The sequence below is a fragment of the Pinus tabuliformis genome, chromosome J (genome assembly GCF_031772625.1).
Source record: "Pinus tabuliformis cultivar Carrire ecotype Pingquan chromosome J, CPIR1, whole genome shotgun sequence".
NCBI lineage: Eukaryota > Viridiplantae > Streptophyta > Pinopsida > Pinales > Pinaceae > Pinus > Pinus tabuliformis.
This window is the reverse complement of record NC_142295.1, coordinates 145,377,053-145,449,141: the sequence shown is the minus strand read 5'-3', so window position 1 is coordinate 145,449,141 and position 72,089 is coordinate 145,377,053.

Genomic DNA, 72,089 nt, shown 5'->3' with positions numbered 1-72,089 from the left:
GAGTAAGAGGTACTTGATCTCCATGTGGAAGCAAGGATCTCCAAGTGGACTCAAGAACTGAAGTTTAACTAAAGAGGGAGAGGACACAAGGCAGCTTTAGGTCAGTCTCAAGCTGACTCATCCTTTCTCCAAATCTCCTATATATAGAGCTCTTCTATGAGGTCTAGAGAGGCTGGAATTTTGTGCAAAGCAAGGAAGTGCTGTTGGTTTACAGTTAGAGCTATTGGGTGATTGCTTTTATAGAGGAGAAGAGGAGATTTCTTGCTGCTGGGGAGGTGCTGCTGGATTGGAGCCATTTATGGTTGTAACCTTCTCAGAACCTTTTTCTTCTATCAATAAAGCTTTGATGTTCTCCTATATACTTGTATTGCAATGATGTATTGTTTTTATCTGTATATTTGATTCATTCTAATCCATGCATCAGTTATGAGTACATGTTTCTTGTAGTTTCCCTCTCTTGTTTTTGCAGGATCTTTGTGTAGCTGGGCCGGCAAAGGGAGCAAGGAGCTGGGAACAAGAGGCAAAGAGAGAAGACAGGATCGACAAAAACGAAAGACATCGGTTGGTCAATCTTTTCTTCCTTCTCTGTACTTTCATAAAGGAAAAATATCAAAGCTTTACTTTCAGTTGTTGCTAAGGAACTATCACCCTTAGAGTAGGGATAGGGTCATTCCGAGTCGGATACTTTTCCCCACAAAAAACTGGCGACTCCGCAAGAGCTGATCCACAAGGACTCTTGTGCTCTTTGTGATAGCTTTTCATCCTCTTGATCATCCCTTAGCTTGTACTTGACCTATAGCTTTTTATTTCAGCAAAAACAGTGAATTTTTGAGCTTTTTATGACCCAGAAACCCTTGTAAACGCAACTCTCGTGTCTCAGTGCAGGCTGCCCAAAGGCAGTCTGCATTTCAGCGCAGGTACTCCCTTCGAGAACTGCGCTGAAAGTCAGTTTGACAGACCAGAGCCTGCGCTGGACCAGTTAGCCAGTGTCTTGCTGAGGTTTCCTACTGAGTCTTGGCCCTGTTTTCACTGTTGTTTTGCTGCTGATTGCTTGTCATTTGTACTTGCTGTAAACCAACTTTCCTTGACATTATTCCGCCTCAGTTGTGTGATGAAACTGTGATTGTTCTTTCAGTATTTCTTGTTTCAGTTACAATTTGCCATTGTGAAAAGCAAACCAGTATAGCTGTGGCCTCTTAGATCTTGAACTGTAAAAGTGTCGTCGTGATCTTAAGAGCTAGTTTTATTACTGTTCATGGCTGTTTGAGTTTGTTTGTTTTTCATTTTATGGTTTGAATTCATACATTTTTAGTGTCGAAACAAGTACCTGTAAGGCGTCTTTTGATTTTAGACAAAACTTGTTTGTTTACGCTTCAAATTGAATTCGAAAATTATACGACAGTTTCCTTTTGTCTACATCAACATTAAGGGAAAAGAAAAGAAATACATGCATCTTGCATTTGCATTTTTTGATAAGTTTGCGTGATTGATCTAGGGGAAAGTGCATTAGTTTGTGCTTTGTGCTCTGTGTGGAAAGATAATGTTTTTCTCTCCCCTCAGTAGTTAGGATTTTCAAAGCTAAAAAGATTGTAAAGCTTGCTTATCATTTTAGCTGCATTTAGGAATTTGTACCAATACATCTCGTGGTGATCCTGAAAGACAAACTGCTAAACAAGATCAACTTAAAATATATTGAATGAATCTAAAAACGCTTTGTAACATAACGCTCACAATAGAGGTCTAGGTAGAGACGTGTTCCGGCGTCGTTAAACGTAGTGACTGTCGATCTCTACGAAGGTGGGTGATTCCTCCTGAGGGACGATAACACTAATACGGACTTGTGCTCCCGCGTACCGTCGCGTATATTGGGAGACCCCTATAGGCATTTATCCTTTATCCTTAGGAAGCCGTGTCGGCCGCCCTACTGATCGCGATGCAGTGAACACAGCATTCACGAAGATCGACCACCCGTACCATAAAACGTATTCTGTGGTTTCGCGAAAGGTTTGGCACACCCTCTGCCTAGATCTCCAGAGCAGTTTCTTTTGGCCTTTTTCAAACTCTATAACTGAAAAAGTCCAACCGAGCATTTGTCACTTCGGGCTCGTTAATACATCGAAGGCGACTAGAGTCATCTTTAGCTTTTTCTCGACTCTTAAAACATGAAAAAGCAAAGTTGTGTCTAAAAGCGTCTAATAAAATTCATTCAATACGGAAACATAATTCCCCTTTTTGTATTTTAGTTGATCAAGTAATCCGCAACCGTGGAGGAAAGTCAATTAAAACTTCGTCGTTCGAGGAGACTCGCGAGTCAACCGTCTTTGTCTCCGGAATCGAGAGTAGTACGGACGAAGCGAACTCGCTTGACCGGGTCAAAATCTCCCATTAAAGTTAGAACAACAGTTCCGACAACATCTGAGATTCTGGTCACTCCTAATATTTCTGGAATCCCTGCCTCTATTGAAGAAGTTCAACAGCAACAGAGGGACAGTTGTACTGATCCTAGTCTGAGGACAAGTACTTGCATAACTGAACCAGTTCCATCTGAAACCGGTCCACAGAGTCTTGTTGCTCAAACAACTGTCGCTGTCGAAGCAACCCCTTCTTCGGCACCAGAAATCTTTTACGGACCTGACGGTCTTCCTCTTCCTCCTGGTCTGATTGCAATAGAGGAAATCGTAGAGGACCAGCAAGCAAATACTCCAACTCATTTTGGAGTAGGCGCCACTCTTTTTCCTTCTGCATCAGAAGTTTGTCCATCGCCACTGGAAGTTCCTGTAGAATCGTTAGGCAGTTTATTGGATAGACTTAAAATGTCTGAGCAACCGTCGACATCTAGGACTGTGCCAAATGACACAGCGACAGCAGAAACTCCTGCTGTCACTCCAACGATGTTTGCCGGCATACCAGCTGTCCCGACTAGCTCTCATCAGCTAGAAGGAGTCCACCCAGGGACTATTACAACAACTTGGTCTGTTCCAGTTTGTTCTTCCGGTATAATACCCGGTAATTCTTATGTTGAAACTAGACAAATTGATCCCTTTGGAAATCAGTTTGGGCCATCCAGTCCTCAAAGGCAATCTATACCCTTGAGTTCCGGATTGTTACCATATGGGGGGCAATATGCCCTTTCACTTCCCCTTCCGGGGGGATACCCATACGGCAGTTTTCAACAACATTCAGGTTTGACTGAAGTAACGACGAGTGGTTGGGTACCTATGTTACCCCAACAACCAAGAGTTGTATATTCCATGCAACAGTGTGTACCTATGTCTAGTATCCCGACGACGCCAGCAATTGTAACCGTGTCGCAAGTTCAATCGATGCCTGTTGTATGTCAACCCCAAGTTGTAATGCAACAGCCCATTGAACCTGCAACACAACCACAATCGCCAACTGCCGGGACGACACAGACACAAACGGGAACCATAACCCCGCATCTTGGTCCGTCGGTTAGTATCGCACAGCAAAACATGGCTTCGCAACCATGGATGGTGCAATACCAACAACCTCAGTTTCAACAGGTGTACCAGGGATCTGAACAACAGATCTTTGCGAATAGTGGGCAACCCTATATTCAGAACGGGTTAAATCAACCACTTTACAGTGGCCAAGCCCACCAGCCATATCAGTCATATCAACATCAGTTGCATTATGCTGGTATGCAAAGGCCTACTGCTCAGGCGATTCCATCGTATCCTGGGTACGCCTCGCCAAACCTGAATCAGCAGTTGCCATTCGTGGCAACTCTAGAATTACCAGATTTACATCGATTGACGAACGATCCAATCGCCTATGCCCATTGGTGGCCAGCGATTCCTCACAAACTTCCTTCGGACATTCCTAAATTCAATGGAAATCCTGGCGAAGACCCGTCGAATCATGTGATGACATTCCATCTGTGGTGTTCATCGAATACCTTGAATGATGATTCGATAAGGCTTCGCCTTTTCCAGAGGACATTGACTGGTCCGGCGGCTAAATGGTATATTGAATTACCTAGAGCCTCTTTCGACAATTTTAGTTCCCTAGCCACGACTTTCTTAACACACTTTCAGTTACCTATAAGGTACGAAACTGGAACAGAGATCTTGACCAATTTCAAGCAGACAACGGCCACACATATATCAGATCATATACATGAGTGGCGTCGTCGTCGCAGAATGGTAAAGACCTATGTTCCAGATCAGCTATTAGCTGAGTGGTTTATAAAGTCGCTTCTTCCTGCTATAACAGAAGATGTGGCCAAGGGAGGCGTCGTAACAGAGGAGCAGGTTATTGCTCGTGCTCAATATTTGGACTTAGTATATACTCAGTCGGGCACGCTCTATGATAAGATACCTGACGCCCCCAGACCGGAATTTTCAATCCCTCCTCCTCCCGGATCAAATAGTGACTCTCATGCCGGTGATGGCGTGATTGGAACTGAAAACGCTAAGTCGACAAAGGATTCAAATAAGAAAGCCCGTAAGACTTCGAATCAAAAAGCAAATCAAGAGATTCTTGCTTCGGAGGTAAATGCTGTATCTACGGATAAAGGCAAAAACTCCAATCAACCAGGAAGCAAGAAGAAACAAAACAAAGGGAAGAAGAAGAAACAGGGTGAGTCATCCCCTCAAAAAACTCCTTCAAACCCTCCTGGGAAAGGGAAACAAATTTATCCATGTCAGATATGCGATGAAAAGGATCATTCGACAAAGAACTGTCCGTTCAAAGCTGAGTTAAAGAGGTTCTTTAAAAGTTCCCAAACTTCAGCTGTGTTGACTGATCCATTTCCCACCCCAGGTCAAAATATGGTTGATAGTGGAAATGCTTCCCCGTCACAAGTGCTTATGTTGTCGGTTTCTAAGCAAAATGATGCTTTGATCTCGACCAGGAATAAAGATTATGGGAATCCGCCGGTGTCGAACGACAAAGGGAAAGATCAACCCAGTAGTTCGACAACAACTTCGGCAGAAGCTGTACCCCCCCTCACGCATGAATTAACAATAAAGCCACCTAAGGGAGTAGTACACAAGTCGACATTTAATCCTCGCGCCAGAGCGGCGCAGCATTATAACATAGTGGAAGATTTGGCCCAATCGCCATCTGCTATGTCGACTCTTGAGGTACTGCAAAATTGTCCATCCCAAAGGCAGGCATTGTTATCAACAATTGGTGGAGTGGATACTAAAGATTCCAATCTTGTATCCTTTGATCACAGAGGATATGATCCTCAGTTACCAGCGCAACTAGCTTTCCTTATTCAAGTGAAAGCACTCAACAAAACTGTTCATAGAACGATTATTGATGAGGGAGCATCGACATGTATCATGTCGATGAGTTGCTGGAAAACTCTTGGATCTCCAACCTTGTCGCGATCTTCGACGACATTGAAAGCATTTGACGGTAGGACGTACACTCCGTACGGTATCCTAAATAACTTTAAGGTTGAACTAGGAGGAAAAACAGTGGAAATTGATGTTGAAGTCATTGATGGCAATCTTGACTATAACATCCTACTGGGAAGACCATGGATATATGCCATGGCAGCTGTAGTGTCGACATATTTTAGGAAGATCGCATTCCCGTTTGAAGGAGGGATTACGATCGTCGACCAACAGAATTTCCTCCCTAATGGTTCACAAGTTACTGGAAGCATTCCCATGATCCATGGGAGCGACCGTTCAGTGCAAGATATCGGAGTAGGCTTGCTAAAAGATCCCACAATGATGGGAACTTCCGCGTTGCCACCTCCTTTCCATGTAGGGGATATCCCGTTTGTAGCAACATGCAACATGGTATCTTCTTCGAAGGTCGCAGGAGACAAAGTCGTCATGGATTATCAAGTGGTTTTGCCACCTAGCCCTATAGAAATATTGTAGCAATCAATGTTTCAGGCATGGGAGGCGAGCCCAAATCAACGCTCGTCAAGCGTTTGGGTAGATAGGTCTGGAGAATATGGTACCCCATTAGATCCATGGTCAAAAGTTCATGGGACTGACGAAGGAATCTTACAATCAATGATGATTGAGGGGGCACCATGGAATGATCATCACCATCGTTCCCTTCTTCCAGAGTGTGAAGAAGAAACTCAACACGACCTATATCACCCTTCAGTGTTTGAATTCCTAACAAATACTGTAAATACGGTGGATTCAGAGCGAAACCTATCCAATATTGAAGAGACCGTAACCATAAACATCTCGACAAAACCTGATGTTGTAGAGAATATTCATGTCGGCAAAAGTTGTTCCCCTTCAGAACTGGAAATATATGGTGCTCTCTTTCGCGAATTTAGAGATGTCTTTGCATGGTCATATGATGAAATGCCAGGCATTGACTCAAGCATAGTTGAACATGAGATTAAAATGTATCCTGATGTCAAACCAGTAAGACAACGGCTTCGGCAGGTGCACCCCAAGAAAGCCGCTGCCATTAAGGCAGAAGTTGAAAAACTTCTCCATGCTGGATTCATCTACCCGGTTCCTCTAACCGATTGGGTATCGAATATTGCCCCTGTTATGAAAAAACAAGGGACGATAAGAGTGTGCGTCGACTATAGGGATGTAAACCAAGCTTGTCCAAAGGACAACTACCCTACACCCTTCATCGACCAGATAATTGATGAATGCGCCGGATGTGATATCTTTTCCTTTATGGATGGATTTTCCTGGTATAATCAAATAAATATCCGCCCACAGGACCAGTCTAAGACTGCATTTATTTGTCCGTGGGGCACATTCGCTTATCGAAAATTACCCTTTGGTTTAAAGAACGCAGGGGCGACGTTTCAGAGGGCAATGAATTATGCCTTCCATGACATCAAGAACATCGTTCAACCTTACCTCGACGATCTTCCGGCTCATTCGCGGAAGCGGACTGATCATCCACGGCATTTGAGAGCAATATTTCTACGTTGCCGACACTACAAGATAAGACTCAATCCGCACAAGTGTGTGTTTTGCGTCGGTTCTGGTCGTTTACTTGGCTTTGTAGTCTCTAAGGATGGGATTCGTCTCGACCCCTGTAAGGTTCAGGCAATCATTAATTTGCCTCCACCTTCAAATTTGCTTCAGATTCAGAAACTCCAAGGGAAAGCAAACTTTCTGAGGAGGTTCATTCCAAATTACGCAGAACTTGCCAAAGGTTATACTCGTCTTTTGAAAAAAGATGTACCTTTTGTCTGGGACCAGGTTGCGCAAGCTTCCTTTGACGCTCTGAAAGATTCCCTAGTAAGAGCGTCATTAATGTACGCCCCGGACTATCAAAGAGATTTTAACCTGTATCTAGCTGCAGCAGATACGACCATTGCGATGGTCTTAGTGCAAGAAGTCGATGGAATTGAACATCCTATTTATTATTTAAGTAAAAACTTAAATGACACAGAAAGTAAATATTCCTATGTTGAAAAACTAGCGCTTGCTGCTGTTCAAGCGATTCAAAGGTTTCGACATTATGTCCTCTTTAGGAAAACTACCATTCTGTCAGATTGCAACCCCATGACGTATATACTGTCGCAACAGTTGCTTGGGGGCAAATATTCAAAATGGATAGCGATCCTTCAAGAGTTTGATTTGGATTTTGTAAAATCCAAATCGAAGAAAGCTCTAGTTTTCGCGGAATTATTATGCGATCTCCCATCGTCGTCCAACGATGAAACATCAGAAGAGTCAATCGTGGATGAAAATTTGTTTCTGATATCAGTAAGCGATGAGTGGTATGGAGACATCATTGTTTATCTCCAAACCCAAAAATTTAGGCCTAATACCTCACACTCGGAACAGAAGCGTATACGATACCAATCTAAAGACTACATGATCTTCGGTGATACACTTTACCGTCGTGGTGTCGATACGGTTCTGAGGAGGTGCCTTACCCATGAGGAGGCCGAGAAAGCCCTGAATGATTGACATTCAGGCGCGTGCGGGGGGCATCAATCTGGATATGCAACAGCACAAAGAATCTTACGAGCAGGATATTTCTGGCCAACTATGTTTAAAGATTGCATAATAGCTGTCAGAAGTTGCCATGCGTGTCAGATCTTTGATAGAAAAACCAGGAGACCGCCCACACCTTTGCAGCCTATAGTTGCTGTTGGGCCTTTCGCCAAGTGGGGCATCGATTTCATGCAATGTAACCCCACCTCGACCGGGGGGCATGGGTATATTATAGTCGCTGTTGACTATTTTACCAAATGGGCCGAGGCGATGCCTACATTGGATAACACTGGTGAAACAACTGCCCTTTTCTTTTTTAATCATGTAGTCGCCAGGTTCGGCGTTCCGCAGGCTATAGTGACAGATCATGGATCGCATTTTCGCAATCACATGATGGTTGAATTAGCTACCAAACTAGGGCTATCTCACGACAGCTCTACCCCATATTATCCACAAGCCAACGGACAAGTTGAGGCAATCAACAAGGTCCTGAAGCGTATGTTGCAAAGGATGATCGGGGTTCACAAAAGAAGATGGCACCTACTCCTGTACTCAGCATTGTGGGCTTACCGAACCTCGGTAAAGAATGCCACTGGGTTCACACCATTCCAATTGGTGTATGGCCTGGAGGCAGTCTTACCGATCCAGTGCGAAATTTCGTCTCTTAAACTCGCAATTGACCTCCTCCCCGGAACCTCAGAAGAAGAGGCTCGTTTCTTGGAATTGATCCAGTTGGATGAAAACCGTCGTGACGCCGCTTTGGCGAACGAAGCCCATAAGAAACGAGTCAAGGCACAGTTCGACAAGAATGTCAAACCTCGTATCTTCTCTGAGGGTGACTTGGTTTTGCTTTACGACCAAGAATCCGACAAATTAGGAGCAGGAAAATTTAAGTCCTTATGGATGGGTCCCTATATTGTTAAAAGGGTGTTAGCAAAAGGAGCCTACGAGTTAATGGATTATGACGGGATACCACTGGCGCAACCCCGCAACGGGTTGTACCTCAAGCGTTACTATGCCTGAATAGTAACCTGAGTGCTTTTGTTGTATTTTGTTTTCGCTAAAGTGTTTGTTTCGGTTTAGTAATCCACCCTTCTCGTTTGTTGCAGATGTCGAATTTTTCTGAGACATATGTAGGATATGCCGACGGAGCGAGTCGTAGTACGCGAAATTTGTCCTCCGCAGCCTGGGCCATTTTTGATCCAAGCGGCGAGTTAGTGAGTTTCAGAGGTGTGTGTATTGGGCAGTCAACGAACAACATCACTGAGTATAGCGCGTTGATTGAACTCCTCTCTGATACCATCGCTCATGGTATACGCCGACTAATTGTTAGGCTAGACTCACAGCTTGTGATACTACAACTCACTGGTATATATTCAGTCCGCAATCCAGCTATTTATCGAATGTTTCTAAGGGTTAAGATTTTGGAAAGAGAGTTTGATTCAATTCAATACCAACATATTTCCAGAAACTTGAACACATTAACAGATTCATTAGCAAACTATGTATTAGATAGACATTTACGACATATATAAAAAGAGATGCATCGGTGCTATGCAAGTGGATCGCAAATAAACCAGAATAAACCCCGAAAATCAAAATATATAAAGCTGTTTATAGTTTGTACATGATGTGCTGTAATCAAAACAAAATTGGTCGTATGACCTAGAACTCAAAAAGATGCTAGGGGGCACCCTAGCCTAGTGGTGCTCATGATAGTACGTCACGGTCTGTGCAATCATGCGCAAGAGACGAGTCCATCGTCTAGGCACGCCAATAGTGTGCCGCTGCAACTGTAAAGGTAACTCGTCAATCTGTACATCCGGAAGACCACGAGTAAGGCTCTCAACCTGCTCCTGCACAGCTGTAAGTGTCTCAGTATCACCAAGGTCGCGAATAACAACTCTCCTAGCAGGCTCTGCTGCTAGGGCAGCAGCTGGCGATCGTGGACGGGCTGCTGGACGAACAGGACCAACATCTGCATGCACCCAAGAGTTTGATTAGTTTTGCACAGTAACATCATGAGTAAAAACAATAAACAGTGATATGTTCAGAGATTTTACCAATAGCGCCCCATTGCTCGCCATCCGGTAGCACCAAGTCCGGATCACCTCGGTAGTCCATACCCACATATGGATACTCAGAAAACACCATCTCCTGACGCTCGAACCACCTAAAGAAGGCCTCAGTGAAAGTAATCTGAGGTTGACCAGCATGTCGGGACATGTGGTCAACCCACCTCTGCATGCGTGGCTCGGTCGGAGAAGGCAAGTCAAGTATGATGTACTGAGGCTGCATCAATGGGATTTTCTCCAAGGCGAATGCAGTCAGAATAGAACCAAATCCAAAGTTCTTCAGCCTCCCGTCCTTTACCTTGGTCAATTGACTTTTCATCTGAACAAGTACTGCATCACACCAGTTAAACACTTTCGGTTGGAGACACTCCAAGGCGTGCTGCATGTAAGATCTGTTGGCAACATGTAAAGCTGCGCTACCGGCCATCCTACCAATGGTAAACAGAATGGACCTAAGAGACCTGTCAGTGATGTCACGGATATTGATCTTGCCGTCTTTGCTCGGCTGTGAACCTTCCCGGCAATACTGACGGATATAGTCTCTGGTGGAATTAGTCCCTCGAGCCGTACCTGACAAAGAAATGGGGGCACCCCGCCTTGACAACCCAGTCAAGAAGTACATGTCCTCTATGGTCAAGGGGATGGTTTTCCCCCTAATCTGGAATACTTGGTTAACAGGATCCCAAGCATCAAGCATATACTGCAGTAAAGAAATCTGTGCTCTCATGCTAGAGATACGGAAGAACTTCAGTAGGCCACAGTTCCGAAGCGCGTTCACCGTGACCGGGTCATGGAGTGCAACCATGTCCTCTGCTTCATGTTCTCGTTCTCGCCATGTAAGGGACATTTTGTTCAAAGTTCCCTGCAAGCGAACAAGAGAAGGAGTAAGTTCCTAATTTTGATGAAAAACTGGCGAAAAATCATCGAAAATCACATGCAGGATCAGTTTTTCTAGGCCCAGCGCAGGCAGAGAGTCTCTCCCTTGCGCTGAGGCGCAGTCTGCCTTAAGACAACCTGACATGCAGCGCAGGTTTCGAAAGGAGAACCTGCGCTGATGCCAGGGCGCCTTGATGAAACCCCTGAGGCTCAGAAACCCTGAAAAATGTGCATGAAACTGAAAAAGGAAACCATGAAAGTGAAGGGCTAAGGTTTAGCTCCTACCTGGTCCAAACGGCGCCGAAAATCGTCCACAGAATCTCCCGGAATCAGCTGGTGAAAATCAAGGAAGAAGAGGCACCTCCAGAGCTCCAACAAGCAAAATGCAAATGAAATGGTAAATGAGAGGTAAAAACACCTTTTTATGACTTTTTACACAGTTTAAAGTTAAATATTAGGGTTATAATCTCATTTTCATTCAAATATTGTCCATTTCTAACAAAGTTTGTTGCAGCAATTGAAGGTGAAGTACTACATTTGAAAAGAGAAAAGCTAGTAAAAGTAAAAAATCAAATTTGACCATGAATCGAGCAGTTTTACTGCGGAATTTATGCTCGTTAAAAAATAGAAAAGCGTGAGCAAAAGTTTCCACCAGAGTTCAAGCTCATTAAAAAATGAACCTATCCCGGTAAATAACCATTGCGATCGTAAATTTATCAGCCTTAAAAGCCTTGGTCGTGTTTTCATCCATCACCTCCACCGTCATTTGGCCGGTCGTTCACCCCCATATGATTGTTTACCCATTTTGAGGAACAGCTGCGAAGAGTGATTTCACCTAGCCATCCTTGTGACACTACCGTGATTGGAAAATTCCAATTTGTACCTGGAATCAGTTGCTATCCCTGTTTATCACTCATTCCTCAAAAGACGAGTCATCTTTGAGCTCTTTTCTGACTCGTAAAATATGAAAAGTTTGCCGAGCTCTGGCCTTCCAGCTCGTTAAAGGGACCGGAAGAGCTATCCCTCTTTTAGACTTTAATCTTTTTGGACCTGAGGGATTATTACACAAAAAGATCGAGCGCTTGTCTTGTTCGGCTCGTTAAAAGTACCGAACACCCATCCCTTCTGTATTGTTTTATACTTTTTCGGACTTAAGGGATTAGATGACGAAAAAGGAATTATGGAGTTAACTTTCTGTACCTTTTCAGACTCTCTAAAAATGAAAAGGACCGAGTTTTCCTTGTCGTTAGACTCGTTAAAATGATTAAATAGCGACAAACTTGTCTTTAGACGAGAACGAGTTTCCCTATCGCTAAGCTCGTTAAATCATAGCGATGGGCTTGCCCGAAGGGCAGGTTATAGAACAAGCATATGTTATCCTCCTCAAGCTTGACAAAAATAAAGAGGTACTGGTCAGAAATGACTGGGGAAAAATTGGGAGAACATCAAAGCTTAATGGTAGCAAGTCGCTCTTGAACATGACACTTTTCTTCCGTACCACATCGGGTTGGGTTGTTTCATTCACCGGTCTCATCACCATGGTCTTCGCCAAACCATCCACATTTTGGGGTAATGCTACTGATCCATCGCATCAGTGTCATTATATGTTCAAGAGAGGTCATTCTGAAAGTGTCAACCGTGTCCCATCCACTGCCATACATTATCCTTCATCCATTCATGATCGCCACCCTGAATCATATGTCACAGTTTGTTTTCACCTCCACTAAAATCATTAGCTCTGTTCCGTGTCATTGATGTGGGATTCATTAAGGCCCTCCTTTGACGGATCGCTTCTTGTCGACTTCAGCTCATTATCCAAGAAGTTGATCTAGGAACAACCCCATCAGTACTTTGAAGCTTGCATGCCTCAATGGCAAGTTTCTCACTTCTGGCGACAGGTATACATCAATGACCTTCGACCAGAAGATTTTGCGTGGCGTTCGACGCCAAGTCCTTTATTCACGCCACGTGAATTGTACTGCAGTACCTTGAGGGTCATTATCATTATCGGTGATTCCTCTCGCGCTTGTTAACGGTTTTTCATCATTGACCGGTAATCAAGCGATGTCTTTCCATATTCGACTTCAGCGAAATTCTCACATGGATCGACTTGTACTTAGAGTGAAGATCGAACGAGTTTGAAGACCCCGGATCTAGTTTCATCCATCCGGGTTGCGATACATATTCAGGAAATATAAAAGCATTTGTCATGTACATCATTGCAGCAGATGATCATCCTATTCAAAGGATGATAATTTCAGCAGAAAATTATCAGTCTACCATCAGACGATCGTCTGTTCTATGTACCAAAATGTATTTATAAAGCTGAGCATGGGAATGCCCGCCTCAGCTAGATCATGAAAACAGAATGAAAAATAATATATTGTATTGTATTGTATTACAGGGCACCTCTCAGCACTTGAATGAACTTCGGACCCTCTGGATAAAGCATTTCACCCGATAAACGACCTCATACTTTAGGGGGCAACTGTTATAGACATTTTTGTGCCTCGCAGCATGGAGCATGAAATGTCAATAATTACAGGGATCCTCAGTCCCTAAACATGTTGTTCTTACCCCTAGAGGAACAAGGTCAGCAAACCACAGCACTTCCTATCAGTTCTCCACCTGAAAACACTCAAAAACAGGCTATTTTTGGATCATGTCAGCTGCTCCACTGAGCATATGCGCTGAATATCAACTGCTCCTCCTTGTACCTGCGCTGAAAGTCAAAACCAATGAAGGCTACCTACGCTGGGCGAGATTGGCCAAGTGGCACAGTCATTCTGCAAGGTGTCAACTGACCAGGAAGCTTCCAAACTGACACTTGGTTCAAGGAATTCGCCCTATGATGAGTAAGAGGTACTTGATCTCCATGTGGAAGCAAGGATCTCCAAGTGGACTCAAGAACTGAAGTTTAACTGAAGAGGGAGAGGACACAAGGCAGCTTTAGGTCAGTCTCAAGCTGACTCATCCTTTCTCCAAATCTCCTATATATAGAGCTCTTCTATGAGGTCTAGAGAGGCTGGAATTTTGTGCAAAGCAAGGAAGTGCTGTTGGTTTACAGTTAGAGCTATTGGGTGATTGCTTTTATAGAGGAGAAGAGGAGATTTCTTGCTGCTGGGGAGGTGCTGCTGGATTGGAGCCATTTATGGTTGTAACCTTCTCAGAACCTTTTTCTTCTATCAATAAAGCTTTGATGTTCTCCTATATACTTGTATTGCAATGATGTATTGTTTTTATCTGTATATTTGATTCATTCTAATCCATGCATCAGTTATGAGTACATGTTTTTTGTAGTTTCCCTCTCTTGTTTTTGCAGGATCTTTGTGTAGCTGGGCCGGAAAAGGGAGCAAGGAGCTGGGAACAAGAGGCAAAGAGAGAAGACAGGATCGACAAAAACGAAACACATCGGTTGGTCAATCTTTTCTTCCTTCTCTGTACTTTCATAAAGGAAAAATATCAAAGCTTTACTTTCAGTTGTTGCTAAGGAACTATCACCCTTAGAGTAGGGATAGGGTCATTCCGAGTCGGATACTTTTCCCCACAACAAGAAACCTCTATTTGTAGCTCAAGGGCCGTTTTAGATGCTCTAGTCCTTGGTCTTCTTGATGCACTTTGCTTTCCTTTACCCTTTGATAATTCCACTTCAACCACTGCTTTTTGTTGGGTTGTGTTATATTCTTTCCACGAATAGCCCACGTGGTTAACCGGGGGGTTAGAGGGGGGCAGAGAACCCCTTCGTTGCGCCGACTGTGTAGCGAGGGGAGTCACAGGGGGTTTGAGGGGTACCCGTAACCCCACTTTATGGGGTTCGGGGCAACGCCCTGGAAAATTTTGGTTTTGGACCCTATGTTAGGTTGGGTGGACCCACGTATGGTTTTGTGCATGATTTTCACACATGTTTTTGGAGGCGATGGTTTTTAGTCCATGGTATTGGATGCTTCGGCATGTATAAATATGTATTATAAAATTGAAAGGAACATAATGAAAAATCAAGCTAGTAGTCCCGGTTTTGGGATCCAGGGGAAAATCTCTGTGTATATGTGTTTTATGTGTTATGCTCTCGAATTGTTTATTTTATGTGTTTCAGAATTTGTATGCAGGTAATTTCTGTACGGGGTTAAAACCTACATTTGGTATCAAAGTAGTTTTGGCTTCAAGGGGATGCCTTTGTTGCTAAGGGGTTTCGCTCGGGCCTGTGGTGGACCCTGTTCAGTGGGAGATCTGCGAGATCGATTCTGGTGGTGAAATAAGATGGCGAGCAGTGGAAAGATAGAGATCGAGAAATTTAATGGTCAGAGTTTTGAGTTGTGGAAACTCAAGATGGAGGATCTGTTGGTGGATAAAGATCAATGGATTGCAGTAGATCCAGGTACTAAACCAATGGGAGTGTTCGATGAAGAATGGAAAAAGTTAGATCGGAAGGCAAAGAGCATAATACGATTGTGTGTCCCAGATTCAGTATTGCTGAATGTATCAGGGGAAGCTACGGCGAAGGCTTTGTGGGACAAGTTAGGGACTTTGTACCAATCTAAGTCTCTAGTGAATAAACTGTTCTTACGGAAAAAGCTGTATAACCTGAGGATGAAAGATGGAGACTCGGTGACAGAGCATCTGAACACATTTAATATTGTGGTAAGTCAGTTAGCATCTGTTGATATTAAAATTTTAGATGAAGATAAGTGCATCAGTTTGTTGTGTTCTCTACCAGATTTATGGGATAGTCTGGTTATTGCAATAGATAGCAATGCAACTGCCTTGCAGTTTGATGAAATAGTCTCAGCCTTGCTGACAGAGGAGATGAAATGGAAAAATATGGAGAGCCAAAATGGTGATGCCTTATCTGTACGAGGACGGTCCCAGAATAGAAACAAAAATAAGTCATCGAGTGGGAGATCTAAATCTAGAGGGAGATATAAATCTCTAGGAAAACCTGTAAGGGTGGTGTTTTGGAAATGTGGAAAGGAAGGCCACTTTAAAAAGGATTGTAAATCTAAAGCTCCTGACAAAGGAAAGAGATCTGATGAGGCTCCTTCTGCAGAGGCGAAAACCACCTCAGATGAAGGTGGGGATGTGTACTTGGCTTCTTCAAGTACACATGTAGATCATGAGGCATGGTTGATTGACTCAGGTGCATCCTTTCACTTCACTCCCCATAAAGAGTGGTTTTGCGAGTATGAGAAATATGATGGTGGTGATGTCTTCTTGGGGGATGACAGGAAGGCTAGAATCATTGGTCGCGGAAAAGTAAAGTTGAAGTTGTAAGGTGGAAGGGTTAGAACGCTTCCAGGTGTTCTACATATTCCTGCATTAGCTAGAAATCTGATTTCTGTAAGCAAGCTGGATGATGCAGGTGTAAAAACAGTGTTCGATAAGGATACCTACAAAATGGTTCGGGGAGCACTGGTATTGATGCAGGGAGTTCGGATTGGAACTCTGTACAAGCTACAAGGTAGCATTGTTATTGATGGGTGCAATAGTTCTATGGTTCCTGAAAGTGGAGTAGAAAATATAGTGGTCTCTGGAGAGAAGACCATGCTTTGGCATCAAAGGCTTGGACATATTGGAGAGAAGGGCCTTCGAATACTTCATGGTAAAGGTATAGTAGAAGGTATGAGTAATAGTTCTCTGGATTTTGATTTCTGTGAAAATTGTGTATATGGGAAGCAGAATCGAGTGAGTTTCCCCTCTGGTGGTAAGAGGGCGAAACAGATATTAGAGCTTGTGCACAGTGATGTGTTTGGACCTATAAAGGTTCCATCACTGGGTAAGTCTGTGTACTATGTATCATTTATAGATGACTTCTCAAGGAATACATGGATATATTTCCTTAAGAAGAAATCTAAAGTCTTTGACATGTTTAAAGAATTTAAGGCTCTAGTGGAAAACCAGGCAGAGAAGAAGATAGAGGTGTTGAGGATAGATAATGGTGGAGAGTTTTGCAGCAAGGAATTTGAAGAATTCTGTAAGAAGTGTGGTATGTCACGGCAGAAGACTACTCCATATACACCTTAGCAAAATTGAGTTGTAGAAAGAATGAACAAGACGTTGATGGAAAGGGCAAGAAGCATGCTCAGTGGTGCCGGGTTAGGACAGGAATTCTGGGTAGAGGCGATGGATACTGCATGTTACCTAGTCAATAGGTCACCTTCATCAGCGTTGGAGGATAAGACTACACAAGAGGTATGGACTGGTAAGAAACCCTCTCTTTCACATCTAAGGGTATTTGGATGTGATGCATATGTACATGTTCCAAAGGAGAAACGAACCAAGTAGGATAGTAAATCTGAAAATTGCATCTTTATTGGGTATAAGGATGGTTTAAAGGATTATAAGCTTTGGAACCTAGTCACACGAAAGGTTGTGTACAACCGAGATGTGGTGTTCAGAGAGGTGAAAGATGTTATTAAACATGAAGTCCAATGAAAGGAACCTAAGAAGATAGAGTTTGAGCTAAAGGAGGGAGAATCAGACTCTACAGCATAGGAGGAATCAGAAGATGAAGAGCCACAAACTCCGGCTGTGAGAAGATCAATTCGAGAAAGAAGGCAGCCTGAAAAGTATAGTCCATCTGCTTTCTATTCAAATTTTGCTTTATCTATTACTGATGATGATCCCAAAACTGTGAAGGAAGCAGTAGATTCATAGGATGGAAAACTCTGGAAAGAGGCCATGGTTGATCAAAATGGCATCTTTGCACAAAAATGAGGCTTGGGATCTGGTGGAGTTGTTGGCTGGAAGGAAACCCATTGGCAGCAAATGGGTGTTCAAAAAGAAGACAAATGCAGAAGGAAAAGTGGAGAAATACAAAGCTCGGTTGGTAGCAAAAGGTTATTCCCAGGTGCCGGGAATTGATTTTGGTGATATTTTTTCTCCTGTTGCCAAGGTAACTTATATTAGATTACTTTTATCTGTTGCGTCTGCTTTTGATTTTGAGGTAGAATAGATGGATGTGAAGACAACGTTTCTTCATGGGGATTTGGAAGAGGAGATCTACATGAAGCAACCTGAAGGATTTGCGGTGAAGGGCAAGGAAGAACTGGTATGCAAGTTAAAGAAGTCTTTATATGGGTTAAAACAATCACCAAGGATGTGGTATCAGAAATTTGATACATTTATACGGGGACTTAGCTTCACCAGAAGCAAAGCAGATCACTGTGTGTATTTTAAATTAATTGGTGACCATGTTATTTATCTGGTCTTGTATGTGGATGATATGTTGCTACTTGAAAATGACAACGAAATTATCCAAGATTTGAAGACCCAATTGTCATCCAAATTCAACATGAAAGATCTTGGTGCTTCAAACTATATTTTGGGCATGGAAATTAAAAAAGATCAGGCAAAGAGGAAGCTTTGGTTAAACTAGAGGAAGTATGTCGAGACAATATTGCTGAGGTTTAATATATAGGATAGTAAACCGGTGAAGGTTCCTATTCCTATAGGTGTGAGGTTATCTGTTGAACAGTGTCCCAAGACACAAGAAGAGGATGAGGACATGTCTCGTGTTCCATATGCAAGTGTAGTCGGTAGCCTGATGTATGAAATGGTTTGTACTAGACCAGACATTGCACATGCAGTGGGAGTATTGAGTAGGTTTATGTCAAAACCAGGGAATGAGCACTCGACAGCAGTGAAGTGGGTTTTCAGGTATTTGTGTGGCACTAGTGATTATGGTTTGTGCTACCAAGGAAGACCAGGATTGGACAGAGTGTTGGATATTCATGGCTTTGTTGATGCAGATTGGGCTGGAGATCTAGATCAGAGAAGATCTACAAGTGGGTATGTGTTTAACCTATTTGGAGGTGCAGTCAGTTGAATGAGTAAGAAACAATCTGTAGTGGCACTGTCAACTATAGAGGCAGAATACATGGCAGCCACTCATGCAAGCAAGGAAGCAGTTTGGTTGCAGAGATTGTGTTCAAGTATGGGGTTAGTACAGGAAGCTATAAGGATAGACTATTGATGCGGGAGCACCAGCACCAAAGCAAGCAAATGTGGACCAGAGGATCAGAACAGAGGAAAGTTTGTTTTAAAGCAGAAAAACAGAACTAAAGCAGATTTAAAGCAGATATGTCTTGAGGAGACTTGCTATTGATAACAGCCATGCACGCTTTTGGAGAGCTTTAGTTGGAGGAAAAACAGGAGAGGATAGGATCGATCCTTCCTAATGCATCTTATATATATGTGTAGTATGATAGGGTGTGAGATATCTCTGCGCTGTGAGGAAAATTGTGAGTGAAAAAATGTAGCCGAGCGTGAGCTCGTTCTTAAGGCTGAAATGCCTTAATTTTGTAACCGTTTTGTTAATATATAGAACCTGGGTTCAGCGTTTGTTGCGTACATTTATGTGTGGGTTTTAATTGATTTAGTTTCGTGTGTGTATTTTATCAATCGACATCGATCGCTTCAGATCGATGGCAATATATATATTGTTAAACGTTATTGTTCTTGAATGCATCGGAAGGGAATGGTCATTGATAAATTGAATCCACATCTCTCAGGTGAGTGCTGCATAGTTCGATGCTTCGTAACGATTCCATTAATCCCATATTTGGCATATTGTATACAGAAATGAATACGCTCTTCTGCGATTCGGTTCGGCTTCTTCGTTTGCTAATTTAAACAAGAACAACCAAAATGAGACATCTGAAGATCAGAAGTCAGCGACCATGAACCAGACGTAGAGGTATTGCGTAAGGTTTCATATATTATGCTGGTGCGCATGTCACGTCGTGGTGTCTTTAATTATTAAAGCTTTATTCGTTTACGCTGCCGAGGCGAATCGATCACTGACAAAGAATATTAGATAAGTCTGTATAGAAGCCATCATCGTTGTTCGTTTTGAGAGTCTCTTGTGTTTTCCGTGTGGAGAATGGCTCGGGGAAACCAAAGGAAAAAGGATCGTGAACGATCAGATCATCCGATCGGAGGTGCTGTCACATGTATGGAACGCTGTTTTAATAGATTATGAGGACGATTCAATTGTTACTAAAGACCCGCATAAACAATATCTATGTTTTAAATCGCTTCCGACGGGACTTAGTGGGCCATAACCCACGGTCCAGGATCAAATTCTATTTGGGAATTGGGATTTTGGGCAACCCCAAAATTCTCGTCCTATCAACTGTGACAGCCAAAGTGCAATTTTCTTGGCAAAGAACCCCGCATATAATTCAAATACAAAGCACATTTATGTTCAGTATCACTTTGTGAGGGATATGATAGAAGACAAAAAGGTGTTGCTAGTAAAGGTGGACATTTTGAAGAATATTGTAGATGCATTGACAAAATCTGTGAGCTCTAAGAAGTTCTCTTGGTGTAGAGAGACAATGGGCATTTCAAGGCTGGAAAAATGACTAAGCTCTCTTATGGCCCCCTGTGGAAAGAAAACAACAAGTGGGAGAATGTTGGGTTGTGTTATATTCTTTCCACGACTAGCCCACGTAGTTAACCGGGGGGTTAGAGGGGGGGCGAAGCCCCCCGTCGTTGCACCAACTGTGTAGTGGGGGGATGGTCACAGGGGGTTTGAGGGGTACCCGTAACCCCACTTTATGGGGTCTGGGGCAACACCTTGGAAAATTTTGGTTTTGGACCCTATGTTAGGTTGGGCGGGCCGACCTATGGTTTTGTGCATGATTTTCGCACATGTTTTTGGACGCAATGGTTTTCAGTCCATGGTATTGGATGCTTTGGCATGTATAAATATGTATTATAAAATTGAAAGGAACATAATGAAAAATCAAGCTGGTAGTCCCGGTTTTGGGATCCAGGGGAAAATCTCTGTGTATATGTGTTTTATGTGTTATGCTCTCGCATTGTTTATTTTATGTGTTTCAGAATAGGTATGCAGGTAATTTCTATATGGGGTTAAAACCTACACTTTTCCCTTTGTATCTTCTTTCCTTAAAGTAGCTGCTTGTTTGTATTGAATCATCTGGTTCACCTATAGTTGCATATTCTCTTGTTGCAGGCATGCTATTAGAGCATTTGCCTCTACCAATTTTCCTTCCAATTTCTTGATTTTAGCCTTCTTATCCCTAAAGATATGATATTTAATTCTGCCCTCCTATCCTTTCTCCATAGCTAACACATGTGTACCTGGATGAGATGACTCCTCATGCTGTGAGAAAACTATCTCTTTACCTGTTGTAGGCTTGGTCCCTTCAACAATCCCTTGAGAAAACACAAGCCTATCACCTCTGGAATATGTCTGAGACCCTTCTGCCATGTCTTTCCTCTTGGTTGATCTGTTTGAAGAAGCAATCTCTTGCTACATTGGTGAGCCTGCAGGTGTTGTTTTATCACTAGACCTAGTTGAAGAAGATGGAGGAAAAGTTGAACTTGAAAAATGGTCCCAAGACATATTTGCTTGTGCTAATTGATGAAAACTAGCACTTTCACTAGGCCATGATGAAACAAACTAGTGTAGTGATTCTCCCCTTGCTTTTGTACCTTTTCTGCCATTTTGACCAAACTTTTGTACAAGTAATAGGACAAATTGATTTGTTGTACACTGGTGAAATGCATCAGAAGTTTCATGTGATACTTATATATCCTTGAATACTTGCCTTCACATGTGAAATACCTCATGATCATTTTCATCAGAGTGTACCTATCCAACAAATGTTTGAATGGAAAAAAAATGTTGGAGTTGCCTTGTATTGTGTTTTTAGGTACATCCTGTATTTTTGAAGGTTAAGGTCTTCCCTGTTGAACCAGATTTCTCCAGTGTCTGGAATCCTTGTAGCTGCGGAGATAAGTTGCATTGAAACATTGATTTGAAACCTTGTTATAGTCACTTTGTCCCTTTTAATCTTGGTAGCAAAAGCACTAGTCAACTGGTCATGATACTTCAATTCTTCAACCCTTTGACAAAATGTAAGGCAACCTGCATCTTCAAAAAATTTCCTAATGAAGGGAGATCATAAGACCTCACAAGTTGATGTGGGTTCATGTCTGATGACATATCCTCCTCTATGCTTTCTCTACTCTGAGGTTTCAGACTCCATCTCAACACTTAGCTCTTAGGATAGAAATTAGGGTTTTGACTGTGGGAAAACAAGGGATTTTCAATAGCTGTGAGGGAGTTTGGGGAAAATGAGGGGGATAGGGATGTGAAAAAATTCCAAGAAAATTTGGGGTGGTAGTGAGGGAGTTTAGGAATCTAGGGAAAGTGGAATTACAAGATTTGGGTGAGTGGAAGGTTTCCAAACGAAGAAAACACAATCCTATAGTAAAAAAGAGTGCAGTTTGTCTAGGGTTTAGGTAGAATTGATGAATTTTAGGAGTGGGTTTGATGGGAAGTGTTTGGGTGAGTGTATTTAGGATATATGATGGTGTGGAAGCATATAGGTATGAGTTTTAGCATCAAATTTAGTAAGAGAAGGGTGAAAACCTTGTTATCTGCTTTCAAAACCCTAGGAGGTAAACATGAGACAAATAAGCATAGATGAGGGAAATGAAAGAAGTTTGAACCCTGAGATAGATCACCAACCTATTTCAACAGTATAAAAATGTCATAATGATGGATCCAACTGTTGTAGAGGGCTCACACTCTTATAGAGATGATGGAGCTACAACCTGGTATATGCGTAGCAAAGACAGGGTCATTTGCGTAGCAAAGACAGGGTCATTTGCGTAGCAAAGACAGGGTCATTTGCGTAGCAAAGACAGGGTCATTTGCATAGCACAGTTTCAGAAATCAAGTGTTGGATACAAAAATCCTTCTTGGCATGACAAAAACACCTTGGTGGAATGAAATGGAGTGTTGAAAAGTGCAATGGGCAGATGAGGAATGAATGAGAGTGAGTGATGAGCTTTTACAGATGGAGAAAATCGATTTTCCCTTTGTACAATAATAGTGGACCCAGCAAACAGTTTACACTTGGACTTGACACTTTATTTTTGTGATATTATGATGATATTTCATTTGAGAGAATGAAATAAAAAACATAACCTTCAAATCTTAGTTACCAAATTAATCTCTACTATTCCTCCTAACATGAATTTAAATGGTAAAAAAAAACCAATTTTCAAGATTTACACCTAGTAACCTTGTAATGTCCCTTAATAATACATAATAAATAATAATAAATAATAAATAATATAATATAATATAAAAATACAAGAAAATAAATAATAAACAAAATAGTAATAGTAATAAATAATAAATAATAATAAATAACAATACTAAAGCTAAATAAATATAAAAAGAAATAAAACAAGAAGCAGTAAAAATCACTAAAGATATCAAAAAGTAAAAACAAAAGAAATAAAACAAGAAAGCAATAAAGTTGCATGTAGACACATGGAGTGTGTGCATGTGGTTCCCCTTCCAATGTTTGCTCTATTTAATAGATGGTGAGGAAGATGAGAGGCATTCCATCATTCCATGATTCCACCATCCATTCTCTTGAGAGAATAGTGTTGTGAGACAATGGATACCCTAGCAATAGTACGTTGATTGAGGGCTCAGACGTGGTCAGTTGTAGCAAGATTTTGTGCAACTGAGCCTACGATTGGGTGGAGAGTCGTCCCCAAAACCTTGATGCAGTTAGCAGACTTCAACTGAAATCACAGGTAAGTGTCTCTACTCATAGTTTTGAACTTTGATGTTAATTAGTGGATAATTGCATGTTGATTATAAGTTACTTGATCAATATAATTATTTACATGTTTATTTTGGGCTGTTACATATGGTATCAGAGCCTAAGCTCAACCCTTAGGGCCTATGGGCATCTTAAAAAAAAAATTGTTTTTTTTGTTGGGATTTTTTAACTCGACTTGTTCTAAAAGTTTCAGGATCGTTACTTCAGGGAGGCCGCATGTCCCTTTTTGGTCTACAAACCCTCGCTATACACGTAATTTTTAATTTCAGGGTTTTCAAAAAAAAAAATCTAAAATCCGTTAAAAGATCTGATTTGCTCTTTAGTGAGGAATTTAATAAATAAAATCCTTTGCAAAATTTTCCAGGAGTTCTTCTAACATACATCGTGCAAGACTAGTTAATTTTCTAGTGAAGCCGACGGCTCTTCTTTCTCTTAATTGACCAAGATCTAGCGGAATATCATCATATTAGGACTTTTAAGAATTTTCTCTGGCATAACCGAAAGGGTTTTAAGGAGTGAATAGTAAATTTCTTGTAGGGTTTATCACATCTCTAACATCTCTTCCATCCACTGTATTTTTCACCTTTAGACCAATATCTCTTTTCTTGATCTTAGATTTCAACCATAATATTTGCTATACCCGTTTTTCATTGCGGGTTTCAGGTCAATATTTTTTATCTGATGTCTCATCTTCGGTTATTGCTATTTTCTAGCCAAAGCACTAAATTGTTTTTATATCATAGACATCCCTATTTATTTCTTGTGTCAGATTAGACATTTTTGGCTTGCTTTAAGTTTTTTTTAAGATAAACTTAAGCTAAATAGCTGACTGGTAAGTTGTTTTTGCATTAACTATGGTCTTATTTTATTTTTGGTCAGTTCTATTTTATGCAAAATTCAGTAGCATTTCTTAGTTTGCACTCATTTCTATATTAACCATACCTTACTACTTAATTAGGTTTTTCTATCCAATTTGTCAAGAAATGCCTTAACCGTACAAGAAATCAATATGATATATCAATAGTGAACTCGAGAATCTTCAAACTTCACATATTTTAGAATCTGCTTTGTAATCGTACTTTTAAGTCCAGTTTCGTTGACACATTGAATACATAAATCTCCACAGTTGCGCATAAGCAAATAAATATAAGTTCCAAAGTAAGGTACCCTTTAGATGATATATCAGAGGTCTATTAATGATTTAGTGAGCTTTTCTATAATTGAATGGGCTATAAATTTTGAATTCTTGCTCTCTAGTTATGGTCACACTTAATAAACTCGTGGATGGTGATAATCTACCCATAATTGATGATGTATAATTCTCTGAAAGATCGGTATATTTTCTATCTATCAGCTTATTTTCACATGTAATTTTTATTTTTATTTTAATCCAGTGTTATTCATTATGTCATAGTTATGCGATTTAAATCAAACAAACAAACAAACAAAAAAATTACATACAATTCATTTTCAAATCTGATTCAACCATGACCATTATTTACCCTAATTATACAGGTCGAACCCAGATAGCCTCTTAAAGTCAGAATTTTCTTTTCTTATCCAGTCATGTTTTTCTAAACTCTTCTTGAATCAAAATTGAAATAGATAGAAAAGTGAATTAAATCCGAAATTGGTCGAGGAGAAAGAAAAGTATAAGTGGATTTAATCAGGAATTTGATAAAAGAAGCTGGATTTTTAAGATCTTATTCTATGATCGAGATTAATAGGAAATGAGATTTGATTAAAGATAGATTCCTTTTTTAGGTTTTCATTATTGAAATTGATTTGCACCCTAATCTATTTCTGGTTCTATGCTGAAGATGTTTTATGGCAAGATTGCAGTAGATCAAATCCTAAAGCAAGAAGAAATACTGCAAAAAGTAAACAAACACTCACGACAGAAATTCAAAGGAATCTTATACAAAAAAAAACGGGGAAAGAGCACATAATGTGTTCCCTTCTGACTGTTGGCTGTCCAATTGAATAGAGCACCATAAAACACTTTGTTATTGCTTCCTCGGACATCCCTATGTTATCTTTTAATGAAGATCACTGTTTAGTCTCGTTCCTTCCTCGTTTTCCAGCCACCCAAATCTCCCTTGTGCAAGGTCTGAGAGTCCCACTTAAAACAAGCTCAGTTACTTTTATAACTGCCTTTTACATTTGTTTCTTGCAATACATTTTTTTTATTTCACTTCCAACATGTTCATGTTTAAGATGGATCAGGCCTTTTCTTTCCCAGGATGATAGATCTCGTCATCTTGCTCATGAGATGCCCAGATTCATTGAGTATTGTACTGGATGCCTGCCTTGGGGCAGATGAGGTCTGAGTCGGGCGCGAGCCTTGGGGCTAGCCTTGGACTAGGATACAGACCTGGGAGGCTTATGCATGGTTCTGAAAGTGGGAAAAAGGATAAAGATTCCTTGATATTTCCTGGGTGTTGTGAAACTTTCAATGCCTGCTAGTTATACTAGTTCAGCAGAGGGTGTAGGGAAAACATGAAGTAATAAATAACTATATGTAATGTCCCTTAATAATAAATAATAAATAATATAATATAATATTAAAATACAAGAAAATAAATAATAAACAATAAATAGTAATAGTAAATAAATACTAAATAATAGTAAAATAATAAATAACAATACTAAAGCTAAATAAACATAAAAAGAAATAAAACAAGAAAGCAGTAAAAATAGTAGAGCTATCAAAAAGTAAAAACAAAAGAAATAAGAAAGAAAGCAATAAAGTTGCATGTAGACACATAGAGTGTGTGCATGTGGTTCCCCTTCCAATGTTTGCTCTATTTAATAGATGGTGAGGAAGATGAGAGGCATTCCATGATTCCATGATTCCACCATCTATTCTCTTGGGAGAATAGTGTTGTGAGACAAAGGATACCCTGGCAGTAGTATGTTGATTGAGGGCTCGAGGGTGGCCAGTTGTAGCAATATTTTGTGCAACTGAGCCTACGATTGGGTGGAGAGTCGTCCCCAAAACCTTGATGCAGTTAGCAGACTTCAACTGAAATCACAGGTAAGTGTCTCTACTCATAGTTTTGAACTTTGATGTTAATTAATGGATAATTGCATGTTGGTTATAAATTACTTGATTAATCTAATTAATTACATGTTTATTTTGGGCTGTTACAAACCTAGTGGTGACCTAATGATGACCTAATAATGACTTATTAGGTGGATTATGAACAAAATGAATATGGGACTCTACTAATAATGATTTGTCTTGACCAAAGTAGTGTCTTTTGACCATGAGATTGAAAGGAATAGTAGAGACTGACCTTCCTAACCGGTGATCAAATTTTTATTGAAAAACTTTTTGAAACTAAAAATTTGACCAGAAATGCTAAAAATAGCTATGTAAAAGCATATTTGATCGTCGGTGACTGGCATGAATTGACAAGAACTAATATTGGCTCCAGCTGGGGATGGAAGCTCCTTGGAGGTTTCAAGAACACTGTAGACCAGGTAGCCTTATCCATTGGGCAATGGAGTCAAAATGCCATGGACTTGACTCAAACTGAAAATTGACTTGACTTACTGACTTTGACAAACTGAACTGACTTGACTCTAAAAGAAAAATAAAATCAGTAACTAATCAAATAAGCCTTATGGCCTTCTCCTCGGGCTTCAAACTCCTATGATAGCCACTTGACACTTGAACATAAAAAGTAAACTGGTATATACAATGATGGTGAGAATTTGCAGAAATTTTTCAAGTATGGTAGTGCTTGAGAAGCCTACCATTGATCGCTCCTCCTGAATAATCTTCCCCATTCATCTCCTCCAATAGAAAATCATTCTTTCCTCTGAAAGTTGAGATTCAGTATGGTCCTTTCCATAAATTTTCAAACTTGCCATGTTTTCCTTTTTCTTCATTCCTCGCATCCCACCGAAGAACTACATCTCCCAAATTGAAATTGTCTTCTTTTGTCTTGCGATCATAGATCTTTTTGATTCTTTCTTGAAGTTTAGAAGTGTTTTGAAAAACTTCCTCCCTTGTTTGTTGTAAATGGATCATCTGATTTATCCTTCACTACATATCATTTTTTTCGCTGTCCAATTCCTGCAGAATTTTCATGACCATGACAACAAGAAATGAAGGAAAAGCTGTGTCAACCTTGTACACCAACTGAAAAGGAGACATACCTATTGATTTCTTAGTACTAACTATGTCCACCCATAAAGCATTAATGAGCTTTTTGTGCCAATTCTTCTTATTGACTTCTAAAACTTTCTTGATGATGTTGATCAAGGATTTGTTGGATGATTCGTCCAGACCATTCCATTGTGGATGATAAGTAGTGCAATGTCCCTATATAATATGATACTTTGCAAAAAACTCTACCATCTTCTTTGACTTGAAAGTGGCAGAATTGTCAGTGATTATCTTCTAGGGGCAACCAAATCTAGATAAGATATTATATTCAATAAACTAAATGATAACAGAATCAGTTGCTTGCCTGGTTGGGATTGCTTCAATCCAATTTGTAAAATAGTCTATGGCTATCAAGATCCATTTATGTTGTGCTGATGATGAAGGATGGATTTCGCCAATGATATCAAGGCCCCATTGCTGGAAACAAGCTCTGATTGAAATGGGTTGCAAGGGTAATGGAAAAAGTTTTCTTTTTCCTTGGAAAATCTGACATTCATGACAACTCATCAATGTTTTATATACATCAGAAAAAAGAGTGGACCAATAGAAATCGGCTCTCAAAATCTTGTTTATTGTAGTCTTCTAGAAGTGACGACCACCACAGCCTCCTTTGTGAAAGTCTCTCATTACATCCTTTGCTTCATTTTCTAGCAAACAATTCAACAACACACCACCAGGGTCTTTACAAAATAAAACGACATCAATGATACAATATTTTGAAGCTTTCAACTTTAAATATCTAGTTTTACCTTTGGGTACTTCCGATGGAGGAATTAAATGTTGCAACACATAAACAATGTCGAAATACCATGGATATGAAATGAAGATATCAGACACTTGTAAGTGCGAGTCTTCTTCTTCTTCAGAAAGTGCAACAATCAAATTGATATCTAATGCATGCAAATTAGATTCTGTCATGAGCTTATCCAAACCTTGTCCCTTGATGAGCTTTGTTGGCTTTATCTCCAAATCATACTCCAGCATGGTTGCGATCCATTTTGTCAAAGGGTTGAAGAATTGAATTATCATGACCAGTTGACTAGTGCTTTTGCTACCAAGCTTAAAAGGGACAACATGACTATAGTAGGGTTTAAAATCACTATTTCAAGGCAACTTATGCTCGCAACTACAGGGATTCTAGACATTGGAGAAATCTAGTTCAAAAGATAAGACATTGACCTTCAAAACTACAAGATGTACCTAAAAACACATACAAGGCAGCTCCAACATATATTTTTCCATTCAAACATTTGTTGGATAGGTACACTCCTCTCATGAATATGATCATGAGGTATTTCACATGTGAAGGTAGGTATTCAAGGAAATATAAGTATCACATGAAACTTCTGATGCATTTCACCGGTGTACATCAAATCAATTTGTCCTATTACTTGTACAAAAATTTGGTCAAAATTGCAAAAAAGGTACAAAAGCAAGGAGAAAATCACTACACTAATTTGTTTCATCATGGCCTAGTGAAAGTGCTAGTTTGTCATCAATTAGCACAAGCAAATATGCCTTGGGACCATTTTGCAAGTTCAGATTTTCCTCCATCTTCTTTAATTGGATCTAGTGATAAAAAAAAACCTACAAGCTCACCAATACCACAAGAGATTGCTTCTTCAAGCAGATCAACCAAGAGGAAAGACAGGGTAGAAGGGTCTCAAACATATTCCAGAGGTGATAGGCTTGTGTTTTCTCAAGGGATTGTTGAAGGGGCCAAGCCTACAACAGGTAAAGAGACAGTTTTCTCACAGCATGAGGAGTCCTCTCATCTGGGTACACATGTGTCAGCTATGGAGAAAGGACAAGAGGGCAGATTTAAATATCAAATCATCAGGGATAAGGAGGCTGAAATCAAGAGATTGGAAGGCAAATTGATAGAGGCAAATTCTCTAATAGCATGCCTGCAACAAGAGAATATGCAACTAAAGGTGAACTAGATGATTCAAGACAAACAAGCAGCTACTTCAAGGAAAGAGGATACAAAGGGCAAAGCAGTGGTTGAAATGGAAGTATCAAAGGGTAAAGGAAAGAAAAGTGCATTAGGAAGACCAAGGACTAGAGCATCTAAAAGAGCCCTTGAGCTACAAAGAGAGGTTTCTCCACCAAAAGAACAGATTATGGTAGATGACCTAATCACTAGAAAAATCAATGAAGATAGAGTTTATTGGCTTGATAAAGTAAATGGAGACCTACAACAACTCCTAAAGAAGGAAAAAAGGAACAACAACTTGCAGATGCATATGACTATGCACTACTATACAAGAAACAAAGTATCTCAAGTCAGGATCAAGAATTTGAAGAGCAAACTCAAGGAAAACCTAATTGGTCAAAAGGACAAGGAGAGGCCTGATTTACTTGCTGAGGCCTCCCTCATGGCATATCATATCCTATTTTACCCTCACTCATAAATTTTGAGGAAATTTGGAGAAAATTTTGGTCATTTTTGAATGTTTTAAAAACACAGGAAATTCTATAAGCACGTCGCCTTGGCACTTTCATCTCATAGCTCCAAATGATGAAAATTTTATATCCCTAGATAGCTTTTTCCCTAAGTATCTCAAAAATCCAATTTTGGAAGCAGTTCAGGAAAATGGTGAAGAGAAAATGTCAAAAAAGGGCTGAAAAAGACACTTTCTACCACTGTTTTGGAACAGGCACTACGCTTATACCTGTCGCTGTCTTTTTCACTTCAATTTCACCAGATTTTTGTTTTATGCTGTAATTTGGATATTTTAAAGACTTGGTGATGTAATTATTGATTTAATAGGCATGATAGGTTGTTTTAGTGTTTAATTAAAGACTCATAAAGGTAGAAAAACTCAAAACAAAGTCTAAAAGAGGAGTTTGTGTTTGACCTTCTTACTCTCTCTGGTTTGTTGAGAGATTATTGGTAACTATTCCACCACCTAAGCATTCGACCCATGAAGGTGGGGATATGGTTGTTTTGAGTCTATATGTATGATTTCTCATTCATTGAGAAGGGTTGGACTTTTGTAGAGAGACTTGTACCTTATGTTTTCATATAGCTAATCAAGGAGCAATTGCAGCTATTTTTCAAGAATATTTGTTCAACGAGTCTATGGTGTTATTTTTCTTTCATATCAGCTTCTTATTGATGAAATCATCTCTCTTTACATGCTATGCTTTCTTCTTATGGTTTTCCTTACAGCTATATAGGCAAGATTCTTAGATTCAAAGCTCTATTTATGTGGAAAATCATGCTTGTGTCTTTTCTTCTAATATTAATGAATTCATGCTAATACATGCTCATTATGATCCCTTAAACTCTCAGACCTATACTACATTGAATAAATCTTAAGCTCACCACAACACATTGTTATCTAGCTCCTCTTTATGCATGTTACTGCACACTTGATACTTTGACCTAATTGCCTGCTCTCATCCCTAGTCCAGCAAACCTAAAAATCCCTAAATTTTCAAATACTCAAACAAGACTTATACATCTAGCCTAAAATCCAGTTATTCATTGACAAATCCTTAGAGATATCCCTCTCTGGTTCAGTAGAGCTAGCTACTGAACTGAAAGTGGTTCGATGTTACCTCTTTCGATCTCCCCCTCAGCTTGTGATATTGTAGAAGATAACAGGACCAAGAAGGCAAAGGAAAGGAAATATCAAGCAAGGAAGAGCATAATCTAGCAGCTACAACTATATTATTTACTGGTATCGATTTTCATGTGTGATTTCCTTGCTATTTTTTCCATACATGGTACATGCATGTGCGTATTTAGTTCTCTTGTTGTCATTGGCATGCGTTTTTCCAGGTGTGACACTGTTCTTCAACCTTGCCTTGCCATTTCCGAATAGCCATGGTGTGATGGGTTATCTTGTATTTGGTTGAGCTGGATTGTCAGATGGTTTCAAAACTAAGTGAGGTGGTATTTGAAAGAAGGAACACAAGGCCTAGGAATCCATGGACCAGACTAGGATTGCGGTAAAGCTGGATTTTGTGTGCCTCTGTGGGACTAGGAATCATTGATCGTTGAATGGTGGGATATACGATAAATCCTAGAGGTGTGTGCCCTTGATCAAGCCTAGGAATCCTTGACCAATGAATGGCGGGATATATGGTAAATCCTAGAGGGTGGATTGTTGATTAGGCCTAGGAATCCTATACTATTGTATGGTGGGATATACGACAAAGCCTAGAGACTAGGAGACAGTAAAATTCCTCACAGTGTGCGTGGAGAAATCTGTTGGCATTATGATACAAGTGTTGTCCTTGATGGAAACTCACATAGATGACAGATCATAGTGCAACAGGTCAGTAGCAAAGAATTGATGATCAGACTGCAAAGAATGAAGAAAGAAAAGTATATATGTAGGTTCACTATATACCAAGTCGTGTACACATGCAGGTTCACTATATACCAAGTCGTGTATATACGCAGGTTCCCTATATACCAGGTAGTGTATACAAGAAGGTTATACATGCAGGTTCACTATATACAAAGGCGCGTATACACGCAGGATTGTTGATCAAAATTCGCGTATGCGTATGCACGCACTTTCATGCATGGAAAACCGCGTACATGTGGGAAAGCTTATTTTTCGGTCTGTGGTATTTAGACCTATGGTTTTGGACCTTGGTATTGCGTCCGAAGTGTTGAACCTAGGTATTGGGTCCCTAGTATTGGTTCTAAATGGTTTTGGACCATGGTTTTTAGTAAGACCTAAGACTATAAAAGGAGAAGAAGATCATTAGGCAAAGACATGGAGAAAGTCTTGAATATCTGATGAAGGATGAGATCCAGTATGCAGGTTATGGGTTCATGATGCTTTGCTTGATCTGAGCTAAGGAGGAATCTCACCGGTTGATGAAGAACAAGATCTAAGGATAGATCGGGATCAAATGGTTTGAAATGAATCATCTCTATATGGTTTGATTATGCTTATTCTAGATCTGTATACTGACGCATGTAATGTTCTGATCTGGGTATAACTTAAGTTTGAAATAGCTGCAACTCATGAATGAATATTTACAGATGTATACGCTGGTTGACTTTGATAAAAGCGCGTACATACGCAGGTTATATACATCTAAGTAGCGTATACCATATACACTATGATATTTGAAGTTATAGGTAGTTCTGGAAGTTGATGCAAAGTCTGAGTTCTGGTGACTGTTTACTGGTGTCAGTATTCAGATTGGTTGATTATGATTGATGGATGAGATCTATAATGGATCAGGATCATAATGATTTATCTTTATGTGATCTGATGGACTAGATCTGGTTGCTAACATGCATATTATCCTTGTATATGTAATGATCTGGTTATGTGTGAAGTCAGGAAGTGCAGCGAAGACATAAGTAAGTAATTAATGACATATACGCTGGTTCGCTTTGGTGAAGTTGCGTATACACACTGGTTCCGCTCTTCCAAGTAGCGTATGCACTCTGATGCATGATTTTTGATGATACAGTTAGATCTAAACATTGTTGCAGAGTTCTGTGTTCTGGTGATTGTAGTTTGTTGACAGGGTTTCAGTGATTCAGTATTGGGTGATTCAGAGATTGATGATGCTAGTGTTGATTGATTGTGTGCTTCAATGATATTGATGGGTCCAGTATGAAAATTGGATGAAACGTGGCCTTCAGATTATGATGATGTGTTCCATGAGTATCCAGTCTGAAAATTTATGAAACGTGGTACCTAGGGGAAGAAAGAGAAAGGTGTAGCCTTCTGTAGGTTGGCACCTACATACTAGTACATCAGCTAGTACAAGAGCTAAGGGGGTGGTAGCTCCCTTCCAGTAGCAGCGGGAAAACGAGTGATGGTTGGAGCATTCAGTAGGCTAGAACCTATGTACTAGTAAAAGGATCAGCTAGTACAAGAGCTAAGGGGGTTGCAACTCTCTTCCAGGAGAAGCTGGAAAACGAGAGAAGGTTGTAGCCTTCTATAGGTAGAAGCCTGTGTACTGTTATAAGACTGCACCAATACAGAAATATTGTAAAAAGAAGTTTCTTATTAAAGAAAGATAGAGACAACTTGCAGCAGGTGGTTTTCACCCACATTGGGTTTCCACCTTACATCATGGTGTTCATGTGTGCTTCTTGTGTGTGATGATCTGTTTTGTTTACTGCTCCTATTTACTGTTCATATGGTTAATAATGTTCTGATGCACTCATTAAGGATCAACTAACTGAATCATAAGTTTACTGGATATACGCTTGTTGCATTAAACATAGTTGCGTATACACGTGGTTTGCCTTAACTAAAGTAGCGTATATGAATCTGAATATGGAAATGAAAAAGTTATATTGATTTGATAATACTGATTCACCCCCCCCCCCTCTCAGTATTATTTCCAACAAAATCCGGTGACATCCATGCTTGTTTAGGGCTTAGTGATCCAATGGGGATTGTGCTAAAGCCTGAGGAAACCTAGTTTGGTTTGGTTTTCAGTCCCACATTCACGCTTGGAATATGGCATGGGGGTGATTGGCTGAAAGAAAAAATTGGTTCAACCAATATATAGTCGGGTGGTTCATGTAAGTCCCATATTTGGTTGGATTTCTCATTCATTAATAATAGTTTCTTCTCCTTAGTATTTAATGTTTAAATGTACTATCTTGTATGTGGATTATATGGTTTTTATATCCTTGTTATTTATGTTAGTTATATGCTAGTTATGAGTTTTTTTTTTAAAAACTTGATGTATGGCTCTCATCATGTTTTGATTAGTAATTGAAAGTACAATGAATATATGACCTAATAGATGATAATGCAACTATTGTGATATGCCAACAATGCTTCTTTATGAATCTCAGATAAGTATGAGACCCCTTTGCTCAGATTTGTTGTCATAACTTGTAGAATGCATATTTGTGACATATTTGATGAAATTCCTATCATGGCTAGTAGGGGTTCAGTCAAGTCATTAATCAAGTGTTTGCATTTATACATTTTTTATAATGTCATTTATCATTTCTGAAGGTTTCATGAAGTTCTGGGCATTGGCCTGAGTCTTGGCCTTGAAAATGTGGCACAAAAGCCAAGGTCGCTAGCTCAAAATTGTCTAGAAAAGTATATAGTCACTGACATGCTCTTATTGTGGGATTGAATGGAAGGATTTGGTCACATGAATTCCTTGTCATGGGAACAACTGAGGCTCTAGGACAATGAAAATCTACGTTGTCTCAGGGGTTAAGCACCTAGAGGAGTTGGTTACCTCCTGAAGGGGTTGTAGCTCCTTGGAAAGGTCAAGTTGGTTGTGTTTGTCAGTTCCACTTCCTTAACTGTACTTGGGGAGTTGAATCACATCATAGTATCCTTTCATCACATGTTCACCCCAATGGACCAGTTAGCTTGGGTAAATGTGGGAGGAGGGTGTTACAAAAACAAATAAAGGTGGATAAATTGATTTTAAAAGTTTATGTGAGTGTATGGAATAGGCTCAAGACTATATTGTAATGTAAGTCACAAATTGTGTTTGTAAGAAAGTATATAGTGTTATGCTTAAGTTGATATAGTGGTCCTCGAGAATTTTTGAGTATGTATCCAATATATTCATGAGTGGATTTTTTCATTGTATGTACAAGAGTTAATGATGATGTGTACCCCCATGTAGCTCCACTTTATAGTGTAGGTTTGTAGTAAGATGAAACCACTTATATGTGAAGTTTGTGGTTAGATAGAAACCATTTGGTGTGATGGTTTGTATTCATTCAAAGCCACTTGATTTATTTTTCATGGTAAGTAAAAACCATGTGAGGATGTGACAAAGAAACAAGAGTTTGTAAGAGAGGGAACATATGGACAAAGATTCCTATAGAGTGTTTTTATTCCTTGGGAGTATGATGTAGGAGCATCAAGGGCATGGTTGAGGGTAATCTTAGAAGACCCAAAGCATGACTGAGGGTAATTAAAGAAAACTTGGGTTGAGTGTAAGGCAAGAAAACTTGAACATGGTTACGAGTAAGATGAGGAAACCTAGGATGACAATGATGGTGATGCAAGAGGAGTTAAAGCTACATGTACAAGTATGAATATATGATGGTTGAATGAACCATGTACATGAAATATATGCTAGTAGACCAATGGTTTCAATGGTTAGCTACCCATGCATTTTGGTGGATGGTTGTTCCTTGATATGGACGTCAAAATATTGGTAATTTTTTTAAATTCGAGGTTGGAACATAGATGGACTTTTCAAGTCAGGAGGTTCTTCACTTCATAGTATAGAATGTGTTGTAGAAAACATATTGGTGAATACCTCATCTAATTTATATTAAGACAAGTGATCATTAAGGGGGAGTGTAATATAACTCCTACTTGTCTTAGGTGTGATCACTAGCTTGAAGAAGTATATTCCTAGCTTGTAGGAGGTTGTTGAAACTAGTTAGGTTAAGAGATATTTTCCAGCTAAATAGGTTCCTAGACTAGTCTGTGGTTGATATATTTGTTGAATTGGTTGATTGTGTGATCAATATAGTTACTCTATCTTGACAAATCATTCATGTATTTATACGTATCATTTTTTTATTAATGAATGTGTGTTTTTGGAATTTCTAACTAGGCTTAATCTCATTATAAACTTTCTTATAGCCCTCTTTCCAATTATGCACTAACATATAAACTTCTTTGCTTTCATTTATCAAGCCATCTTGCCTAAGTTTAAAAACATATAGTATAATCAAACCTAATAACTTATCAGTGAGGCCTTTTCCTTACCATGGGGAAAACCTTTTATAATATATATTAGGGGATTTTTTATTATTAGGAACAACGATATATGTTAGGGGATTTTTTATAGTTAGAAACACATTTTGAGGGGTTGTAATGCGTTAAACAAGTTTTTTTTTTATTGTAGATGTTGATGTCAAGTTCAAAAGGGTACTTAGTTTATGAAAATATTGTTACATTTTATATTTATTATTAGTTTTAGCATAATAAGGCATTTATCTAAGTGGGATAGAGTATGGTGAGAATAAAATCTTTCTAGATGACTTAATATTTCATAATTTTATGACTAAACTGAACTATTATTAGCATTACATCAAAGCTAATGTTAGTGTAAAACAATATTCCATATTATAAAAATGAAAAAATATGTTTGTATATGTAAAATACCCCCTAATATCTCGAGCCCCTACTTAGGTTAGAAGGAGGCAGTTAATCTGATGGACCGACCTCCAATGTCTAGATATGGAAATGTGATCTAAATTTTTTGATCTTTTTCAACTTCCTTATGTCCTAAAATGGATAACACCATTGCATTCCTCTCATTGATAACTTTCCCACGGTATAAAATTTTCCCCAAACTCACTCTCATATATAAAGATATAATCGTTGAAAGAATATAAAATAGTGCCACATCACCTGATCTGCCATGAGGTGTCCACGTGGTCCCCACATGGCTATTCAAGTCATAGACGAACCATACCATGTGTTAGTTCTACACAGTTTCTGACGTACTCATGTCATGTTACAACCTTCAGTGACTAAGGCTCCTAATACACACATATAAGCATATATGTAATATAATTTAAAATTCGTGCAAACCACCCTTGCCAACGCACCTCGGGGATAAAATCCCGACAGTATCCTTTGCAAACCCTTTCAAAATCTCTAGGGATGGTCTTTCGAGGTTATGTGGAAGCTACTCCATTATGCTTCCATGATAACATTGTCGACTAATACTTCAGCCTATCGCATGAGGTCTTATTGGTCGTGGGCCCCACCACTGCCACCTCACCTGAGGAAATCAATCCTAAAGGTTTTTCACCTGAATCCACTAGAAATCATTAGGTACAAGGCGTCAAGGTGTGTTAGCAAAACCAACTCGCAAGAAGATAGAAAAGATAGATCAAGGCCTTAGACTTCAGCCTCTTCGAGGGGGCAACCTCCTTTACATTACACAAATGAACAATTCTTGGATGATACAAATGACTAAACCTCCCTTCTATATAGGAGTCTAAGGGCTCACAATGTAATCAAGCCGACGTAACAATAATAACATAAGGGCACAAAAATAACAATAGTGGGTTTCTATGGGGCATACTAATAACAATATGGGGACAATCGGGGCACAATAATAATAATAATAAGGGATACAATGACAATAGTAATGGGGGAATCACTTGTATTATAGGGGCCTAACATGCCCCTCTCCTTCCGAAAAGCATTGTCCTCAATGCTTGAGTAGTTCTGGATGCTTCTGTATAAAATTCTCATCCTCCCATGTGGAATCTTTAGCGGATAAGTTCTTCCACTTGATGAGATACTTCGAAATTGATCGATTTCGTAGCTATCTAGTTCTTGTTTCTGTGATTGCTTCCAGTTCCAATATGATTTTTCCTTCCTTGACAAGTTCTAGCAATATTGTTTGAACTAGGAGCTTGTCACCTATAACCTTATTTAAACATGAAACATGGAAAACTGGGTGCACTCGGGAAGCTGCGGGAAGCTCCAATTTGTATTCCATAGTACCAATCTTTTGCAACACCTTGTACGAACCATAATACTTTGGTGTAGCTAAGACCAGTGCTTGGCACATTGCCTCTTTAATATGTTCGAAGGCCTTTGTTGCTTCTAAAGTCCATGAAAATGCATCTTTCTTCAATAATGTTGTTAGAGGTGCTGCTATTCTCCCATAATTCTTAACAAACTTGTGATAATACCCTGTCAACCCGAGAAATCTTCACAGATGCTTTATGGATGTGGGGATTTTCCATTCCTTAATGGCTTTGATGTTGCTAGGGTCTACCTTAACACCTTCATGAGATACAATATGACCTAGATATTACACCTCTTATACTCCAAAGAAACATTTGGAGCTTTTTGCATATAATTGTTTCTCCTTCAATAGTTTGAGCACCCTGTCAACATGTTCAACATGATCCTTCCAAGACTTGTTATAGATTAGTAAGGGTTTGAAAATGGAATTCATCAAACCTTGAAATGTAGAAGGTGCATTGGTAAGGCCAAAAGGCATGACCAGAAATTCATAATGACCCTCATGAGTTCTAAATGTTGTTTTCGGAGTGTCTTCAGTCTTCATTCTGATTTGATGATATCCTGAACGGAGATCCAACTTGGTGAAGTAAATTGATCCATGCAATTCATCCAATAATTCATCAATGACAGGAATTGGAAATTTATCATTAATAGTGAGCTTGTTGAGCTCCCTATAATCCGGACACATGCGCCATGATCCATCCTTCTTGTGCACCAATACTACTGGAGCAGAGAAAGAACTTCGACTAGGTTGAATTATACCAGCCTCTAGCATTTCTGCAACCTCAATTTCACTCTTTTGGGTATAGGGATATCTGTATGGCCTAATGTTTGGAGGAACACTTCCTAGAATCAAATGAATAGCATGATCATGATCACGAATAGGTGGGAGACCTTTGGGAGTCTTAAATTCCTTGGAATGATTGTCCAAGACTTTTTGGATATTTGGAGAAATAGATGATTTCGATGTGGGAACCTATAGCGAACATAATTATGCAATTACACCTAGTTGTTCCTTCTTTAGAAGCTTTTTCATACCATTAAAGCTGATCATCTTTCCTCATTTCCCTGAAATACCCCTTAATTCAACTTCCTTTCCTTCCACACAAAATTTCATGAAAAGTTCTTGAAAATTAAAAGGTATTGTACCCAAGGATTGTAGCCATTGGACTCCTAGTACAACATCAGCACCACCCATTGGAATGGAAAGCATTGGGCTATTCAATACATATTCTCCCATGGATAGCTTGATATTGTGGCACTTTCCAGAGCAATTTATGGTTCCTCCACTTGCAACCATCGCTTAACACTCTGGTGCTGGATATAGGAAGAAATTCAATTCCTTTGCTATCTTACAATGAATAAAAGTATGGGTACTTCTCGAATCAATCAACACTATTACCTTTTTCTTCTTGATATGTCCTTCTATCTTGATAGTTTGAGGAGCGGTAGTTCCAGCCAATGCATTACAATATATGGTCAGATTCATTTCTTCTTTATCTATGGTTTGTTCCTGGAGTATATCCTCTTCTTTTGACATTTCTTGTTCCTTTTCTTCCTCCTCTTCCCAATCTATGTAGAATAATTTCTTCTCAACACACTTATGACCTTTAGTGTATTTGCTATCACAACTGTAACAAAGCCCTTTTGCTCTTTTTTCTTCCAATTTTTGTGGTGTCAACCTTGTAGGTTGTGGAAGGCTAGGGGAAACAACACTTCCATCTTTATAGTTGTGAGTGGTAGGCTTCCTCGTTGCCATAATTTTTCTTTCCATTTTTCTTGCTAACCTGAATGCCTTCTCCAATGAATCAGGTTCCCAAAGGTGAACCTCATGTTGGATATTATCCTTTAAAGTCCCTATGAACACATCAATCCTATGCTCCTCTGGAATATCTTTTACCCTTATGTTCAATTTTTGGAAGTCCTCAATGTGCTCCATCATTGAACCCTTTTGTTTGAGATTTATCAATTGGCTAAAAAAAGTGTTGCTTTTTGTATCCTCATAATGTGCTATCATTTCTTCCGTAAAAATTGCCCAAGTGACAATTTTTTTACGAGAGCAAAGCCATTGATACCATACAAACTAATTTTGTTCTAAATATAAAGTTGCAATACGTACCTTTTGTGTGTTTTGCACATTATGGAGATCGAAAAATTGCTCCATTTGTAGTATCCATGTTCCGGGATCCTTGCCATCAAACTTCCTCATATTGATTTTTGGAACATGCTGGGTCTTCAATCCAACATTGGAGTCTATGAAATCATGATTAACATTTCTTTTGTTTTCGTCATGAGTTTCCTTTACTACCCTTTCACCATTAGTGACCATTTCTTGTAGCAACTTATTCAAATTTATCTTCAATTCTTCCATCTTGTCGTCCATGCCATTCATCTTAGTGTCCATGCCATTCATCTTAGCTTCTACACCTTTCTTTAAACCATCCATCTTAGCTTCGACACCATCCATCTTAGCTTCCATGCCATCCATCTTAACTTGCAGTCATTCATATTAGTTTCCATGCCATTCATCTTGGCTTTGTTTATCTTTAGTGAGAGTGAAATTTGTTGTACTTGGTCTTGTAATTTTGATATATCATGTTACATTTCTTCCTCTTCTTCACGAGTCATGCTAGAGCTTTCAGGTTGCTTACTAGGTGTTTCCATTTTCTTTCTTCGGGGCATTAATAAATGCTAATAATTCTTCACTATTCCCTTTGAATTCCTTCAAACTAATTTTTCAAACTTTTTATGCAAAATTCAAAAAAACTACACACCTTTTTTTTACTTTTTAAGAGCTTGATATTGAATCTGTTGTATCTCTGTAACTGCGGATCTCGAATATTTGAAATCTCAGCTTGGGGTAGCCCTTTGATTCCTCTTTCTAACCCCACAAGTTTGATCAAGATTGGATCCTCCAAGGAAGAGTTATGCCAAATCTCCCACGTTGACCTGATTATAGACTAGTTCAGTAGAGCAGACTTGTATGATGTGCCACATGTTACTGTTTCGAGCTTAGTACCTAAAACTGATACACATAAAACTAAATTCCATCCTCTTTCTAAAAATTCTTACGACATTTCAATTTGATGCTCAAAAAAACAGTTATCATGATTTTCCCCAGGTCACTTGTTTGGAATGTAAGTCGGGAGTCTGCAAAAATGCCAACTTCCTCAAATCATATCTCTGCAAATATAGCTAGAAAATTTCTGAAATTCGGACCCAAACTTCATAATGATTTTGGCTCAAATGGTTTTTTTTTTAGCTTCTGAAATGTCGCAGAAAAAAAGTTATAGTGAAAATTCCACAATGACCTATTTGGAGCAGAAAAACCCTAGAATCCAAAGCTCTGATACCAAATGTTAGGAAACTAGCTCACAAGAAGATAGAAAAGATAGATCAACGCTTTAGAATTCAGCCTCTTCGAGGGGGAAACCTCCTTTACATTACAAAAATGAACAATTATTGGATGATACAAATGACTAAACCTCCCTTCTATATATAGGAGTCTAAGGGGTCACAATGTAATCAAGTCGACGTAACAATAATAACATAAGGGCACAAAAAGAACAATAATGGGTTTCCATGGGGCATACTAATAACAATATGGGGACAATAGGGGCATAATAATAATAATAAGGGATACAATGACAATATTAATGGGGGAATCACTAGTATTATAGGGGCCTAACAGGGTGACATCAGTAACCCTTTCCACAAGGGTGACATAACCATCCACGTGGCCTCCTCTATGAGAACCAACTGTCACATGATTTAAGTGCTTTATGACCTATAAAAAGGCTAAATCAAGGTGCCACATGACAAACTACAAGGGAACCACATCACCCTCTCTGCCATGTCATGTGGCTTGTCACCTTGGGTCCCGCAACAAATTTCAACCCCTTGGATTGCGCATTTTCGTGTTATAGGGTAACTCAGGTTTTCCCTTCGTCGCTTTTTGCTAGGGCGTTTAATTAGCCCCGCTATGCCAAGTCACCTTGGGAATAAAATCCTAAGATTTCACAACATTACATTCTTCAAAAACCACTAAGGTTCAAGATTGTTGGATGATCCAATGATAGTTGTGCTCTAAGTAGATCGATGATTGAGAATCTCTCCATGCGTCCATAATAAAATATGTGCAAAACACCATTGCGTGTGCACTTGGTCCCAACCTCGATTCACATGGTTTCAAGGGGTTCATGTCATTTTCCCTCCAGGGTATAAGGTTATAGCCCCTAACATATTTTTATATATGAAAACATGTGTAATCGTTGCACAACTTGTACAACTATCCCTCCTAAGCTTTGTAAAGGCTTTGACCCAACCTGCTATTCAAAAGTCTTTACACACACATATATGTATGAATGTATGTATTTAAACATTATCTTTCCTGATATTTTTAACAGGGCTTGGCCCAACTCATTCAACATATATATACATATAGGAAACGTTATCCTTCTTGAGCTTGGTAGTAATAAAACTAGGCTTGATAGCCAACCTTATAATAACACAAAATAAAACGTGATAGAGATATGTCCATTCATTATCCTTAGGTCCATTGGACTAAATTCATACTCATCAATTATGATATCTACAGACCTCTTAGGCTAATGATAATTCATAAAACAAGCTCATAAATACGTATAGGAATCCATTCAATTACTTAGGATTCTTACATGAAAATCAACATTCCTTAAACATGCAAGAAATCACATTCCAAATTACATCAAAAGCATTACACTAGCACATTGATTCAATGCCATAACAACCCTTAAGCCTACGCATAAAAAATATGCATAACAACCAATGCACAAAGGCTTGAGTATACTTATCTTATTAAAAATGCTCAACAACTGAGATTGGGACTTCAACTCTCCACCCAACTATAGACAAGTTGCAACCAAGTATTTCTCACAGTTTTCACCCCCGGCCCAATTTTGAAGCTTGAGGTGGAGTGCTTTCAAAGGATTTTAAAACCGATATTAACAGTTGAAACATGGTGCCTTGAGGTTGCCTCACCTCCACCCACTAGTTATCAAAACCACATAATCACAGTGAACCACTTCACTGGCACACAACCATTTTCTACTCAGAAGATTCAATCAATATCATCAGCTGAAACAAGGTGTCTCAAGGCCATACTGCCTTCATCCACTATTTATTCCACAGTTGAACACAAGGAAAGGAGCACATTAATTTGTGCAAAGTGACTAGTAAATCAACCTCCCAACTTATCTAGGGGTTTGGACACAGAGTGTCTAAATTCAGATGTGCAGAGAGAGATAAAATTAACGATCATGGGGTTTTATCAACTAAGTTATCTTTGAAGGAATAAGAGTGCATTATCTAGCATATTAGCGTAACTTTCACTTGTGTTCTTTGCCCAATCCCATCAGAACTACTATAAGGTGTTATTATCCCACTAGCCATGTATGCCTCCACTCTCAGAAGTTATCAACCAACATAGTCTCTAGTGGATTTATCATTCTCGTAAGGCACAACTATTTCTCAACGATTATCATCCAGCAAGCCCTTTGGGTTCCTCATTTGGACTATCACCTCAAATTCCCTTCTCCATGAATTCTCTTAGTCCTAATATCTTCTCTTTCCCTCTCAGAAAATTAACTTGCTCATCAAGAGCCTCTTGACCTCCTCTTTTATTTTTTCCCTTATTTTTTCCTATGCTTAGGATTCATGTATGGTTTCATAGACCTTCTCACTCTCCTTTCTCTATTTAGCAAGAGCCCGTCGGCCTCCTTTCTCTATTTAATAGAAGCCTCTTTGCTTACCTCTACCTGCTTTCCATAAGAGACTCCTTGACCTCCTCTTCATTTGGTTGTGGTAACTACCTATCTCCCCTCATCCTCTGACTGCATGAAGGAGTATCCCTCCCCTTCTCTACCATGATGGTTCTTTCCTTTTCCCAATGGTCTATGCAAACCAATCATCCTTGACAACACATCCCATCCTTGCTCATCTAATTTTGTCCTTTCTTTGCTTGTAACTGTTGCCCAATCAAAACAAGGGAACATCCTTGTTTTGCATCTTAGTTAATACACATTCAAATAATTAAAAATGACTCAATCAACCCATGGTTGATATTTAAATCAACCCCCTTCCTCAAACAGTCTCCCTCCTCAAGAAATGGAATTCGTGTCCCTCTCCCATCCATTTTAATTTATAATTACATCATTATAAGGAAAAAGTTTTACAAGGGGAATTAATCCACAGGGGCTGTCACAATCCCCACCACCTTAGAGGAGCATTGTCCTCGGTGTTCTATGACCAAACACAAAGAAAATATGTGTAACCCAAGACTAAATGTTTTGGAGATTCATATTAATAGCTTGATTACAATTTCAGTTCACATATATAGTTGCTTTCCCAACAACTAAATAAACATGAAAATTATCCTTGGACCAACCACTTTTTTTGGCTCCTTTGTAGTCTTCTTGGTGCTTTTGTTGCACACTATGATATCTTCAAGTTGTTTCAATCCTATTTTTAGTTAGCTTCATTCACCTAGATTGATAAATTCCCATACTTTCTTGTTAACATGGCATACGATCTCTCATGAGATTCATCGAAATTAAATTGCAAAATTTAAATATACCTCTTGTCATGTCATTTGAATGGTGGCTCAACCATTCAAACATGTCTTTAACAAATCCCATTTATTAGGTATTATCAACAACTCATTGTTGTTACATCCCAGTGGCTACAAATCAGTCATTAACAAGCCCATTTATTAGGTGTCCTCAACATTTACTCGTTCTTACACCACAATGACTACAAATCAATGCAGAGGTTCATGAAAAGCACAAATCTTCTTAATTCAACCTCGGAGATATATATATATTTAACAGTTAGGAGGTTTTATTAGTTGCATTACTCCTGAAAGAATAAGAGTGCACTCTAAAAAAAATTATTAGTGGAACTTCCACCTGTGCTCTCAACCCAACCCCACGGAACTACCATGAGGTGTTATTGGCTTAGTAGTCTTGGGTGCCTCAAACTCCTATAAGTTGTCAACTAGCATAGTCTCCAATGTTTTAATCATCCTGTAAGGCACAACCACTTCTCAATGATTATCAACCAACAAGCCTCTTGGGTTTCTCAATTGGGCTATCATTTGATATTTTTCTATGTTTATCAACTAGAAAGCTCCATGGGTTTCTTAGTTGTGCTATCATAAGATCTATGCTATGTGATTATCAACTAATAAGCCTAATGGATTTCTCAGCTATGTTATCATCATAGCTTCTCTAATCCACAAAAATCTCTTCTGGCATCAACACAATCCTTAGTGGAGTACATGTCCAATCTTGTGATCAAGGATTCCAATTATTATTTAATACTTGCTACCACAACCATAATAATTTCCTTTTCATCCGCATGATACAACATGAGCATATAAAAGTCATTATCTTATGACATTAAAATCACCAATCAACGAGGGCTACTTATTTCTCAATTGATTCCTCACATAATCGAGAATCTTTTCATGCCATCTATATTATCATTATCCCAAAATAATGATCCCTGACACAGTAATCAGTCATGTTTGTGAATATAACACATATTCATATATATCTATTTAGAGAACCTTTATTGTTCCATTTTCATGGTTGCCATTACACTGTCCATCATTTCCCATGGACCCAACCAGTCTTGTTGATTTTCATATTTTTGTCCACTTAGTCATGGATATATTATACATGAACACAAGTCAAATAAAACCAAAGTTTTTAGGGAACTAGTATTAATGTTGCTATTCATACAACAATTTAAATCTTGTACGTAGTTTATTTTTAGCTTGTTGTCATATTTAGGAGAGATGCGCCAACGTACACCAATGATGGTCTTTCTCAACCCATCACCCAAGCCCAACCTTTCTCATTTTTTTCATGCTTTTTAATTATTCGTAGTGCCTCTTTTAGGTCATGTTTCTATTGGTCCTCCTCGAATCTCTTATCAGAGCCCCGTGGATTTCCTTCCATTCCTAACCAATGTTCCCAAGGATCCCAAATCATGAAAAACAAAAGTAAAAGATGGAAACCATAAAAATAAAGAAATTCATGATAATAGTCATAAAATCACGCAACAAAATAGCATGGCCATGCAAAATCAAACAATAAAATGGATAATTCAAGCATAAATCAATCAAAGAACACAAAATTTAAAATATTCAACAACATAAAAACTCAATCCCCATGAGTTCCAATGTTCCCAATGTTTCATGAATAAAAGCTCAGGAAATTTCCAGCCATTCATGTTTGTTGCACTATGCCACGATACATGCTTCTTTTACTTCCACAATGAGTCTTGCTATGTTGCCGTGTACACTTAGTTGTTATTGTTTAATTAAATATAATAATTATACCAACTACTATCTTTCCATTCCAAGCCAAGCACGTTATCCCACATCTATACACATTTCTCTATTTAATTATCAGTCACATGTCTCAAGCAGGACAAAGTTTTATGTATATACATTAACAAGGTTTCAAATTTTAGAAAACATATACAAATATCAACATGCTACCATCATGCCATCACAGGTTTTAGAATTCAATCTTTAATCCAGATCAACAACATAATTAAAATTAGTCTCCTTACCAAGGCTAGTAACATTGTTGAATTTTCTAGGTCAACTAGGCTTAGGTAAATTTTTCAACTTTGGTAACTACTTCTAATGATGTATAGACTTTAGAGAATTCAAATTTAACAATTAGAGCAGATAATCATGAAGTAGCTACACATGAAAAATTTCAACCAATGACAAAAGAGAGCAGTAGAGATCATAATACAGCAACAAGACAATGAACAATAGTATTTACCCTTGGAAAACCACACTCCTTGGGGAAAAATCGAGCAAACTTTCGTTATGAGAGAGAATCCAAGTTAAACCAAAAAAGTATACACTTTGACAAACAAATAATCCAAGTCAATATATGTCAACAGAGAGAAAATATCTTCAAGAATGTGCCCAATCAAAATTCTGGTCAATAATCAACTTTCTATACTTCAGCTGCTCGATCAATGTAGGAGTAAAATTTTGGTCAATGCATAAGTCAACAGGCCAAAATAGTCAACAGGTGCGAAGATCATAGACTAGTCAACATGTCTAAAAATGTTAATAGACTGATATTAAACAAAATCACAGAATATTCAACATCCAAGTCAAAGTAGTTAAATAGAGCAGAAAAGTCATGGTCAATGCTAGTCAAAGCAGTTAGATATAAAAGTCAACTCTAGTCAAACTTTACTTATGTCTCCTTCGCACATGTCAATTGTCTTTTCTTGTTCAAAGGTCAAATAGTTGAGTTGTGTGATTGTCAAAATGAACTCCAACGTGGCCAATATATAGTGGTCAAAGGGTAGGCTTATGACCTTTGAAAAGCCACCTTTTCAAGTGGGGCTGACCTGTCCATAACAAAAAATATTTTTTCTTTTATAATTGCCATTGAAAGCACTGACCGAAGCTACATTTTTTAACACTCCCCCTTAGCTATGGAGGTACTCTTCATTCTCTCTCTCATGATCCATCTCCCCAACCAAGTAAAGAATATATAGGTGAAACAAAAAGGTCTTTTAGCATCAGAATCAAAGAGCACACAATTTACATACGAAGAGAATGGACCTCAAAATCCACCTTAGCAGACCATGTTCACTCTTCCTCAGACTATATCTGCATGGAAGAAGCCAAACTAATTAAAAAAAAGACCATTATCTTAAAAGGAAAATCAAAGAAGCCATTGAAATAGAAAAAAGAAAGAACAACTTGAATCGAGACGATGGATTAAAACTAAGTAACACCTAGAAACCTTTATTTGAAATCCTAAAAAACCAATAATTAACTCTCATTGCATAGGTCCCTTGTAATAATTTAAATCCCTTATCATTTCTAGTTCCTATGAATAATCTTCATTATTATGCATTCTTTCAATCCTCTTTCATATAATATAAAAATAATTTACTGAAATTAATCTAACATCCTCTTCTAAAATTGCTCATCCTATTAATTTTATAAGATAGTACAATATATATAAATCCATCATAATACCTCTAAATTAACAACTCTATACATCAAAGCTCAAAAAAATCCTTTGATTGTAATAAGATCCACAATTTAAATAATTGAAAAAATAAGCATAAAATCCGTAATAACTAATTAACCTTAATTTGGTATTAAATCTAATTAGAATACATCTTATAATAAAATCCTCATTTTTAATTAATTCTATTTTAATTATTCCTATTTCATAGATGCAATTTTTGTATTAATCTAATATAATGAAGCTTAAGGAAAATTTTACATACTAATTGTATATTATTAATTATAATCTCATAAGAAATCTATGAATTTAAAACTAAATATTGTAATAAAGATTCATAATTCAAATAAATGAAAATGAAACATAACTAATTAACACTAAAATTTATTTCTGTATTCAAGCTTCTGTGATCCATAATGAATTAAGCAAAGCCTTTCGTCATCAGGACCAGATGAAGAGGTAGACCATGGCAAGGGCTTAAATAGAGAGCAATGTAGAGACATAATTTCAAGTAACGGCTATATTTGAACAATAATATTTAAATTATGATATTAATTTATTAATATATTAAAAACAAATATTATTCAGTAACGGCTATATTAAATGGCTAGTTTTTGAAAAAATATTTAAATAATGATATTATTTCATTAATTTATTAAAACCAAATACTACTAGTTTTCGAAAAATAATATTTAAATAATGATATTAGTTTATTAATTTATTAAAAATATTAATATGTAACAGCTATATTAAACGGCTAGTTTTTGAAAATAATATTTAAATTGTGATATTGGTTTATTACTTTATTAAAAACAAATATCAATAAGTAACCGATATATTAAACAGCTAGTTTTTGAAATATTTAAATTGTGATATTAGTTTATTACTTTATTGAAAACAAATATTAATAAGTAACCGCTATATTAAACAACTAGTTTTTGAGAAATGATATTTAAATTAATTTATTAAAAAAAAAAAAAACAAACAAACAAACAAAACAAAACAAAACAAATGAAAAAAAAAAACAAACAAACAAACTTTAAAGAAGGGTAGTAAAAAATTATAAAAACGAGTCAATACCCTAATACAAAATCATTTGATAAATAATTAATGGAAAAATAAATAAAATAAAACAAAAATATACACAAGTCAATATATATATTTATGTATCCAAAGAAAAGTAATCAATAAATAAAACGGGGTCAACAATAAAATGTGGGGCTTACGCCCATTAAACAAATAACAAAAATACTAAAAGGAGTTAAGAATGAACAAGATGATAAAATACATAAAAAAAAAAAAACACTAAGGATCAAGAAAATAAATTCTAATGAAGAATAAATCAACAAAAAATACTATAAAAAGGACGCCAATACCTACATAGATAAACTAACTAACTAACTAAATCCCAAAAATAAGCCTAAAAAACTAGGAGGACGGGACAGGGACCCAACTTCTACTAAAATTCCAACCATCATCTCTATTCAAATTATTGGGTCTTTTCTCAATTTCTAGGGCCTCCCTCAATTTACGATGATGGAAATGACTAACCCTAGCAACGAATTGGGCCTTCTCAATGCATATGTGATGCTTAGATTTATCTACATGCTCCGCCAAAGAAGAGGAGCGGGTCCTTCCATGCTTGATGTCAGCAGCATGATCTACATTGCTCTACATTTAGGCCAAAAATTTCTCTTATGTGATTTCTACCGCAAGACTTTGCTTAACTAAAATTTATATTAAAACAATAGATTATAGTGAACAATAATATTTAAATATCACTTTTAATAAAATCCCCTTGTTTAATTAAATCCCTAATGTTTTAAATTTCAATTTTATCAATATATTACTAAACTATTTAGATTATGGTCGACTAAATATCTTATATTAATCCTCTTCATAATATATATATACACACTCAATATTAGCTCCAGGATATATCATTAATCTCTTCTTAATCTATTGGCATATCCCCTAAGGATGGACTCACTTGGAAGTCCAAAACGTTGGGTTAATAAAATTTTATAACATGTTATTCCTCCACTATTAAATATATTTAGTCCCAACTGTACATAGAGCAATAGATGTTTGCTTGTTACTTGACCATGAAACCATTGTAGACCCCAAGCTAAAACAAAAAACAGATGTTCTTTTCTTATCCTCAACATCCTACCCAATCAACATCAATAAAACCATGTAAAACCCATTCTCCATTACAAACATATTTGAGACCATATTAAATAGTGCCATGGATATATCTTAGAATGTGCTTAGCAACAACCCAATGTACATGACGAGGTTCAACCATAAACTATATCAAAGTTTTTATAACATAACAAATATCAGGCCTAGTGTTTGTCAACAATTCCAATGAGCCAATTAACTTTCGATACATCAAGGGTCAACCAAATAAGATTCTTCATCTCAAATCATCTTCAAATTTGTTATCGTGGGAGTATCCATGGACTTACAGTCCATCATGCCAAATATTTGAAGGATATTTACAGTATATTTTCCTTGTCCAACAAATATTCCATCTGGTCTTTGCTAGATTTCCAATCCTAGATAGTAGTGCATAAGGCCTAGATCCTTCATTTCAAATTCAGAAATGAACTCTTTCTTGCATTGAACTATTAGAGTCTCAACCCTTGTTAGAAACAAGTCATCTACATATATCAACAATATCAAGGGATTTCCTTCTATAATATTGAAATATAGTTTGGCATCAACATCATTATTGGTAAATCCATACAAAGATTTCTTTAATTTACATACATGGGCCTCTCTATTATGAACTTCAAACCCTTGAGGTTGTTCAACATATATTTCTTCTTCAATAATCCCATTCAGAAAAGAAATTTTGACATCTAATTGACGCAATTTCCAAACAATAATTGATGCAACTCCAATGATTGATCTGATAGATGCATACTTGGAAATTGGAGCAAAATTGTCATCATAATATTCTCGTTTTTGGGAATATCCATGAGCCACGAATCTTACTTTGTACTTTTCCACACTTCCATCAGCTAAATGTTTGATTTTGTAGATCCATTTTGAACTTACAACAATCTTTCCTTTAGGTCTAGGCACAATGTCCCAAAAATCATCCTTCAAGATGGACAAATATTCTTCTAATATGGAATCTTTCCGAACTTGGTGTTCAGTAGATTCTTCATAAGAGGATGTCTTGACTTGACTTGAATGAGGTTCGTCATCAAGTTGTATAACCTGAGAATTTATTTGGTCTTTTTCTTTCTCTAATTGTCCCATGAGGTGCAACATGCCCTTCAACATCCTTTAATGTATTCTTTAGCCAAGCAAGTCTCTTTCTTGATTCACGTGCATTGACTTTTGGAGAATCATTAGCTTCATTAGGTTCTTCTTCCATGGAAACAGGTCCCTTTGGTTCAACATTCTTAGGAGCTTCCTGGACTTCATCATTAATCTCTACGTGAGATTCCCTATATTTCCATAAAGTAACATCTTCATCAAAGATAACATCTTTGAAAGCTTTAATTGAGAATTGTCCCAGTATAGATACCCTGAAACCCTTAGAGGTCTCATTATATCCAACAAATATCCCTTTTTTCCAAGATGGTTCTAATTTCGTTCTTTTCTCTTTGGGCACATGAACAAATACATGACAAACAAAGATTCTTAATTATTCAACATTTGTTTTGTCCCCTAAGAAAGCTTCTTTATGAGTTTTATACTCAAAAATATGATGAGGATAATGATTCTGAACATAGAAAACAGTGCTTGTAGCTTCATCCCACATAAAACTTCGCAATTCTTTGTCATGGATCATAGCTCTCACAACTTCCATAATTTTTCTATTCTTCTTTCAATAATTCCATTTTATTCAGGATTGTAGGGAACAATGAGCTCTCTCTTAATCCCAACATCTTTGCATAAGGCACTTAGTTAATTAGAAATATACTCTCCTCCATTATCAAATCTCAATGTCTTGATTTTCTTCCTTATAAAATTTTCAATTTGAGGTTTGAATTCACAAAATTTATCATATACTTCATCCTTGGATTTCAAAAATCAAAACCATGTTTTTCGACAATAATCATCAATGAATGTGATATAATACCGATGGGCACCCAAGTATTTAACATGAATGGGCCACATACATAAGAATGAATAAGATCAATGATTCCTTTAGATCTGATATCATTATTAAGGAATCTTTATCTTACACTCTTTCCAAGGGAACAACCTTTGCAAATTCCATCCTATTCAATTTCAATTTCAGGGACAACATTGACACAATCCTTCATTCTATATAGAGTTTTATAGTGGACATGGGCATACCTTTGATTTCAAAGCTCACATAGATTAGTAGTATTATGAAAAATAGCTTGAACATATCTTTGAAGGAGACGATATAGGCCTCCTATTTGCACAACAATTACATTGGAAGATTCAAATGAAGAGTCTTTCTTCGAAGCAAGAACTTGATCATCCATGAATGCAACTCTATAACCCTTATCTTCAAGAGATGAAATAGAAAAGTGATTCTTCTTTAAACCAAGAACATAAAGAATATTGTTAATATAAAAATTTGTACCCATTTCCATTCAAAATGAGAATTGAGGATGATCCAATGCCTTTGAATTCATATTTTCCCTTGTCTCCAAGATCCACCTTCAGAGGTATCTTCTTTTCCATCAATTATGTAATATTCTCACAACAATCAGTCATCTTCCTAGAGGCACCGTTATCAATTAACCATATATCATCATGCCTTGCAATGGAACTTTTAAGATCAAAATAAAATGAATATGCTTCATCATCAGAATTTTGATCTTATGGCCTCCTTTTGGATGATGGTTCTCCAACTTCAGTTGTTGAAGCATGATGCCCTCCCTTAATTTTCTTATTTTTAGGACAATCCTTTTGATAGTGACCATATGCATGACAATGAAAACATTTAATCTTTGATAAGTCAACATTTCTAGAAGGAGGAGGTCGTATTCCTTGAGGAGTAGCTCCACTTCTTTTATTTTGATTTGGAGCATGTCTTCGTCCTTTATTTATTTGAAACTTCCCAAAATTCTTCTTTTTCTTATGGCTTTTTAAGTGAGATGCAAAAGCATGTTAACCTTTGTTTGGAATCGCACCTCTATTCATGAGGCTAGATTCCTCTTGAGTGCATGGATTCCATAATTTTTCAAAAGTTGGAGGAGCCTCTCTAGTATTAATTCTAGATACAAAAGGAAACCAAGAGGTAGGAAATAAATTGAGAGCAGTAGCCACTAATTATTTATCATAAATATGTTCATCAATTTCCTTTAGTTAATCCTTGATTTGAGATAGCTTCATAAATTAGGATGCCACAATATCATTGCTTATAATTTTGGCATTTCTAAGTTGATTTCTTAGGTTAATAGATTGATTCATATTGTTGATTATATCAATACCAATGAGAGCATCATACATAGTCTTAGAATACTCATGATAAAAAATATAATGGATAAGATGGTCTCTTACCAATTCAATAATGATGTTTCTTGCTAAGATGTCCTCCTCTTGATACTTCTCAATTTCTGTTTAAGTTGCTTGATCTCCTGGTTTAACAACTTTTCCTATCACAATACCTAAAACTTTGCTTCTAGTAGGAATTAGATCTACCCTAGTCTTCCATGCTTTGGAATTAGAGGCTCCCTCTAATTTGTGTCGATTCTTCATGAAGGTATTCATGGTGAATATGTAAAGTCAAGAGAATTATGCTCTTCAAATGCTCTTCAAAGTGACCTCAATGCTCTAGATCCTTCACCTTAGCTCTACTACCTTGTTGAATTTTCTAATTCAATTAGGCTTAGGTAAAAATTTTAACTTTGGTAACTAATTCTAATGATGTATTAGACATTAGAACATTCAATTTTAACAATTAGAATAGATAATCATCAAGTAGCTACACATGAAAATTTTCAACCAATGACAATGAAGAGGAGTAGAGATCACAATACAACAACAAGCCAATGAACAATAGTATTTACCCTGGGAAACCCCACTCCTTGGGGAAAATCTAGCAACCTTTCCTTATGAGTGAGAATCCAAGTTAAACCAAATTTGTACAATATGTAACCAGTCAAAGTCTACCATTTAACCAACAAATAATCCAAGTTAATATAAGTCAACAGAGAGAAAATATCTTTAAGAATGTGCCCAATCAAAATTTGGGTCAACAGTCAACTTTCTATACTTCAATAACTCGGTCAATGCAAGAGTCAAATTTTGGTCAACACAAAAGTCAATAAGCCAAAAGAGTCAATAGGTCTGAATATCATAGACTAGTCAAAAGGCTGAGATTTCGCAAAATCGCATAATATATTTCACCTCCTAGTTAAAGCAGTTAAACATAGCATAAAAGCCATGGTCAACGTTGGTCAAAGAAGTTAGATACAAGAGTCAGTGTGGGTCAAACTTTACTTTTATCTCCTTCGCACGTGTTAATTGTCTTCTATTGTTCAGAGGTCGAATTGATGAGTTGTGTGATTGCCAAAATGAGCTCAAATGTGGCTAATATATAGTGGTCAAAGGGTGGTATTATGACATTTGAAAACCCACCTCTTCAAGTAGAGTCGACCTGTCCATTATAAAAATTAAATTTTGTCTTTTATAATTGCTAATGAAAGTACTGACCGAAGCTACATTTTTCAACAAATATCAATTAAATACCGGTCTCTTTATCGAGACTATCATTATATAATTTTAAAACTCGGCCTTTAGCATTTTTTTTCTTCAATCAACCTTCTTTGCCTAGGCCAACAACCATTTCCTCTTCATTTCGTTTGCAATAGATCCCATCCAATCCCAAGTGTTGATCTTGGAAGCTTTGATACCACTCCGTTATATACCCCCTATTATCACTAGCCCCTACTAAGGGTATAAGGAGGAATTTATGATGATGACCAGACCTCCAATGTCTAGTTATCGAAATGAGGTATACATTTTTTTATTTTTTTCAAATTTTAGATAACTGTCTTCCGAATCTATCACATAAATAAAAAAAATTCTAATGCATTTCAAACCATCTAATGTGGTTCATCACCAAGATGAAATAGATGAAGAGATTTTGATTTTACATGGATATAAAAAGAGATAGGTGAAACACAAGGTAAAGAAGAAAACAAAAAACATAATTAGCCGTTAGAAAAGGATTTTAACAACTACAAAAATAATAATAAAATAAATTATAAAAAGTCAAATAAGTCAAATTAATAAAAAGAGTATAATGATAAGGAGATGAGGAAAGAAGTAAATGAGGAGGAAAGTAAATTATGAATAATTAAATGAACCACAATCCTAAAATGAATAACATCGCTACGTTCATCTCATTGAGACATTTCCAATGATATAATTTGTTCAAATTTGACTCCCTGATCAAAATATATAACCATTTAAAGATTGGCCTATGAGATAGTGCCACATCACTTGATATTCCACGTAGCACCCATGTGGTCCCCATGTGGTTCCACTTGGCTATCTACGTCATAGAAGAACTATACCACATGGTATTTCTATGCAACTGTCGACTCGCTCATGTCGTGTTACAACCTTCCATGACCATGGCTCGTAATAAACCCATATAAGAATATATGTATTATAATGTATAAGACGCCTAGGCCACCCTTGCCAGCTCACCCCAGGTAAAAAATCCTTGTGGTATCCTTTGCATACCCTTTCGAAATCTCTGAGGATGAACTTATGGGGTTACGTGGAAGTTACCCCATCATGTCACCATGATAACACTACTGACTACACTTCAACCAATCACATGAGGTCTTATTTGTTGCAAATTCCTCCTCTTGCACAAATTCACATCCAAGTGGACCCCTCAGTTCCATGTCATCCTCGTGATAAAAATCTCGCTCCCTTACACCAGTGCAGGTGGGCCCCACCATTACCACCTCAATTCAATCCCAACAACTTTGAACCTGATTCCACTAGAAATCACTGGAGACAAGGTGTCATGGTGATGTTAGTGGCCCTTTCCACTGGGGAAACATCACCCTCCATGTGGCCTCCTTCGCAAGCGCCACATGTCACATGATTTAAGCCCTCTTGAACCTATAAAAAGGATAAATCAAGGTGTCATGTGGTGTTAGGTCCCCATACTACTAGTGTAACCCCTTATTGTTATTAGTACAACCCACTTATTATATTTTTTTGCCCATGTAGTCCCCATATTTTTATTATTGTGCCCCATAGAAGCCCACTATTATTATTATTATGCCCTTACATTATTATTGTTATGTCGGCTCTGATTATATTATGACCCCTTAGACTCCTATATATAGAAAGGAGGTCTTGTCATTTATATCATCTAAGAATTGTTCATTTGTGTAATGTAAAGGAGGTTTCCCCCTCGAAGAGGCTTATTTCTAAGGCGTTCATCTATCTTTTCTATCTTTTTGTGAGCTGGTTTCATAACATTTGGTATTAGAGCTTTGGATTCTAGGGTTTCGCTGCTCCAAACAGGTCATTGTGGAATTTTCACTATAACTTGTTTTCTGCGACATTTCAGAAGTGAAACAAAAAACCCATTTGATATGAAATCATGCTAAACCTTGGGCCCAAACTTTAGATCTTGTCTCGCTATAGTTTCAGAGATATGATTTGAGGAAGTTAGGGGTTTTGCAAGCTCCAAAATTTCATCTAAAACAAGTCATCATGGAATTTTCACTATAACGTCTTCACTACAAAGTTTCAAAAGCTAAAAAAAACCCATTTGAAAAGCAATCGGTCTGAACCTTGGGTCCAAATTTCAGATCTTGGCTTGCTATATTTTTGGATATATGATTTGACGAATTTAGGGTTTTTGCAAACTCCCAAATTACATCCTAAACAGGTGACCTTCGGAAAATCGTCATTTCTCTCTAAGCATTAGATTGAAATTTCGTAAGAAGTTACAGAAAGAGGATGGACTGTGTTTTGTTTGGGTATAATTTTTAGAACATAAGGTTTAAACAGTGACATGTGGCATGTCATACAAGTTCACTCTATTGAACTAGTATATAATTAGGTCATCGCGGGAGATTGGGAATAAATATTTCTTCGGGAATCCAATTGCGATCATATTTGCGGAGTTAGAAAGAGGACTCAGAGGGATATTACAGGCTGAAATTTTAGAACTTAAAGATCTGAAATTACAGAGTTACATTTGTTTCAAGAATGAGCTCCTAAAATCAAGAAAAAGCGAGAAGAGGAAGTTTGATGGCAAGGATCCGGTAAATTGGATACTACAGATGGAGAAATATTTTGATCTACATGGTGTACCACTGTTACGAAAGGTATGTATTGCATCTAATTATTTGGAACTGAATCAATTTTTATGGTATAAATGGCTTTGTTCTCATAAACCACTTGCCATGTGGTCAATTTTCACGGAGGAAATGATAGCACATTATGAGGATACCAAGAGAAACACCTTCTTTAGCCAATTGATAAATCTCAAACAAAACAATTCAATAACAGAGCACATTGAGGACTTTCAAAAATCGAATATAAGGGTAAATGATATTCTAGAGAAGCAAAAGATAAATAGTTTTATTTATGCCATGGAAGCTGATATTAATGGTATGAAAGGATATTAGAAGAAAGGCATGGAAGATTTGAAGAAAGACATGGAAGGTTTGAAGGAAGGTGGATCAAAGCTACTACAAGAAAGGCCTCCTAATGACGAAAAGGATAAAGAAATGTCAAAATAAGAGGATATACACCGCGAACCAACCCTAGAGAAAGAACAAATGAATCCGACCATATCTTGTATTGCAATGGTAGGAATTATCACTCCTCAAACTCTCAAGATAGAAGGACATATCAAGAAGAAGAAGGTTCAAGCAGTGAAATATCAAGAAGAAAAGTATCAAGAAACATCAAAAGAAAAGGATACTCACCAGGAACCAACCCCAGAGAAAGAAGAAATGAATCTGACCATATCTTGTAATGCATTGGTCGGAATTACCACTCCTCAAACTATAAAGATAGAAGGACATATCAAGAAGAAAAAGGTAATAGTGTTGATTGATTCGGGTAGTACCCATAATTTTATTCATTGTAAGATAGCCAAGGAATTGAATTGCTTCCTATATCCAGCACTAGAGTGTCAAGTGATGGTTGTAAGTGGAGGAACCATAAATTGCTTTGGAAAGTGCCATAATATCAAGCTATCCATGGGCAAATATGTATTGAATATCCCAATGTTTTCCGTTCCAATGGGTGGTACTGATGTTGTAGTAGGAGTCCAGTGGCTACAATCCTTGGGTACAACAGCTTTCAATTTTAAAGAAATTTTCATGAGATTTTATTTGAAAGGAAAGGAAGTTGAATTAAGGGGTATCACAGTGAAACCAGGAAAGATAATCAGCTTTAATGGAATGACAAAGCTTCTAAAGAAAGAACAACAAGGTGAAATTGCACAATTATGTTCACTAATGGTTCCCACATTGAAATCATCTATTTCTCCAGATCTCCAAAAAGTCTTGGACAATCATTCCAAGGTATTTGACACTCCCAAAGGTCTCCCACATATTCGTGATATTGATCATGTTATTCATTTGATTCTAGGAAGTGTTCCTCCAAACATCAGGTCTTATAGATATCCATATGCCCAAAGGAGTGAAATTGAACATATGGTTGCAAAAATGGTAGAGGTTGGTATAATTATCCAACCAAAATTGATAAGCAAAGCAAGGGATGAATGGAAGAATGGTGAAGCAGGGTGGGAACTCATTCAAAAGTTACCGAAGATCCTAGTTCCAACAATATTTCCAGAACTTGACAAGGAAGGAAAAATCATATTGGAACCTGAAGAATTCACAGAACCAAGAAGTCGATAGCTACGAAATCGATCAATTTCAAAGTATCTCATCAAGTGGAAGAACTTACCCACTGAAGATTCCACATGGAAGGATGAGAATTTTATACAGAAGCATCAAGAACTAATCAAGTGTTGAGGACAACACTTTTTGAAGGAGGGGCATGTTAGGTCCCCATACTACTAGTGTAACACCTTATTGTTATTAGTACAACCCACTTATTATATTGTTGTGCCCATGTAGTCCCCATATTGTTATTATTGTGCGCCATAGAAGCCCACTATTGTTATTATTGTGCCCTTACATTATTATTGTTATGTCAGCTATGATTATATTATGACCCCTTAGACTCTTATATATAGAAAGGAGGCCTTTTCATTTGTATCATCCAAGAATTGTTCATTTGTGTAATTTAAAGGAGGTTGCCCCCTAAAAGAGGCTTATTTATAAGGCGTTGATCTATCTTTTCTATATTTTTGTGAGTTGGTTTCATAACATGTGGCATGCCACAAGGGCACCATGTTACTCTCTCTGCCATGTCACGTGCCTCATCATCTAGGGTCACACCACAAGTTTCAACCCTTTGCATCATGCATTTTTACATTATAGGGTAACTCGAGTTTTCCCTTCGTTGCTTCGTGTTGAGGTGTTCAACTAACCCCACTGTGCCAAGTCACCCCGAGAATAAAATATTAGGAGATCGTAACATGCCATTATTCAAAAACCACTAGGGTTTAAGACTGTCAGGATGATCCAATGACACTTGTGCTCTAAGAATATTGATGGTTAGGAATCTCTGCATACACTCCATATTAAAATATGCACAAAACATCCTCACTTATGCACTTGGTAACAACCCCAATTCACATGGTTTCAAGGGGTTCATGTCATTATCCCTCGTAGGTACTCATGGGGGCTTCACTGGGGGAGAAATACCATACCATGTGCATTCATATTGGGGATATATATTAAGGAAAAAATGACATAATATATTGGGGGATGTATAGAGGGTAAATGGTTTTTATATTGGTAGGTGTAAAAAATGGAGCTCAAAGTTAATGAAAAAATATAAAGGGGTGTAAAAAATGTTAATTAAAAAATGGATACCTACAATATCTAGTGAAAGTAAGGGTTTTTTAAATTGGGAAGGTGTATTGGGTTCATATTCATAGGGGGTTAAATAAAGTGATTTTTAGAGGTATTTTCCAATATGTAGTCAAATTAAGGGTATTTTTTAGTATGCCACGAACACACGTGATGCGTCAGAGGTTCATTGAGTGAAGCCCCCATGAAGGTACTAAGGTTCTACCCCCCCACATACATGTATATATGAACACATTTGCAATGGTTGCATAAATATTAGAGCTATCCCTTCTAAGCTTTGCAAAGGCTTCGGTCCAACCTATTATTCATAAATATTCACACACACACACACACACACACTATGCATGTATTTAAACATTATCCTTCCTAAGCTTTTTAACAAGGCTCAACCTAGCCCATTCAACATATATATACATATAGGAAACACTATCCTTCCTAAGCTTGGTAGTAATAAAACTAGGCCACACTGAAAAAAACTTGATAGAGATATGTCCATTCATTATACTTAGGCCCATTGGACCAAATTCACACTCATATCAATTTAGATATCTACATGCCTCTTAGGTTGATGATAAGCCATAAAACAAGCTCATAAATACATACATGAATCCATTCAATTACTCAAGAATATTACAAGAAAATCAACATTCATTAAACATGTAGGAGATTGCATTCTGCATTACATCACAAGCATTAGACCAGTACATTGGTTCAATATGATAACAACCTTACACCTACACATCAAACATATGCACAAAAATCACTGTACAAGGGATTGAGTGTACTTATTTTATTAAAATGAGCTCAACAACTGAGATTGGGACTTCAACTCTCCACCCAACCATAGACAAGCTGCAACCAAGTCTTTCTTGCAACTGTCACCCCTGAGCCAGATTCTAGAGCCTGAGGTAGAGTTCTTTTAGAGGAGTTTTAAACTGATATTATTAACTGAAACAAGGTCTCTCAAGGCTGGCTCACCTCCACCCACCAAATATTAAAATCACATAGTCATAGTGAACTGCTTCACTGACACACAACCATCTTTAGCTCAGGAGATTGAATCAATATCATCGGTTGAAATTGGGTGTCTCAAGGCAATTTTGTCTTCACCCATCAACTATTCCACAATTGTGGAAAAGGAAATGAACACATTATTTTATGTTGAGGGACTTGTAAATCTGTCTCCCAACTTCTTTGGGGGTTTAGACATAGAGAGTCTCAATCCATATGTGGAGAGAGAGATAAAATTAATGATAAGGAGATTTTATTAGTTGAATTATCTCTAAAGGAATAAGAGTTCACTCTACAACAACTTACTGGAACTTCCACCTATGTTCTCAGCCCAATCCCATGGAACTATCATCATTTCTTATAAACGCACTAGCCCTGTGTGCATCCACCTCTTAGAAGTTTCAACCAACATAGTCTCCAATGGATTTATCAGCCCTGTAAGGCACAACTATTACTCAATGATTATCATCTAGCGAGCCCTTTGGGTTTCTCAGTTGGAGTATCATTTGAGCTTCCATTCTCCTTGAATTCTCTCAGTATTGATATCTTCTACTACCCTCTCAACAAATCAACTTGCTCATTAGGAACCTCTTGGCCTCCCCTTTTCCATGTTCCCTTCATTTTTATCATGCATAGGATTCATGTATGGTTTCACATGCCTTCTTAGCCACCTTTCTCTATTCAGTAGGAGACTCTTAGCCTACCTCTACTTGTTTTCCACATGGGCCTTCTCGGCTCCTCTTCCCATGGTTGTGGAAATTGCATGTCTCCCCTCGTCCTCTGACTGCATGAAGGAGTATCCCTCCCCTTCTCATCCATGATGGTTCTATCCTTTTACCAGTGGTCTACGTTGACCAACCATCCTCAACAATATAACCCATACTTACTCATTTAATTTTGTCCTTTCTTTGCTTATAACTGTTGCCCAAAGAGAACATAGGCACATCCTTATTTTGTAGTTGAGTTAATACATAATTAGCTCATTAAAAACCACTCAGTTACCCCATGACTAATATTTAAATCAACACACTTCCTCAAGAAATATCCCTCTTCAAGCAATGGAATCTATGTCCATCTCTAAGTCATTTTAATTTATAATTACATAATTACAAGGAAACAATTTTACAAGGTGATTAACCCTCAAGGGATGTCACAATATATTTCCAATTTCAGCATAGGTGGGCAATACATCTAGTGACATGATCTACACTTATTTCGTAGCCTAAAACACCAAAAATATGAACATGGTCACTAATCTTTTTATGTTGTTGAGGCGTTAAATGAGTAGATCCACTTTACGTATATGATAATAATATGCGAAGTGACCATAGTTTGGATTTTGAAGCAGAAGTGGCTGTAGAAATTTTAATTAGTAGCGTAGAATGTATGCATTCCAAAGACACAAATCAAGGTTAGAAATGGAGTGCAAATTAAAGGTCTCAATGATTAACATGGATGTGATAGATCATGCAAATACAAAAATAGTTCATGGAAATGCATAATTGAGGAGTGTAAAATTAGTGTACAAGTTTAACTTAGAGGAGAAAAGTGTGCCAAATATTTACCCAATGGATTCATAAGACACTTAATGTAAAAGGAATACCCATTAGACATGATCCAAGTGGAACAAGTGCAAAGGAAACTAGAATAGTGAGAGAGTGTGTGGATTTACACTAAGAAAAAATGTGTGTGGAAATAAGGGCACATGTAATTAATATAAGTGGAATGAATAGTGTTTACTAATTAGACTTTTAAAAGAAAATTTTAGGTGACCAAAAGGAAGTTGAAGAGCTCAATGGGTACTCAATTTGAGGCAACAAAAAGGAATTTGGAGACCCCGGTAAGTGGATAATATGACGTGACAAAATTGCAATTGAGGGCCCTAATGGATAGAAAAAGGAGGTTGATAAATGCAATGGGCAAGCAATTTGAAGGGACATAAATAAAGTTAAAGGTGAGTTGTCAAGTAATTTTAAGCAATAAAAAGAGTATGAATTAGTATTAATTTAGAATAAAATCCTTGACACTTGATATTACTCCTCATATTTATCTCTACAATCTATTGTATCACATGTATGTAATATTGTTCATTCTTTCTTACATCATCATCAAACATTTGATACACATGGTGCACAACTTTTTGTTGTTGCAATCTCTTCATTGTCATCTTTGCAAATGGAGCCCTCTTGTTTGGTCATTTGATCCAGATTGGATCATTATGTTGTTTTTCATTCATCTCGATGCTTTTAGAATGGAAAAAATGGAGGAATCAACTCATAGGACTAGTTTTACTAACGAGAACCAGTTTAGAAAATTGGGGTCTGAAACCAAGAGTAGGCTATTGAGTTGTGTTATATCTGAGCCACTAGGAGGAAGAAGGGGTTCCATTCTTTTTGAGTGAATTTGTTCCATAAACAAGCAAAGTAGCTGAGAAGGATAGGTAGAGAGCACACATAGAAGATTTTTGCACTGTAGTAGCCCACAAGCCATGGGCCTTACTTCTTTGTACTCACATCCAAATTCTATTTTGAGAAAGTGAGCAGAGAAGCATCACCTTCCTATTGGGTTTCCCAAGTTATATATTTTGTTAAATCATGATTTTTGAGTTTTTATTTCATTGTTCTCTATTTTATGAATAATTCTAATGATCTGAACTTATGCAGGAACACAAAAAAATACATATATAAACATAAACATAGAGATGCTACAAAAATAAAACTTTATTTATTAATATCAAAGAACTAAAATCTGCTTACATACAGGATGGAAATAAATTAGCTCAAGCGATGGTAGATTATCACTGAGAAGAAATGTAGCAACTACATGCCTCTGAATTGTGTTACAATGAGGCTCAAGGGCATTTTTGTTATTGAACAACAAAGGAAAACCATAAAAAACCAAACCCTAACCCCAAGAGATGAAACACTAAGAGTTTGTGGGCCCCATTAGGGTTAGTTGGGAAACCAACTTCTCGGGGTCTTAACTTGGTCATATGATCTTCATTTGGTGCATACGATACCTCATTCAAAATATATCTCTGAGTACTACAATATTTTCCATAAACCCTGTCGGCCATGTGTCTATTGCAAACCTCAAAAAAATGTCGTTTAGGGGGTCAAAACATCTCCAGAAGTATAGGACCCAAAAAAATACTAAAAATAGTAAATGATGCTATAATCAAGGAAACAAACGAAACTAACTAGAGGTTTAAGTGGAATAGGCAGGTTACCACCCATATCCACCTGAATCAGTCCTCCCCCCTTAGGAAGAAATGGTCCCCATTGTGTGTAGAGCCTCCATGAGGTGAGGAAATTTTGGTTGAACCTGTTCCCTAGTGAAGGAGTTGGCCTGCTTTGACAACTCGATATATTTGGATCCTATGCTGGCAAGTGTTCTTGATATATGTTTCCATGATCTTGTAAGTTGTGTCTTTATCAATGCGTCTTGGGTTGAGCTCTGTTGGTGTCATCTACTCAACAATGTTGGATGTGTCCAATAATGAAGGCAGGTATGGTCGCAGTCAATCCACATTGAATACTAGGTGCAGACCAATGAACGGTGGAATGATGAGCTTGAAGGAATTTCCCCTACAACCTTGGTGATGGTGTATGACCCATATCGAAGTGGGTGAAGCCCAATGAGGCACTCCTTCTGCAAATGTAAACAAACTTTGTTGCCCACCTGGAACTTGTATGACACTCAATGATGATTGTGATGCTTCTTGTACTTAGAATTGGCTCTGTCCAATATGTCATGGACCTGCTGGTGGATGTGCTGAATGAACTCAATGAAGTTGTTAGCTCGATCAGATTTAGATTGGACATGAGTCAAATCTACTTGAGTAGCTGAAAATTGTATGGCCACATCAATGGGACATAATGGATGGAATCGCAACCCCACCTGAAAGGGGCTGTGACCAGTTGAGATATGTAGAGATCTGTTGTGGCTATGTTGGACATAGGGGAGGCTTTCATCCTAGGTACGTGGATGCTTCGAGTTGTACATGCAAAAAATGTGAATGATCATCTAGTTGACGACCTCTGTTTGGACATCAGTTTGGGCGTGGAAGGTTGTGGACTTATTGAGCTTGGTATCCAAAATTGACTAGAGGCTTGACCAAAATGTACTTAGGAACCTGCTATCCTGATCCAATATAATGGATTGTGGGATCCTAAAATGTACCCACACTTATTCAAAGAAGAGCTTAGCAGTGGCTTCTGCTGTGACACTCTTCTTGCAGGCCACAAGAATGGCCATCTTAGAGAATCTGTCGACAACCACAAACACGCAAGTATTGCCATTATTAGTAGAAGGAAGGCTCAACATGTAATCCATGGATATGGATTCCCAAGGCCGACTAGGAGTAGGTAGAGGGGTATAAAGGCCTTGCTTCTTGATTGTTGGTTTGGCAATGATGCAGGCAGTGTAGGATATGATGTACTTCCCAACATCCTATCAAAGGTTCGGCCAATAAAAATACTTGTACAATACTACCATTGTTTTCTCTACTCCAAAATGTTCGATGACCCGACTATAGTGCGCCTCCCAAATCATCTTGGCACTCTCGCTTGTAGGAACATAGAAGTGTCTCAGGTGGCATAATAGTATGCCCTGGAGGTCAAAATATGGAACTTGTTTTCCTTCTAGGAGCATTTGTTATGTGTTTTCGAATTCTGGATCACTCTTGTAAAGTTGTGGCCACCCCAAAGTCCCGTGTTCACAAGAGTCGAGAACAATGGTTAGCACCATGATCGATGGTCAGCTGAGATAGTCTACAACATTATTGGTGTTTCCCTTCTTGTACTTGATGTTCAAATGTAACTCTAACATATATATGTACCATTTCTAGTGGCGGTAGTTCTACCACTTCCCTTGTGTATGTATGAACTGTAGGGGTTAGTGGTTTATGTGGATGACCGTTTCCTTCCCCAAACTGTAATGCTTCCATTGTAGGAAATCTTGCACATTAGAATTCATCTCTTTGTCATAAGTGGGATACTGTTAGATTGTATCTGAAAGTGTCTCATTATGATATGCCACCAGATGCCCCTGCTAGGTAACAACTACACCAATAGCATAGTCAAAATCATTTGTCTCAATTTCAAATGGTTGTTGCAGGTTTGGTAATGTGAGCACTGGTGCAGATAAAAGGCATTGCTTCAACTTGACAAATGCCTTCTATTGGGAGTTAGAAGAAAATAAATTTGCTTTCGATCTACCCTTGGTGACTTGACTCAAAGGCCAAGAGAATCCCAACGCAAACCTATGATAGAAACTGGCAAGACCCAGAAACTTGCAGAGCTCTGTTAGAGTGGTTGGGGCTAGCCAATCTCAAACAACTTGTATCTTGGCTAGGTCCACATGCACACCTCACTCATTAATAATCTACCCCAGATATTTAACCTGGGTCATGCCAAAAGTGCATTTCTCCAAATTGGCACACAATTTGTGTTTTCATATGGTTTGTAGAACCTGTCAGATATGGTGTATGTGCTCTTCCCAACTTCGACTGAAGATCGGGATGTTTACCTGGTACACTACCATGAATGAGTTGGTAAAGGGTCGCAAGATGTTGTCCATCAACCACATGAAGGTTGTGGGGGAATTCGTCAATCCGAAAGGCATGACCATCCATTTGTAAAGACCCTCCTTGAATTTGAAGGTAGTCTTCCACACATCAGAAGGTTTAATTGGTACCTAGTGATACTCAGACTTCAAGTCAATCTTTCTAAAATATTTGGCTCCCTTGAGCTGGTCTAGAAGGTCATCAATCTATGGGATTGGATACCTATTCTGGATAGTGATCTTATTCAACACCCGATAGTCAATATAGAGTCTATAGGTGTCATATTTCTCTTGTACCAACACAATAGGGCTCCCACAGGGTGATGCACTTGGCTTGATGTGCCCTTTATGCAATAACTCCTGAATTTGCCTCTTAATTTCATCATTCTCCAGAACAAAGCATCGGTAGATCAGTCCATTGGGTAGCGGTGCACCTAGGGTTAGATCGATGGAGTGCTTGACCTAACAATGTAGGGGTACCCCTATGGGTGAGGTGAAGATGTCCCTGTACTCTTCCATGATCTTATCCATCTGTTGTTGCCATGTGGAGGAGCTCTGTTTGGAGGTTGTGGATGTGGCCACAATATTCTTCTTGCCCTAAGAGCGAATCATAAGGAAGACAAATTTCTGGTATGGGAAATGATCTTACTACATTACTTCATAGAGATCAAAGAGATGGCGGTAGGTGGTGCTACCTCTGGTATCCTATATAAATTATTGCCCAAAGAAATAATGACAGTGCGAGGCCTAGACTCATACACAGCATGACGCTTCCACAAGTATGGTTGGACTAATAATACATCACAAACTTCAAGGGGAGTGACATCACATAGTACCTCATCTTTGAAGGCCTTGGTGTTTTAGGGAAGGCGACATTATTGGCTAACATGGAAATATCACCCTTGGTGAAGCCACCTGATGGTGTATGACTGCAAGTGTAGTGTGATTAGTAGGTGCAACTACTTCACGACCTCTACTAAAATGAGGTTCTTTTGGATTCCATTGTTGATAATGAACTGGAGCAGAGAACCCTTCACCCACATATGTGAGTGGAAGAGTCGCTCCCTTTCCTCTGGATCTTCGGGCTCAATCTTTTGGATCTTGGAGGTGGAAATGGTGGTTCTAGGATCCACATCAATAATCTACTTCCCTTTATCAATTTATGACTCAGAGTCAGAACATGCATTTGATTCGAAATCCTTCAGCTCGGCCACCAGTCACTACTTGGCCTAACACTCACTTGTGAGTGGGGCTCTTATAGAACTCACACCATTTCCCTATGTCCTTCTTTGCATTAGTGGTGTTTTTCTTTGCTTGTAGATTTGGCGGCTTGTCCTGGGCCGCCCCGCTTTGACTTTTTCCTTTGTTCTATGGTTTGGGGGTGCCTTTCCCTTTCTTCGGATTCACATATCCAAAGTCTCACTTCTTCTGTTTAAATTTATACTTGATCCTGACAGCGTATTGATATGCAATGCCAAGGCAGGAGATGTCCAATAACTCCTTATCATCCTGGATGTACTTGTGTAAGCAAACACAGTACTTGAGTACCAAATGCCACTCATAATCCTTGATACCCAACTTCGTGGGAAGGCTATGAAAAATATTTGTCAACTCTGACACATCTTGGTCCCTTCCTTGTTGAAGTGTGGTTCACTTTATGCATTTATCTTCATAGCTCCTGACAAGGTAATACTGTTCCTTGATGGAATCTCAAAAAGAATTCCAAGTGGGTACAGTTGAAAACAGTAAGAATTCCCTCTCATCCTTTTGTTCACAGTAGGTTTCCCAATAGTCCTTAACATGGGGGGTGGCTTTGAGGAGTGAAAAAGTAATCTTTTCTCGATTAGAAAAGTCATGAGCCGAAAAATATCCTTCCAACAAATTTAACCACCTATCTATGGCATCTGCATCTATCTGGCCTTCAATTATGGGAATTTCAAATTTAGCTTGTACCTTGAAAGAAGTGGCACCTCTAGAGTGGCTGCTGGATGAAGATGTGTCACCTGTGGGTAGTCGTTGAAGGATCTGGGCAAAGTTATCCATCATCACATTCCTTTTTCGCTCAACGACTTCCTCAAGCAATATTTCAAAAGGATCTCTTGCCCCTTCATCTTTCTTTTCTTCCACCATGGGATGTTGTCTAGGTTTGAGAGTCTAGTCTTGCAAAGGTTCAACCAGTTTGAGCCCTAACTCCTTATACCCTGATCTCGTTGGGGACATGAAAAGAAAAACAGAGAAAGAGTGGACCACTCCAATACCATTAGTCCATACTTATATAGGAACACAAAAAATATAGATATAAACATAAACATAGAGATGCAATAGAAATAAAACTTCATTTCATTAATATCAAAGAACTCAAATATGCTTACATACAGAAAGGAAATAAACTAGCTCAGGTGATGGAAACTTATATATGAGAATAGATGTGGTGGCTACATGCCTTTGAACTGTGTTACAATGAGGTTCAAGGGCCTTTTTGTTATTGAACAACAAAGGAAAACCGTAACCAACCAAAACCCTAACCCCAGGAGATGAAACACCAAGAGTTTGTGGGCCCCGTTGGGTTTAGTTGGGTAGCCAACTTCCCAAGGTCGTAACTTGGTCATATGATCTTTGTTTGGCACATATGATACCTCATTGGAAATATCTCTTTGATTACTACAGGATTTTCCGCAAGGGCATAGCCATGGGCTTGCTGCAAACCTCAAAAAGACCTTTTTCATGGGTCAAAACAACTCCGGAAGTTTAGGACCTGAAAAAATGCTAAAAATAGTAAATTCCACTAATAATCGAGGAAATAGAGGAAACCAAATGGAGATCTATGTGGAATAGGCAGGTGGCCACCAATATCCACCTGGATCATTTAATTTGCATGCATGCATACATAATAAACATTAAACTAGAAATCCACAATTCCAAAGAGAATTAAACCCTCATAGTCTAGATTTCATATTTCTGGGTATAATTTATAGATCTGTTGTGATGAACTATCCAGTGGAATATCCATGACAATTTACGAATCACCATTGATTATCTTCTACATTTCCTTTCTCCATGGAGATGACACTTAATCAATGTGTTCTTTTTTTGTTTTGTTAGAAACAATTATTCCACATTTTCAAAAAGATTTGTAGTTACAACCCTCTTTGCATATTTGTCACTAATCCCTCAATAATGACCACCCATTGTTGCCTTAAACTCATGCACTTTCCTATAACATCTTTCTCTTCAAGTACAATTGTCACTTCTTGAGCACATTTCATTATGGTATGATCACAAACTCCTTGGCTAGTGTCCTCAAACATTGCAACATTCACAATGTTTATACACTTAAATTTTTCACACCAACTACAAATAATATTTATCTCCTCCTTTTCAAGAACATACTCAATTTTTTGTCTATCACTAATCATTTCATCTTCCCAATGATCATATTCAATTGCATTTACATCATCTTTGTCTTTCATCTTATAAACAGATTGATACAAACACATATTATAAGAACCAAGAGTTGCCACATACACCTTCTCCAATGGTGTTGTCTTCAACTCCACATTTATGGAAATTTACTTCAATATTTTCTTGGAAACTCCATCCCCCCTATTAAAATTACCAAAGAGATATAGATTTTCTAAGAGAAAAATTAAAACAACTAGCAACATCTCACAAAACATAAACACAATGTTTTATCTTGGAAAACTTTGATCCGTGAAAAACTAGCTAACACAATTCTATTAATGTCCTTGTCCAAAACTTGGCCAAGCTGCCCAAGTGAGCCTTCACTATTCACCTCCCTTGGCCCATTACTATGAAGTTTTCCCAAGCCTTTTAAAGACTTCGTTACATGTATTCCATAGGCACAAAAACATGGGAAACCAAAACCATGTGCCCAAAACCACCACTATATACTGAGTAGCTTTGACTCTTTCATTGAGTCAAGTTTTACCTAACAATCCCCCATTAAAACTTGACTTGGGGTTTCTCTTGACCAAATCTAGCCAAACCGGCCAAGTCAGTTGACACCGCTCACCTCTAGGCCCTACCCCCTTCAAGGTTTACAACCAGGGTATTTGATAATTCGACATGCCCCCCATCAGCTACGTCTATATCATTTCTCTCTTATCAACATCTCCTAAACCTCTAAATCATGTTGATGAACCTCTCAAGGAGGCACCTCTTCCCACTCATATTCACTCTCTAAGCCATCTTCATTGGTTTTCCTCTCCACTAAGCCCCCTCTAATCATCTTCCAAGGCTCTCAAGCATGCAAATAGTTTTTACATCTCCTTTCCAACCTTGTTTTCATCTACTTTTACATCCTTTGACTTGTGCACTACCGTTTTGTGCCATATTATTCTCATTTTCTTACAATTTTCCTTACATAACCATATAACATCTAATCGATTTTTTAATGTTGTTCTCCTCTTCAAACAACTCTACTCAATACTTGTTTTGTTGGTAGTGCCTCTTCCTCTAGCAAGTCTACCCAACACTCCCCTTGCTAGGGTGCTCTCACCACAAGTTCGCCTTGCTTTGATACCATTTAATGCAAGTAGCCAACCTACACCCATGTAATTGCAACAACTCATGCCCATGCAATGTAACAATGCATAACGAAATGAAGGAAGGCAACTTGACGATTAAAAAATCTACTCATTGTTAGATATTCCATATATATTATTTTAATAGGCATCATCATAGTGCCAATGGCAACCACATTTCATTACCATCAATAAATTCCAAGGATCTCATCAATATAAGCGCACCAGGTCATAACCTTTACCTTACATTAAAAATATGTTATATGGCACAATCAAGGTAAATCCATAACATCATTACAAAACTAATCTCAAAATTTAAACAATTCAAAAGTAGTGATTTTGTTGCCCTGCCACATAATGGTCACAATCAACATTATCACCAACATATTCTTGGCCTTGTCTATCTCAAATCTACAATATTCTTTCTTGTATCGTGAACGTAACCCATATTGTCGAGCCACCAAAGCCACAATGCTAAAACTTTAAATATTGAGCTAATACCCCAAGTTGCACTCTCTTGTGCTACTCTATGTTGCCTTCAAATGAGTTTGAATGGTCATTTTATAGGTTCTAAATCTCTTGAAATTCCTTAATTATAATTGACCATATCAATTGGATTTGCCCCATCTTTTCGTAATCATAATTAAGCATGTTAATTGAACCCACATCATCCCTCATCATCTTCAACCCTGTGTAATTTAACCAAAAAATCTCGTAAATTTACACAATGATTATTTGTCTCATAATCCCTTTCCCCTTTGTTAAGCATTCAAACTCAACTCAACTCACTACAAAGACTGCAAGCAGAAAATAAATAGTTTTAG